The sequence below is a fragment of the Temnothorax longispinosus genome, chromosome 8 (assembly GCF_030848805.1).
Source record: "Temnothorax longispinosus isolate EJ_2023e chromosome 8, Tlon_JGU_v1, whole genome shotgun sequence".
Taxonomy (NCBI): Eukaryota; Metazoa; Arthropoda; class Insecta; order Hymenoptera; family Formicidae; genus Temnothorax; species Temnothorax longispinosus.
In genome coordinates, this window is record NC_092365.1 from 12,720,321 (window position 1) to 12,792,409 (window position 72,089).

Below are 72,089 nucleotides of genomic sequence, written 5' to 3' on the forward strand. Positions count from 1 at the left end.
AACAGATATTCGGACAAATATCCAAGAAGGTGCTCGGATTTAGTTCCGTATCTTGGAATATTTGCCCGAACCTCTCTCCAAACGCGCTTTATATGTTGAGTGTGTGCACCTGTAAATTGAAAAAATGTATTGAAATACAGTACAATATTAATAATATAATTAGCTATATATATATATATATATTTAACATTTTTTACCACTCTCAGGATCGACAAAATTGTAGGAATGGTTCACTGTCAGATGTTGGAAGTCTTCATTGTTTAAGCAATTGTAAGACTTCCAACAATCTGACACGATCGTTGTTCCTGGCAGAATCCATTCCTTGATGCATGCCAGGAGTGTCTTTTCTGTCCGATCCTCGACTGGAACGATGAAGACCTTTTTTGAGTCTCGCTCGTACCCTCCAAAAATCCAATTACCCATTAGAAATCGACCACGATTGTACTTGCGATGTCCAATTTTCGCCTCATCTATTTCAACTGTGTGTCCTGGGCCACCAAGCTTTGTACTATACTTATCTGCCCAGAACACACAGACCTGCAAGTAAAAAAATAATATTGAAATTATTTTTCGACATTAATTATTATACATTTTTCTTTACTATACAGTACAATTATTATTAACATAAATTAAGATATAATTACCTCTCGGCAAAAATTGAACCAATCTGTAATCGTGGCTGACGCCACGCCAGTCTCATCCATTGTGGGTTACACGACAGTTTCCCGAAAAGTAGAGGGGATAATGTTGGTACCAACGAAAATCCCTAAGAGCGTCGTAATAATTTCTACGGGTTAGCAACACTGTTGAAGTAGTATAGCTGTCAGTTTGCGTAAATTTTTTGACATTTTGACATAAATGTGCACGCGTGTATAATAAATATGTTATGACTGTAATAGTTTATAAATGTAAATGTAAAATACATTGTGGCACTTAAATAAACTAAAATTAAATAAAAATGACAAAAAACAAAGTGCATACAGGATAAACGAGGTAAAAAATTATAAATAAATTATTATTAATATTATTATTATTATTATTATTATTAGTAATTAATATTTTTTAATTTTTTCAATGTTTTTCGATAAATATCACTCATATAGTTGTAGCATCGTTCTTCGCACTCTGGAATCAGTTTGCCATTATCTTCAACTGCGGAATAAAACCTGTGCAAAGATATAAGAAGCATAAACGGAGGAAGATAGAAAGAGGTAAATGAAGAATAGACAAATCTATCAGATAATTAGCTAATATTCTCATAAAATAAAAGATTATGTAAATAATTAATTTTTTTGTTCTAGCTTTCCAGCTAACCACGTGCATGTGGAATCCCTGTTCCCTGTGGAGTAAGAGTAACGTTGCCAAATGCTAAACAAAAATTGGAATCATACCCTAACGGCGAATATCAGAGTAGATCTGTTAATAGCAATGCGCGCGACGACAGATTGACGCAACAAACCGAGAGCAGGTTCGTAAAATCGATGTTTACCGTTAATCTTTCATCGACAGACCTGCTCGATGTTCATTGTCACCTTATCATGTAGTCTACTGACTGATGTATGTGTTTTTTATCTTTCAGCAAACAGGATTTATTGCCTACAGGATTATTTGCCTCTGCAATAATGGTTAATGGGGTTGGAGATCGGAAGTGGAAAGCTTTTCCAAAAAATTGCGGATCGATCTTTAAAGGAAACAACTGTAGTAAGATTAAAAATCATATATTTTAAATAAACGACACAAGAGTCACCAAGAAAAATTAAAAGAAGAATGTGCTCAAGGCATTAAAATGTTGATGAATCCATTCCTCCTTTTCCAACTAGATCTGATAATGAATGTAATATTAGTAATAAGTCTAACTCTTGTGTACTTTCTATTTCATTCCAAATTTTTTGTATTTTAGCCTCTCTTTGTTGAAATTTGTTGCGTTCTAATCTTGCCCAAAATTTCGAGTGCTTTAACAAACTTCTAATACTTTTCTGATGCTCAGTCAGATGAACTGTAAATAATATTGAATTGTAAAAACAGTAATATTCTGGAAAAAAGTGTTTACAATGAAGCGTTCATAATATACCTAAAAATTCTACAATTCTCGAGTGTTTATTTAAGCTTTCTAGAAGTTCCCGGTTATGTCTTTCTGAAACATTGGAAAATACAGAACGAACCGGGCTTAAAGCCATTCAGCCATGTATCCCAATAATAATTAAAAAATGATTGCAAGTACTTGCAATCGTCGAAAATAATTGTATCAATTATTTTAAAGCCTTCTTCTACTAATTGTTCGGGCAAGAAAGCCAAAGGTATCAATAACTTGGTTGCACCCCAACCCAATTCTTTTTGGTCGTCTTTGAGTATCTTGTGTTTGTCAGCATTATGTACTAACGCCTATAACAAAGCAATAAAAGGAAAATTGAAATGTATTTCACGTTTATTATTATTATTTGCGTTGTTATTTTTTATTACTTGACTATAATGAAAGTTGCAGCCATGGACTTGAACATTGGGGAAAACCGTCTGTAGCGCTTTTCGTTCAGCTTTTTCGAAGTCCGCTATTGCTATGTCAGGTGCTATTTTGACAACATCGGTAACTTTTCCTAAGACGTCTATATAATTATCGGTAGTGCGTCCTTCCATAATCGCGTAGACACTTGGAAATGTCTGAAATTTGAGAGCAATTTAATTTACTCATATATTTACATAGAGTGCGTTTTGCAATTAAATGAAATAATTACTTCATAAATAAACTAACTGCATTGTTTTGCTTACTCTATTATTATGTCTAATTACAATTGTCCACAATTGACAATTACTATTTTGTAATTGTGGGACCGTCGCGAACGTTTCATCCACAAAAATAGTTAATTTTTCACTTATTTATTTTATAAGTGACTCTGTTCAATTTTTGTCGATAAAAATTACAGCTTTGGTTTCGTTATTCTTAATGACAAACTTAATATTAAATGAATCTGCTGTGTCTATCAGCAGTAATTGCTTCCAATTTTTATCTGTCAAACACCTCGATAGATCATTGAAATTTTTTGGAATCTGTCCAATACATTTTTTTTTTAATAACGTTCTATCGACTTCTCAACGTTAGCAATGCTGGTGAAATCCAACAAATCATTGTATCTAAACGTAAATGTACAAATTACAAATTATAAATAGTAGCTATTTAGCAATCTTTGTAACAGCATTTACTATTTTCTATTATATCGTTTTTTACTCACTTTAAAATAATTCTTTTTTTTATCATTCTTGTTGAATCGAATGCATGCAAGGCCTCGATTTCTTTTTTAATTTCAGCCAGTTTAAATATTGATTTATCATGCTTGTGTCTCCCACTTAAAGTGTAACGACCATTTTCCATTTTTAGTTTTGCTTTACATTGCACATCTTCGTTTTTGCGAAAACTACATTCATAATATCTGCGAACAAATTATTCATAATTAAATGCATTGAATACTTCTATGCTCATTATGTAAATGAAAAAAAATTATTTTCTTAATAACTTTTGCAGAACCATAGGTATAATGATCTAAATAAGAATGTAGAAGTCTCAAAAATTAATACTATGACTTAGAAGTGTGATAGTATATACGATAATAAAATATCATTAAATTGTAAGATGTTTTTTAATTCAATTTTTCTATATTACATAATTAATTAATTTCACTTTGTTTCAGATATCTGCTCACATCGTATCTCCGTAGGATTTAGCCTTTGACAAGCATTGCCAATGTTGAAAAATCGATAGAACGATATAAAAAAAGAAATTCTATTGGACAAATTCCAAAAAATTTAAACGATCTATCGAGGTGTTTGGCACATGAAAATTGGAAGCAATTACTGCTGATAGATACGGCAAATTCTTTCAATATTGAGTTTGTCATTAAAAATAATGACACAAAAGCTATTATTTTTATTGACAAAAATTTAACAGAATTACTTATTAAAGAAGCAAAAGAAAAATTAACTATTTTTGTGGATGGAACGTTCGCGACGGTCCCCTCATTACAAAATAATAATTGTCAATTGTGGACAATTGTAATTCGACATAATAATAGAGTAAGCAAAACAATTCAGTTAGTTTAATTATTTATGAAGTAATTATTTTATTTAATTGCAAAACGCACTCTATGTAAATATATGAGTAAATTAAATTGCTCTCAAATTTCAGACGTTTCCAATTGTCTACGCGATAATGGAAGGACGCACTACTAATAATTATATAGACGTGTTAAGAAAAGTCACCGGTGTTATCAAAATAGTTCCTGAAGTAGCAATAGCGGACTTCGAAAAAGCTGAACGAAAAGCGCTACAAACGGTTTTCCCCAATGTTCAAGTCCGTGGCTGCTTCTTTCATTATAGTCAAGTAATAAAAGATAACAACGCACATAATAATAAACGTGAAATACATTTCAATTTTCCTTTTATTGCTTTGTTATAGGCGTTAGTACATAATGCTGACAAACACAAGATACTCAAAGGCGATCAAAAAGAATTGGGTTGGGGTGCAACTAACTTATTAATAGCTTTGGCGTTTTTGCCCGAACAGTTAATAGAAGAAGGCTTCAACATAATTGATAAAATTATTTTCAACGATTGCAAGTACCTGCAATCATTTTTTAATTATTATCGGGAAACATGGTTGAATGGCTTTAAGCCCGGTTCGTTCTGTATTTTCAAAAAATTACATAGTACGAACAATGTTTCAGAGAGACATAACCGGGAACTTCTAGAAAGCTTAAATAAACACTCGAGAATTGTAGAATTTTTAGGTATATTATGAACGCTTCATTGTAAACACTTTTTTCCAGAATATTACTGTTTTTACAATTCAATATTATTTACAGTTCATCTGACTGAGCATCAAAAGAGTATTAGAAGTTTTATAAAGCACCCGAAATTTTGGGCAAGATCTGAACGCAACAAACTTCGACTAAAAAAGGATAAAATACAAAAAATTTGGAATACAATAGAAAAAACACAAGATTTAGACATATTATTAATATTACATTCATTATCAGAATTAGTTGGAAAAGGAAGAATGGATGATTCATCTTAATGCCAACATTTTAATGCCTCGCGCACATTATTCTTTTAATTTTTCTTGGTGGCTCTTGTGTCGTTTATTTAAAATATATGATTTTTAATCTTACTACAGTTGTTTCCTTTAAGGATCGATCCGCAATTTTTTGGGAAAGCTTTCCACTTCCGATCTCCAACCCCAATAACCATTATTGCAGAGGCAAATAATCCTGTACGCAATAAATCCTGTTTGCTGAAAGATAAGAAACACATACATCAGTCAGTAGACTACATGATAAAGTGACAATGAACATCGAGCAGGTCTGTCGATGAAAGATTAACGGTAAACATCGATTTTACGAACCTGCTCTCGGTTTGTTGCGTCAATCTGTCGTCGCGCGCATTGCTATTAACAGATCTACTCTGATATTCGCCGTTAGGGTATAATTCCAATTTTTGTTTAGCATTTGGCAACGTTACTCTTACTCCGCAGGGAACAGGGATTCCACAAGCACGTGGTTAGCTGGAAAGCTAGAACAAAAAAATTAATTATTTACATAATCTTTTATTTTATGAGAATATTAGCTAATTATCTGAGAGATTTGTCTATTCTTCATTTACCTCTTTCTATCTTCCTCCGTTTATGCTTCTTATATCTTTGCACAGGTTTTATTCCGCAGTTGAAGATAATGGCAAACTGATTCCAGAGTGCGAAGAACGATGCTACAACTATATGAGTGATATTTATCGAAAAACATTGAAAAAATTAAAAAATATTAATTACTAATAATAATAATAATAATAATAATATTAATAATAATTTATTTATAATTTTTTACCTCGTTTATCCTGTATGCACTTTGTTTTTTGTCATTTTTATTTAATTTTATTTTATTTAAGTGCCACAATGTATTTTACATTTACATTTATAAACTATTACAGTCATAACATATTTATTATACACGCGTGCACATTTATGTCAAAATGTCAAAAAATTTACGCAAACTGACAGCTATACTACTTCAACAGTGTTGCTAACCCGTAGAAATTATTACGACGCTCTTAGGGATTTTTGTTGGTACCAACATTATCCCCTCTACTTTTCGGGAAACTGTCGTGTAACCCCATTGTGCCATCGTGACGCGGATGTCGAAGCATCAAAAAACATGCTACTATTTTGCAAATAGTAGCGATGTCTAAATGACTTTTATGGAACCAAGTACCGGTTTTCGCACTTTTGTAATAATGGCACGTTTTGCAGACACGTTTTTTATGTACATCTTTCACATAATATTGTCTTTCACATCGATATGTTAATGTATTTTTATTAATATTTATATAATTACCACACTGACTACACTTAATTGTATTTGCTATTACGCCATGCTGAATTAAAAAATCTATTAATTCGCTTTGGCTATATGTTAAATGGGAGAACTCTAACAAGCCCAACATTATTGCACGTGTCTGCGACTTCACATATGACTTTAGCGCGTTTCATTTGTTTAATTCTACTTGTTATTTTGCACACTAGTTTCAAATTGGCGCACTTTGCATGCGCGTGCGACCACTGAGCATGCGCATGTGGCCGCAGGGCATGGTCGTAGTCGCTGCATCTCGTCGGTATGACAGAAATCATAACCTGATTCCTGTCAACTTTAACGTTTAATATCTCGCGTCGCGGGGCAGAGCGACACTTTTTTCTGCCAGATTCGGTCGTTTCGTGCAAAAACGCGTCGAATGAGCCTAAATTCATCGTTTTTTGTGCTGCTGTAGCTAAACTGAAGAATTACCAAAATCGATTTCAGATGTTTAGTAGCCAACTTGGAAGAATTCAACCTAAACCCAAAATTCAAGGTAAAAAAAAAACTGGTAAGCAGAAAATTCCAAAAATTTGGATTTTGACTATGCTCGACCAATACTACAATGCTATATAGGTCGCTTTTTTGGCTCCGCACATTTCTTTTGTGTGCTTGTGTAATCAGCGACCTCAAAAACCCCTAAATACGGACTTTCGTACAAATTGAGCAATACCTTCATATTTTTGCCAGCTTTTCGGGATTTGTGACCACTGTGCGATGTGGTGATACTAGCGAGAGATTGCAGTTATTCACCAACGTAATAATCATATAAATTAGATAAATATAACGATCACATAAATTATATAATGATCATATAAATAATAATTGTTAAAATTAATAATATACCTGTTCGAGATTCCGTTCACGTTGCGCCGTCCGATCAGATGGCAGCATCGATCGGATATCGACGGGCCGTATTGACGCGGCAACTTGCGTAAGCACGGGCGCGCTCATCGCCGTCTTCTTCCTCGCGACACACAGAATCGTACAAATGGCCGCTTTGTGACCAGACGTGTCTCATGTGCTCTGTTCGATTCGAATAGTAACTCCGCATCGACGTGCCTAACGCAGTGAATCAAGCTGCTGAGATAGACTCTTAACCAGTGAACAAGACCGCTCAGCCAGCTCTGGTACATCAACACGACGACTCAGGCTCACACATGCGCGAGTGCCGATCGCCACGTGTCTCACCGGCTCACGGGCTAATCGTCACGAGGAGGGCAATTAATATAATTGTCTCGCCCACTCACGGACATAAAATACTTCTCATTAATACGCCGCTCATCATTTCTCAGGTCAGATGTACATTTTTTGACGAATTAAAGACGGCTCAGACTGTGGTCTGAGTTACACATAAATTAAAGAGTAATTAGTGAACACCTTCCACGCGCGTCCTTCTCATCCCGCTTCCATCGCCGGGAAAATCAGCGATTTCGCGAACAATACCTGTTCGGGAGGCAATCTCGACGAGATCGTCCCGATAGAATGCCGGGATACGCCCAGAGATGAACGCGAAGACAGCCGGTATTGCGAGCTTTGAGTCTCGCTGAAGGATATGGAGCGGGAAAACTGAAGATCTCGTGATTTACAAAAATTGCGTTTATTCTATCCACACAGTTGAGCACAATGACGCTCGACGCACTTCGCGTACAATTGTTCGTCCACCTGACGCGGTCGGGTCGGAGTAAACCGAATATCGGAGATCTTGCAGAGTCGGAAATCTTGCGCGTCAGAGGTCTTGCGCGGCGGAAATCTTGATCGCAGGATCGGATTCCCGAGACCGCGGACGATAATGATGCGAGCGTCGGCGTATAATTTACAGCACACAACGAACACGCTAACACAAATATGGTTCAATAGCGGCGTACTGATTTTCGCTGAGACGAACGGTTTGAGCGGTCGTGAGCTTGGATGCGAGCGAGCCGGCGACTCGATAGATTCTGCCTGCCCCGCGCTCGATTCGGCGGTCGCGTCACGCAAAAACGGGGATAGGAATTCCGCCCCTTGCGGAGAAAGTGACTTTATTTATCCTTACATCTAACGTAAACGCGGGGAGCACGCGTTTCTGTCGCTAGGCACGGTGCCTCGACGAATAAGCGGGCGAGACGCTTTTCGAAGCACGTGATCGTGGTTCGCGACGTTCGTGGCTGGGCTGCGCATTTCGAGCGCTGAATAATATTTTCAGTTTGACTTTCAAACAATACCTATATATTATTCTGAACTTTTTTGCATTTAATAGCGTTCACGAAACAGAGTTTAGTGGAGGGCTTGGCGCGGGTGGGCTGTGAGAACCAGCACATTGTCGCTTGTTTCCTGCAGGATATGACGTGAGTGGATTTGGGATCGCCGCTGCACTGTCTCGTCATCTCGGCGGAAAAGCTTTATCCTCTCAAAGTTTCTCACGCAGTATGCTCTCGACAAGACTCAATTCAAAGGAATGACGCAATAAGCATAATCTTTTTTATCCAACGAAAAATAGAGTGAGCTCTATTCTTTTTGTACAGCGACTTAGGCAAAATAAATTGATTGTATCAAATATCAAATTGTTGAATATTGTATAAATATAACGCGATATATTTTACACAATTACCCGCGTACTCTCCGCCGCGCAGGGTGTCGAGCCTATGTGTGTGCTCGCGATGTGTGTGCTATCGACGTTAACTGCGGTCCGATTCACGCTCACGGCGTTGTAAGCATCGTTCTGTCTTCGGTGCACATCGAATATCAAACGAAGATAGAGCAATGCTTACAACGCTGTAAGCGTGAATCGGACAGCAGCCGTGGTGATACCAGCAACCGCGCGCGGAACGGTGTGCGTGACAGCCATGCCGTTATCATGATGGTCCGCAGGATCGGCGATAAATTCCTCACGGAGTAGCGGGACCGAAAGTACTACGCCGATCACTACACATGCTGCCCACCACTTCTCTTCATCATACTCATCACCCGGTGTCACTTCTAAATATCTCGGACATAATATCCCGCGACAAAATATCGCGGTCTTAATATCCCCGCGACAAAACATCCCGCGACAATATATTCCATGACAAAATATCCCCTGGCAATGTATCTTACGACAAAATATCCCAGAGGGATGCAAAATATTATTTAAAAATTTATATTAACTTTCCACGCGTGAAAAGTTCACGCATGTACTTTGTAAGGCACACTATGTGTCTAGTTTAAAGGTAGTGGAGCTTCCCGCAGGGGGTGGAACCTACTACCTCCACGCGTACACTTTCTACGCGAACTGTGCGTGGATTGTATTTTGCGCGCCGTACCTGAAGGAAAAGCGCCGAACGCCTCGATATCCCTATCCCGACATTCGGTTATAAACAATAACAAAAAACGTGTACTGGCAAATATATGTCTGGATGTTACTTTCAATACGGTTGCCAGTCAGTTACATCCGTTAGAATTTTGTGACCGAACTCGCGGTCTAGTATTAAAAGAAACTCACTTTGAGTTGAAATTATCGGTCGCCACTACGTCTAACGCAAGAACGTAGAACGTTTTATGACCAACGATGCTCGTCGATGGCCCTGTAACTTCCTTCCTTCCTGTCTATCACCAAGATGTACGACGATCACTCTTCGTAGCTATGTGCGATTTATAGACTATGTCCTCGGCTGAAGTCACGCACAATCACTTGGTCCGTAAACGTCGATCAAGGATTAGGATGAGGAATGTTCCGCAAAATAATTTTGATTCGTATCAATTTAACGCAAACAATAATATATTAATTTATTGTTTAAATAGCGGAATATAAATTTGAACACTTCACGGGTGTTGCTCGGGTACAGTCTCTCGAACTCGTGATTATCGAAGATAAATTCGGTTTACATATCCGTGAACACGTACGATAAATACAGACTTTTCAACGGTATTCGCGTATTGCGAAACTTGTCTTTCTCATTCGCTTGATTCGGTTCTCAAATAACGAAAATATTTTATTGTAAGTATCACGCACGTACGACGAAACACGTCCGTTCGCTACGATAGTCGCTCGAAGAAAGACCTCGATGTCTCCCCTCGGCATGCCCACTTTGGGTTTTCCCATGCGCAATCGGCGCTTTGGTGAACACGTCCGCCGCGTCGGGTGATCTCCCTCTCGCTCTATCATACAACTGTCTTTCTCTCTTTCCGTTACACGACGTCATAAACAACTTTTTTCCTGGAACAGGAAATTTCCTGCGCGTCTACGCAACATTATGAAAACTATGAATTTATCAATTTTAATATTAAAATATCGAGAATGACAATTATATGATATGCGTCTTTATTTTCAGCTATAAACATTAATATTAATGCAAATAAACTCTCGAATGATAATCTATAATAATATATCGTTACGCACCCAAATTACATGAAATCTCTAATTATTTTAATGCAAAATACGTTATTTAATTACAAATCACTTTATTTCAATATACTTTAACTCATTTCAATTATAAACAACGCATTGCAAAAATCTATCTCTAATATTCTTATTAATTCTCTCTTTATTTTTAGGTACGCTGTTTCCGCGCTGGATCATCACAATCATCATCAGGTAAGTATCGAATAATGATAATCGTATAAAAGAAACAGGTAAGTATTAATAAACTCAAAATTTCCCCTTTTCAGGTACTTCGGTAAAATACTGTTAACACACAATAACCATTGATGAAATAACGCCATGTGACGAGGAAAGTAGTCGTATTTCCATTTCTGTCGTTAATTTTGACGTCAAATTCTTGGTAATCAAATCGAGGTACTGACCTACGATAATAAATATCTTGAAAAACGAACATTTTGCAAATCTTTCTTAAGATTATCGAATCTTATGTCAATCTAATGTATTTAAGACAATTTAGTCCGTTTTATTACCAAAACTGCGAAATTACAAAATCTGAGATTTTAGGTCAACTTTTTTATTAATGACTCGATTTTCGTTCTGTAAAATTAAATGGCTTTATTTCGTGTCACTGAACACAAATATATCGTAATATATTGATAAAACTTAAAATTACGCAAGTTAGTTTTTCAGGCGAACACGTCTATATACGACTATGTTAAATAATATGAAATTTGACTTAAAAATCATATGGCACTCCTTGGTTTACTTATCTAAATGAGAATTCACCGTAATTATCAATGATTTATCCGAATTACGGATTTTAGCTATCACGAGTGTCAATGAGTGAAAATCTTTGTTCGCTTGAAAATGCGGTTTTTCTCGATTGAATGTTACTTATTGAAGACAATTAAGATATTCCATATCAAAATATCGCAATAAAGTAGCATAGTTAAAGTTATCGCAAAGTATCACTTCGATCGGTGAATTTCCGTAATAATGCAAAATTTACCGTAAAAAGTGTCTGGGTTTGCTTATTACATTCCCCCGAATACAAATCTATCGTCATAATAACGATCCGTCGCTTCGTTCGAAGTTTCGACTTTAGATTTTGAAAATCTATAATACGGGTAAATTCCAAATAAAAATCATACGTATCGCTTATTTTAGTCGTACTGAACAATTTAAGCCATCGTAGAGCTCGATCGGTTAACAATTGTGAAAGTCAGTTCATTCGCGCGCCTAGGTCTTAACCCTTTGACAGCTACTTTCCGGAATTGACATTGGATCGCTTCGCGGATCGACTAGATCGACTCGTCTCTACTATTTGACGATACTTTCGCTTTAATAACATAAAATTATCCATCGGACAAGAAAATCTTTTAGTCTTAACCCTTTATGTACGCACATGGAATGCGTGGGTTTTATCGCACAAAAACTATATGTTAGCATTTATTACAACTAATTGAGTAATATTTTATCTTTAAGCGTCTCAAGCTTTTAATTCGTAATCTCACTTTGTATATCACAAAATTGATTCGATCATCACAGAACTTTGAAACTGTCTTTGTTAACACACAATCTGACTCTATTCAATGAATCTATCTTGAATACACGAATAATTACGTTTCCCGTAATTTAAAACAGCAATTTGCGCATTTTTACATATTTGATTGCGTTATTCGGTGTAACTCGTAGTAAAATAGTATTACCATCGCGACAAAAAATAGTATCGCCAATATCAATGTAATTTCACTCAAATATTCCATGGCGAATATCTTATCTCTAATCTCGCGCTTACATCTATATCTACATTGGTTATGTTAGGAATTAGGTATTTCTTTTTATTATTAATTTGATTAATCCTTAACGGACAAATCTCTTTCGGTTTTCAGGAATTAATCTACCTGCGTGCTAGACATGATCTCGTCAAGAATCAATGTCGCCTCTGCTTCTGGTAATTTCGTCAACGTTTCTGCCTCGCTCTGCATCAATGACTCGTTCACAGGGCTGTCTGGACTCGGCGTGGATGGCCTGGTCACCACGTCTGACACCTGCTACCTGCTTCTGCTGCCCCTTGGTTTGGATCGGATCAGCTGTTTGGCTGACCTCTGCCACGCTCTGAGACTGGCTTGACTTTTGGCTTGACATGACAGTCGTCAAGGTTTGTTTTGCAGCCTGTTGTAACATTACGACCGGTTGCACGGTCAGGTCTGTGATGCCTTTGAAATTTGCGAGCAGTCAGAAGGGGAAGCGACAATTAGTGCTTCATGGATTTATTTATGGTGTGCATCGTGAAAATACTGATGCTGTTGTATGACGATGCACTCAATATAAAGATAGTTGTTGCAGTCGAGTATACACATCTTCAATGAAACGGGATGGTAAGTGATTTTGCTTCTTGTTACTGTTCCGTGTGTAACGTTTTTATTTTCAGGAACAGTTCTTAAAATAACTGATCACAATCATGGATGCTAAATTTCGGACGCAGTCCGAATGCTGGATTTGTTGAGTTGCGACTAGCTACAGCAAAAATGAAGAAACGAGCCGCAAAGTCCGCAGAGAGTAAAGGTGCGATTGTGTCTGCTGGAATTTCAAACATAACCGAAGCGGCTACTGCTGAATGGCCAAGTGTTTCGTCCTTACATCGAACTGTGCAACGGACGAGGACACGCGCAAATCCTCAATTAATGACCCCAAAAAAATGTAGAAAATCTCAAATACCAGAACATTTCAAAGTTACAAATAAAGGGGAAAGTTTTTTGATTTACGATTGCAACGGGAAAAAACGAACGCTAATTTTTTTTACGGCGAAAAAGAGTCACCCCAAAATCGGACACTTTTAGCCCCATCTTGATGGCCCTCGAAATTCAAATCAAATTATATGCCAAACAATGCTACATGATGGGACATTAATCTAAAAAAAAAAATTAAAGTTGAGCATAGGTCTAGTTTTAAAGATACGGGGAGTTAAAGTGGCCAAATTCCCAATATTATCTAAGTTTGATGTGGCCGCGAGTCACTCGAAAGTCGGCTGGTGGGGGAAACGCACACAAGAGAAAGCACGGACCTGTTTCCTCAGATACGTTCTTTCTCTTGTGTGCGTTTCCCCCACCAGCCGACTCTCGAGTGACTCGCGGCCACATCAAACTTGGATAATATTGGGAATTTGGCCACTTTGACTCCCCGTATCTCCAAAACTAGACCTATGCTCAACTTTAATTTTTTTTAGATTAATGTCCCATCATGTAGCATCGTTTGGCATATAATTCGATTTGAATTTCGAGGGCCATCAAGATGGGACTAAAAATGTCCGATTTTGGGGTCACTCTTTAGAGTGCCTGTCATTATGTAATGCTTGGTTTGCGGACGGAACATTTAAAGTGTGCCGGCATGTTTTGCTTAATTGTACACTATACACGGCTATCATGATGGCAAGGTTTTTCTATTAATTTATATTTTAGCTCCTGGGAAACAAAAACGTTTGTACATGTCGGTGTTGTCAGTGTTGAAGGAACTTGAACCTCGACTTAATCCTGGTTTCTTGATGTTCAATGGTTGAGGTTCAATGAACAATGTGTATTTATATTTGTATTTTAATGAATAATGTGCATATATATTTATATTTCAATAAACAATGTGTATTTATATTTATATTTCACATATTTCACCATCTCTGGGATATTTTGTCGTGAGATATATTGCCAGGGGATATTTTGTCATGGGATATATTGTCGCGGGATGTTTTGTCGCGGGGATAATAATACCGGAATATTTTGTCACGGGATATTATGTCCGGGATATTTAGACGTGACACCGTCTCCTCTCCTCAGCTCGTTTATTTACACCCCTGGGCCCTATCCCGGCCGATCTCTTTCAGCTCACACCGCACGGCGTCTCCTCCCTTCTCCTCCCCTACCCGTTTTGCTTATTCTCTTGCCCCTCTACCCCCTCGCTCTCTTACTATTTTACCCATCCTGTCACTTTACCTTCCCTCTTCCTCTTGCTGCCCTTCTTTGCCTCTCTTTCTGCCCCTCTCTCGCCATGCCACGCACCTCCCTATCTTCCGCTCCGCTCGATCCCACGCCTTCTCTGCCACCCTCTCCATCTCTTTCTCCTTATTGTATTTCCTCAACCCTGCCAATTCCTCATCCTTTCTCTGCTCCCTTTTCTTCACTCTCTGCTTTTTTTGTTTCTCTCCGCTCTCACTCCTCCGTTCTCCTCTCTTCGCCCTCCACTCGGTTTTTTCCCTCCTCTGTCTTTTCACCGTTCTTCGCCCTCTACGTTCTCCTCTCGTCCCTCTTTGCTCATCACTTTTCACTCTCCGTGCTCCCCTCTCTCCTTTCTTTTCTCCGACCACGTCTCTCCGTCTTCTTACCATGCGGCGGCCGATCTGCTCAGTTCATGCACGCTCGGCACCTTACTCGTTCTACTCCTCCGTCGCTTTCTCTTCTCTCTCTCTCTCTCTCTCTCTCTCTCTCTCTCTCTCTCTCTCTCTCTCTCTCTCTCTCTCTCTCTCTCTCTCTCTCTCTCTCTCTCTCTCTCTCTCTCTCTCTCTCTCTCTCTCCTCTCCCTCCTCCTCTCCCTCTCTCCTCCTCTCTCTCCCTCCCCCTTCCCCTCCCCCTCTCCCTCCCCTTCCCTCCCTCCTTCCCTCCCTCTGTCTCTCTCTCTCTCTCTCTCTCTCTCTCTCTCTCTCTAAGTATAGTCGGGTGTCTGTGATCTTTGCTCCTGCCTTGAGTGCATATTTTCGCTGTCACAAGTGGCCTTCAGGCCGTTTTGTTGCAGGAATAAGCAAGTCTCTGGTTGCTCGTCGCATGCTGTGGCCATTTTACACGGTACTATTATCTGAGTCTTGGCATTTATGCAAAAAGTATTTCTCGGAATCCTAACCAAGTTTTGAAAGTCATCATCTGGATTGACGTTGACCCTTGTTGCACGTGCGCCTGCTGTCCGATCTGCTCTTTTCTACACCTTATTCTTGGAGTGTGCATGCCGTTAGAGTAGCACCAATTGCGATCCACGTGCGCTCTTTTATTCTGTTGGCTGACTGGCGCAGGATACGGCTAGTGTCGCTAGCAGCACCGTTGCGATCTGATTGGCCAACCTGCGTGCGGTTGATCTCGAGTGTCGATCGATAGTCGATAATCGATAGCAGAAGTGGGATCTCGGTGTGGGTTGGCTATGCCTATGCAGCGCATGTGCAGCAGGTGTACTAAAATTATTGCCGGCTCGGCGGAATCGTGCGCGGAGTGTCATCGTGTGTTTCATCCGGGCTGTGTTAAAGCGTATCTCGCTACCAGGGCAGCCAGTGACTGCTGCAGGACTGGGCTGTCGACCATGCCGGCACGCCCAGGGATGCGCATGGGTCTAATTGCGGTGCTTTTTCTCCGAGTGCGGGGGTTATCACCCCTGGCGCGCCGTTAACAACCGATGCATTGCTACAGTCGATCCTGCGGAAACTTGATGAATCCGACAAAAAGTTCACGGCCAGGTTCGATGAGTCTGACAGGAGGATCACTGCATTCATCGAGCATCAGGAGTCCGTGAATGCTGACTTTGCGCGTAAACTTGATCAGATTCCCGTTCTAGCGAAAACCGCATCTGATCATGGAGAGAGGATTGCGGCGTTGGAGGCTACTGGCGCGCAGTTGTGTGGCTCTCAGCAGTCGGGTCTCAGCTCATTTGCTGCATCGTGAGTCTCTCGAACATCCGACATCATTATCTCGGGCATTCCAGGCTACTTCACTGACACATCGAGTGAGCTCGTTACAAGCGTTTTTCTTGCTCTTGATATTTCTCGACTTCTTGCGGATGTTCTTGAGACCCGTGATGTGGCGGTGGGCGCGTCCGCGGCGCCAGGTGGAGGGCCGGCCTCCATCTCTGTCCCCGACTCTCAAGCCCGCGGCTCTAAAAAATCTATTGTAGTCGTGCTCAAGTCGCGTGAGGTCCGTGATTACATTTTGCGGGTCATGCGTCGAAGGCATGGTCTAATTATCGAGGAGGTTTTCTCTAGAAATATTCCTGGGAAAATATATTTAAACGAACTCCTTCCTACCGACGCTTATAATCTGTTGCGTCAGACGAGGGTGAGAGCTAGGCAACTGGCTTTTAAGTACGTGTGGTGTAGGGATGGTAAGATCTTTGTCCGTAAGGACCAAGGTCACCCTCCAATTTCCATAGCCTCCGACGCTGATCTTGCGGAGCTTCACTGACCTGTTGCTGCGGATGTTGCTTCTCCTGCTTTGAGAGCTCGCCTTAGGATAGCATGCTTCAATGCCGGCTCCCTTCCGGCCCATCTCGAGTCAATCCAGGCCTTCTTAGCGTCAAATTTTTTCCACATAATCTCAATTTCGGAGACCTGGCTTCACTCGCATATTTCTGACGATTTAGTGCGTATCTCAGGATACTACTTGTTACGGGTGGATAGGGAGGGCAGGGAGGGGGGTGGAGTCGCTTGTTATATACACGATTCGTTGCAGGCCCGGGTTTTGGCGTCGTCGCCCTCTGCCTTCTCGAATGAGCCTGAATTTCTCATTCTTGATGTACGAGGTAATGCATGCGAGCCTCTATTGTTCACCTCTATGTATCGGAGACCTAGAGGAAGAAACTTTGCTAAGTTTGTTGACACCCTTACTACATATATGCAAAACTATAAACATATTATCATTTCAGGTGACCTTAACTGTAATCTCCTTGCCTCATCATACGAATCTAATCACCTTAAGGATATGATCTCTCAATTGTCCCTCAACATTGTTGAGTCCCAGCCGACTTTCCATACTCGTTCTTCAGACTCATGGCTTGATGTTTTTATAGTCGATAGTTTAGATAAGATTTTATTGTTTAGCAAGTCTGAGACCCCCTTTATTAATGGTCATGATCTTATTGAGTTAACCTATTCTTTTGATGTTCCGCCCTACTCGAACCGTACTCTGGTTCGACGTAGCTACAAGAGATTTGACAGACAGGGATTTATTGATACTCTCATCTCTACGTTGTCTTCTTCTTTCTCAGGAGATTTTGGGCAGATGAGTCTTGGCGAGTCTGACTTGGATGATCTCTTGGGCACTATTACCGGTGATTTCAGGGCCAGCCTTGACCTGTATGCACCTATTCACACTTTTCACGTATCTCGTCCGTTTGCGCTCTGGCTCACTGGTGCTCTTGCTCAGATGATTCGGCACCGGAACCGACTTTACAGCATAGCCCGAAGATCTGGCAATGTTCTCGATCTTTATATTTACAGGGCATTTAGGAACAGTCTCACTCTAGACTTGAGGAAAGCCAGAGAACACTTCAACATGGAGAGGTTAGGCTCTATTTCTGATTCTTCCAAGATATGGCGTGTTCTTGCAATTCTTGGTTTTATTGAATCACCTCTTTCTTCTCCTCTCAACTTCTTTTCACGCGATCTTCTGAATGCACATTATACTTCCATCTCCAATTGCTATCCCTCTTGTTTGCAGTCTCAATTCTCTGACATCCTCTCATCAATAGTACCAGACGAACCACTTTTCAGTTTTTCCCAGATAACTCTTGACAATCTCTGTTCCTTAGTGGCTTCCCCTTCTACTGTCTCTCTGGCCTCAGGTTGCGATCAGTTACCACTTCATGCCTTAGCCTTCACTTTGCCTCATATTGGCAATCTCTTAATATCTTTTTTCAATTGTTGCCTCAAAATAGGTTATTTCCCTTCAGCGTGGAAACGTGCCATATTGCGCCCGTTATCAAAAGTTAAATCGCCTGTTACCCCCTCTGACACCAGGCCTATAGCCAATCTGTGTGAGCTCTCCAAGTGGTTCGAAAAGATACTACACAGTCAGATCGTAGATTTTATTAATTCTCACCACATCCTCGATGAACGGCAATCAGGATACCGTAAGGGTTATTCCACCCAGTCTGCTCTTCTGCGATTGCTTCATGATATTAAAAGCGGTGTTGATATGGGCGAGGTATTGATCCTTGTTCTTTTTGATTTTAGCAAGGCATTCGACACTGTCTGTCATCAGCTACTTCTGACTAAATTAAGGGAATTAGGGTTTTCCGATCTTGCTCTTAAACTAATTTTCTCATATCTTACTGGCCGCTCACAAGCTGTTGTTGATCTCGATGGTGAGCTCTCTGACTGGCTGTCGGTCACCTCTGGTGTCCCGCAGGGATCTCTTCCTAGCTATATTGTGTCATCACCGTCTATTGCCGAATTTAAAAAAAAACTGCATGATCACCTTTTCTCGCTCAAACTTAGCTCTGTTCAGAGTTCCACTGCAGGCCTTTCAACTGCTTAGTGTTTCTTTCTTTAGGGGTGTCAACGCATTGTACATTTGTTCTTCAGGTTTAATTACTCTTAAGTTCTCATTTTATTTATCTTGTTTTCGATTCTCTTGAATATGTCTCAGCAACTCTGAGGTTGCAACCTGTTTGTAAAGTTGAGTTTTGTGTGTCCTTCGTGAGTGACGGGTTGCATGCGCCAAAATTTCTTCTGACATTTTTTTTTTCATACCTTAGTTTTGACGCATTTGGCTCGTCCATCATCGGGAGAGCATCGAGTCCTCATTTCCAGCGTCAACGTAACTTACATCCGCAGATATCAGATATAAAATATTAGATATCATTATTATTGTTCTTACTTTTATTTTATTTTATTTTTATATATAAGTTTATATATTTATTTGTCATTAATTTGCCTAAAGTCACTGACTAAGGCATAATAAATACCATCAATCAATCTCTCTCTCTCTCTCTCTCTCTCTCTCTCTCTCTCTCTCTCTCTCTCTCTCTCTCTCTCTCTCTCTCTCTCTCTCTCTCTCTCCCTCTCTCTCTCTCTCTCTCTCCCTCCCTCCCTCTCCCTCTCCCTCCCTCTCTCTCTCCCTCTCCCTCTTCCTCTCCCTCTCCCTCTCCCTCTCCCTCTCTCTCCCTCTCTCTCTCTCTCTCTCTCCTCTCTCTCTCTCTCTCTCTCTCTCTCTCTCTCTCTCTCTCTCTCTCTCTCTCTCTCTCTCTCTCTCTCTCCCCCCCCCATATTGCGAGCACACTTTCTTGGGAGAAACATATAACAAAAACATCAGCCAAAGCCAATGCAACTCTCCATCAGCTCAAGCTCTGCAAACACCTACTACCACTTCATCTCAGATCACGGCTTATAACTACCCTGATTCTGCCACTGTTTGATTATTGTTGCGCCGCACTCACTGACATCACTACCGAGCACAACCTCTGTCTACAAAGATCTTTGAATACTTGTGTTCGGTTCATCTTCCAGGTAAAACGGGATGAGCACATAACTCCTTTCTATGAGAAACTACAATGGCTCAAGGAATCTAGGCGTAACTACTTTGTCGGCTGTTTGACCTTCAAACTCTTGAATCTTGAAACTTCTGACGCTATTTCTTGTAGATTTGAACGTAGATGCGATATAGTCTCCCGTGATACCAAGGCATCGGCTGATGCTCTCATCCTGCCGCTGCAGCCGGACGCTAGAGCAGGCCCAGCCGCCACTCGCATGCCGCCGCCATTGCCAACGCCGGTGGCGCTGCTCACCAAGATGGCGAAATTCGAGGAGGGAGTACCACTGGGGATGCCCAAAGGACGCGCCATCCAGATAGAACTGCAACATACCGCCATGTGCATGCGGTTCACGCAGATACCGACGGAGCAGAAGCAAGATGGCGCCAGCGACAAAGAAACCATCTCCGGCGACATCGTGCAAAAAAAGTCCCATTTGTAATTAAAATATAAGTTGAAAAAGTTAATCAGCGCCATGTTGCGCATAGCCTTAAGGTTCAGCGCCATATTGCGCAAGTCAAAATTAGTTATTAGGATTAAAGCGCCCTCTTGCGCAGAGTTTATGTTGTTTGAGATTACGCGCCATATTGCGCCGAGGTTATTTCGTTTAGCCAAAGCGTCATATTGCGCATAGGAGCAGGCGAGGCGTCGAACGCCATGACTGACGTTAATTTTGTATTGAATAAATATATATTTTCCGAAAATACCTCTGTTAATTTCTCCATCACGCGAGCGAGAGTATCGATAAGAAAACGATAGAATAAAATAGAAAATTAATATTTTGAGGTTACGAATACACTCATGGGACTCAAAGGAACTGATTCCCAAGAGTGAAAAACCACTTTCGGTTGTAGCTTCGGCGCGAGCCGGGGAACACGATTCCGTGACCAGTTTCGCTATTAAGCGCGTAGTTTAAAAGTTAGGCGCAAAATTACAGATTACTTAACGCAAATCGACTCCGGGACACCCGGTAGGCATGATAGAGTCATCTCCAGATCGCACTTGCCCCGCGAAATAGCAAACCGAGTTTTCCACGAGGACAAACTGCCCCAACGGCTTCGGGAGATCGAGGCGAAGCAAATGCACCCACTCCCGTCAACGGCAGACCAGTGCCCCGCGAAGTAGCAAACTACGCACCCTCCGTTAGGACAAATGATCCTAATGGCTTCGGGGAGTCAAGGCGAGGCGAGTGCACACATTCCTGTCAACGGCGGACAAGTGCCACGCGAAGTAGCGAAGGGAAAACCCCACGCGACCGCCAAGGGCACGAGCAACTTCGGGCAACTCCAAAGAACGCGAACCCCGAGATCCCATCGACTTAGCGTAATTGCCCGCGAAAGTAGCGAACTACGCGTGATACGCGAGCGCAAAAGATGCGGGACGGTTCAATGTCACCTGGCGAACACAAAAATGCCGAGGTCGATGACGTACGACCGACGCCCCGGGAAGTAAGAACCTGGAGGTCTTCTCCTGGAACAAACTCCAGAAATGGGTGTACCAGGTCACAACGAACACCCCTATAGGGTCGGCGTCGACGCACGACCAGCGCCCCGATAACTAGCGAACCGTGTACTGGAGGCGATACCCAGGGGTAGAAGCGTGTTCAGGGCGAACATCGCCAACGGGTCAGATACCACGCCAGGCTAACGTCCCGTGAACTAGCAAGTCAGTAGGCGAAACGTGAAAACGAAAACCGGATTAAGGGGTATGCGACCAAGGGAGCACGAATCCGTGGTCAAAATCATCCTCTGAGGCACGCGAAGCTACTTAGCGAACAATCCATACGATCGACATAAAATTTAGAGTATAAGTGCAGCGGCACACGCCCGTCACACCCATCATGGGAAATCAGCGGATTTCCGAGCGTGAAATCCCAGAAAGTGCAGAAGGGCTATACGAGCGTGTGGCATTGCCGTAACGGGGAGAACCCCGGAATAAGCGTGACGCCTTCTAAGCCAGCGAGACTTGGAAGACGTGGCGTCTTCGTGGCGTATCGTGGCGATACGGAAAGATGTTGAAACTAATTGCCGAAAGCGTATATCTAGGCAACGAGCGTACAAGTATGCGAGACCGTAAAAGCAATTGTCGGGTGTTACGTCACGATTATTGGACAAATCGATATAAACCGCGATATAACTCTGTTCTTTTCTTCTTCCAGCACTACTACCTCGGCGTAGTGGAAAGAAGCCTCTCTTTTGTTATTTCGGGAAAGTCTGCATGCACCGACTATATCCCGGGACTGGCGAGAGGTGTCGTTGTCGGAACGGTGCGTGGAAAGAGAAAAGAGTATCTTATTCTACAATGAGGGTGTATCGCACAGGAGCAATTGGGAACATTTATTTGTATCTTTATTTTGTAGCCGGGAACCGGCTGGTGTTTTTGACACTGGTTTTTAAGGAATAAATTGTTATTGAATTTACTCGTTGCACAATGTTAACTTTTAGTAGTAGATAAGGGAGGAACGGAAAAAGGGTAATTTATGATGCTTGCGAAGCTAGAGATTAATACTGAATTTATTAATTCAATCGGGTTTGATACAGACTCCACAAGTTATAGGCGTGAGGAATACAAGTTTCGCTTGATTATTAAAATTAGACTTACTATTATCGCTGGCTTTTACGGAAGGATCGCCTCCTAATGCGTCAATCGTCCCGCGAGAACGGAAGGGCCCAAACTCGTCAGTCAGCCGAAGCAGTTTCGAGTAATGATTCGACAATTAATAAAGACAATGCTTAATGAACTTCATGCGTAAAAAGGACCTCGCTCCGGCTGAGTACGTATTTTTTATAGTGACCGATTTGAATGCTGGCTGGATTTGCCGTGTCCTGATTTGCTAATGAGGAAATAGAGGTGGTAATTATGGGAGGCTTTTATGGCTTCCATTGGTTAGAATTAATTCCTTCTAGAAGGTTCTAAGAACGCTTTGGAGGGAGTCAAAGGATGCACTTGAGTCATACTGCATTAGCTCTCGACTGATAAATATGTTATTTTTCTCGCGCTATCATTCGGACGCTTCTTCACCGAGATCCTTTGATTCCTGCCGGCATTCTGGGTGGTAAAGCCGAGGCGTGTTTTATATTATTATCGATCGCATTGTAGGGGACTGCGACGTTTTAGTGAATCATCGCATGGTAAGGGGCGGCTGCAACGTCTTGGTGAATCATAGCGAAGGTTAATATTAATACGAAAATGCAAGGTTTACGACAGAGACAATTATAATTGACCGATTTTGAAGAGTTTTGAAAAAGGGGACAAAAATTTTCGTGACGTCACACGGGACACCCGATATATATGGAAACTTTCCGACGAAGAACGCGAAAACATGTTTGCGACAAACTACGAGCGAACACGCGTGCAAAAATAAAAGGCGCAATGGACACATGTGATCCCATATGGCGAACGCGTGATAACGAGCGCGAGCGACTGCGAGGAAGGGCGAGCGCTCGAGGAGTCTCTCGCTAGCCGTGATACTGTGCGGACGCGTATACGGGTTATCCGAGCTGCGAAATACGAGAAGTCCCGCGTACGGAGCGAATCCGCTATTTTATCATTAAGGGGTTATATCCACTTAGGAGGCAAAAAAAAGCGATTTTTTAAGAATTTATCCTGGAAAGACATTTTAATTTATAAACACAAAATTTTGCACACTTATTGTAGTCACTTTTAAGTATAATTTCAAATTTTTTTGTTTAAAAATAATAATGTTTACAGCCGCTATAGCCAACGTCCGGGAGCATCTCTAAAAAAACGTGTCTTGCGGTGACCACTCTATTTCTGGACTGAATCATCTGAAATAAAAAAACCAAAAAGATTTCGTTAATATAATATATTATCTAGTATTTAATCGAAGGAATAAGCAAAATATTAATTTTAACAAAAATGGTGGCTTTTTAAACAAAAAGTTTCGATTTTTGCTCTAAATTTTGGCCTTAAATTGTTTATAAAATGGAAAATATTTATCGACGAGTAAAATCCTTCGATCAATTACTAAAAAATATATTTATAAAGCTTGTGTAAAAATTTCAGCCCAATCGGTTCAGCCGTTTCCGAGAAATCGTGGTCACCGACTTTGAAAACACAGTTTTGAGATAAACGCGTTTAAAGTTTCAAGAGTACTTTATACGTAATAAAAAATTTTTTTTCAACTTACATCGAGTCGTCTATTCCAGGCCCATACAGTAAGCCCTCTGATTTTTCGGCAGCTTCTAGAAGTTCATTTTGATGCTGTCTGCGGACCATTCTTCCCTCGCGCGTGTTCTCCTGCGCTCTTCGGTCGGCGATCGTGACGCGTTCCGCATCCTCTTTTTCGGCATATAAGTGCTTTGGGCCCAAGCGAAAGTCCGATTGCATGCATATAGTACAACAGTGCAGCTGTTCCTTTGTTAAATACGCCGGCAGCGATGTATGCAGCCATTTCTACGATTTTTGAGCCAGACGGAATGATTTTTGGGGTGATTTTCCATATAAGTTGATTGTAGCTTTCATTGGAGTTTTGTGTGAAACCACCGACACATCTTTCTAGCAATTTTTTATTGCTGAGATCTGTATAGATCGGATCAGAGCCTCAACAACATCCTGTGGAAATGGCTGGTAATCGTGTTTAAAAGCAGCTAATTCATTCGCAGCTACTGCTCGCTGCCAAGAGCATCATGACTTCGGTCCGTTTGGGCACTTCTCATGTTGAGGATTTTCGTCCGTTGAACAATAATGGTAATATGTAGACCATATTGCGTTATACATATTCTCTACGGAATCACAATTTCTTCTGATCGCTAAGCCATAATAAACTGTCAATTTATCGATCAGTTTAGCTGTAAGCTTGCCTTTTCCACCAAGAGAATTTTTTGTCTTTTTTTTTTCACTTTTTCAACAGTTTTCACATTTTTTTCCACACAATCTTGGAGTCGCGAGCCCATTCTCTTCTGCACGTGCCCAATACATTCTTTCTTGATGACTTCTTTATCGCCGTAAGGTGCAGCTTTCAAAATCCCCGAGAACGTTTTCGAGTCACCGTCTCCGATGTAATTTCTGTACTGCACTTTGAATTTTTTCATTGAACGCTTGAACATTGAGATTACTGCATCAACTTCCATTTTGCCTGAAGAACCCTTATGATTTGCATCGCAACTATCTTGATGACTTTCATACCATTCATTATACTCTTCAGTATTCAATTTCTTATTCCAACTTTCACACTGTTTGCAGTAAGAACTTTTCACAAAAATGTCAATGACTTTTCCGGAATAATATCCGATCAATGATGTCACGCCGTATAAGGAATTAAATCCTCGCTTTTTCCAAATCCCGTCGCCAGATACTGTTAATTCTGTAGAATTTGCATCGCCTTGGTGTTCAGAAGTCAAATTTTTCTCTTCGGTACAAGCTTGTTGGAAAAGTTTCTTGGTGGCTATTTGTACACAGGAATGCAAATTTTTTTATAATTAAATCGTAAGTATGCTGCGTTAGAAAAGCTGGCATGTCCATTAATCCACAGAATTTTGTTGCGCCTTTCAATCCTAATCCAAGAACTCTCATGACAAATAAATAACGTCTATTTATCGCATAAGAATGCTTGACATAGGGACTAGAGTTTATGGTACGAGCTGCACACTTACCGCACAACAAAACAATCTTAAAACCAAGTCCTCGTTCAGAAGCAGTTTCAAACTTCACGTTTTCATCACAGATTTTACACTTCACATATTCAGAAATTGCTGCAAACACTGTAATAAAGTTCAAAATTCGATATTCAACAGACGTAATCATCTCCTCTTGCATGTGTAATTTTTTCGCAAAGGCACTAAAACTACTTTCGTCCGTCTCGGCTGTTTTCGAATTAAAAACATTTTTTCTCTTTTTTGGTCTCGATTTGCGTATGCTGGAAGATGTTATGAGGTCATGCACAGTGCCAAAACTCCCAAACTCCCCAAGCTTGACGACCAATTTCAAATTTAATTTTTCCTCCGAAAGATAGCCCAATTTCTCCCACTCGTGCGGGGGGTGCAGTTTGGAATATAAAAATTCCTGTGGTCAGGTGGACTCGAACCCGGGTCCTCGGGATTACGAGTCTGGCGCTTTACCACAAGACCACACTGCCACCCTCTTGTACCTCACATACATTATATATAAATATTACATGTACAAATTACACTTTTTTATACTTCAACAAGCGTGAATCATATAAAACAAAAGTAGATTGAAATTTATTCTACAAATAGCGAAAATACTTCGCCTGAGATTACGCGTCACGTGAGCGATCGGCGGCTCGGCCGTTGAGCCTCGAGCGATAATGGGGGTATGAAAGGCATCGCCTCGGGAATCGGCCCGAAATGTGCAACTAAATCCCGGCTTTATAGGTCAAAGCATGAAAATTTCTGCAAGAGGGATCAACATAATTTTTTACTACAATTTTTTTTATGTTTATTAATTATTTTTACATCTCTACATTATTCCAAAGATCGTTCTTTGATTATCGTGCAACAGCAACTCAGATTCACGCCGAGATACCGAGAAAGCATTTCCAGCGTAAAAACATCGTTGATCTGATGTGAATCTGGCTCGGTTTTTCGCGCATGCGCGGCGCATATGGTAGGGGAGAGTTGGATATTACCGAGCCCCTAAGAATTGAAGCGTATATCTAAGCTTAGAAATGTTTCAAAAAACAAAATGTGCAATTTTAGATAGGTAATTTATTTGGCTATCCATATATAATAGTAATAATCTTCAAAGTTAAACACAAACTAAAATATTAACAATTTTCTAAAAAAAAGAGAAAACGCGGTATTACCGAACTGGTCTGATAATATCGTGCCTATAAAAATTACTTTAGCTTTAGCCAGTGACATGAAGTAGAACACAATAACAAAATGTTTTTTTTTTTATATTTATGCATTAATATCGTCTAGTAAGTACCTACATATAAAAATAAGTGAATGTGTTAACATAACAAATAACGATCATTATAAATTCAAATCAAAACTTAAGCAATGATTTTTTCTGTAAGCACCTTACATTGTAAACTAAACAGTCTTGGTAACTCTTAACACACAGTTATCGTTACACCTATTGTCTATGAATTACAAAAACAACTTTAAAATTTTATCAGTCTCCAAAATTTAATCAGTCTCAAAATTTCAACTTTGGGCGCGAAATTATCAAACTCAATCATTTCACTTTACAACCTTAAAATATATATTAAATAAACGTGTGTTTCTAAAATCATTTTGCAATCTAATTTTATAGTGTTTTAGCCTATCAAATGCGTCAAATTTAATTCTGTAATGTAAATATTATACTACTCACCTCTTATCAAAACTACCAGCAAAATTACAGTGAATAAGCAGAATATCTTGCAGAGCGCAGTGTCTTCACATGGATGGCCGAAACGAACTAACAGCCAGTGATGCCGCTGTGCAGACCGACCAGCATACTACAGCGTGTGGAGGGAATGCGCCGGCAAGGCTGCGCAAGGGCATAGCCACGCACACTAATGCAAGCTCCTCTGTCCGTGTACGCTCGGCGCAAAGGACAGAACACGATCGTTGTCTCCTTCTCTCTTGTGCTATGACGTCGCTATGCCAATGCCGGCTATGCCGGCACATATTTCAGATCTCGCGACTCTCCGAATCTCGAGTTGGCAAATCGATGGGCGACGTTATTTATTGTAAACTTAATCTTTTCTTATAAAATATTGAGATATATGTCAATCATTCTGTCGTTATTCACTGAAATATGTATAATCAATTTCAATTGTGAATAATATGTAAATAAAATGTCTAAAAATATAAAAAATACCAAATGCAATGACGTAATCTTTATAAACATAAAAAGTTAAAAGAATTCTCCGTTTTCTTTTAATTTGCAGACCTTTAAATATTTGTTTTGATTAAAGTTGAACTTTGTAAATGTAACAATGTATAAAAATCCACTCTTGGCCAATATGCACCGTTTTTTTTTTAATTTCTTACATAACAAACCAACATTAACTTTAACATGATAATATTATCTAAATGTAAATAATAAAATTAAATATTAATTCTGAATAAAAAATTATAGCTTGTAGTATTTTTACTTATTTAATTTATTTTGTATTTATATACAACGTGCATACTGTTGCTCAACGGAAACCGCAAGAAGGTGGTGGTCTTTTCCGTCAGGAAGGAAATGTAAGGAATTGTTAATTTATTATTTGTTATTAATATTTTGTTAGTAATTATATACAACCATTACGTAGCAAATAGTACAAAATAATTTCAATATTGAAATCATTGTAATAACAAAAAATCAATTTTTTACATTTCTTTGTGCATGTGTGTGTTTTATTGCACTATTTTTTTGGCAGATTTCTTGTATGAATGAAAGAAATAGGAAAAATGAGAGAGAATGTGAAAAAGGAAAAAAGAATGAATGAAGGAGTAAATGATAAGAAGTAATTGAAAACCAAGTCCCGGTTTTAGGCTGAATGGCCGAACTAAATATATTATTTTTATTATTATTAGTTTAATTAAAAAAATATTTTTTTATTATGGTTCCCCCCCTTCCTCCACGTCCACCTCTTTCACGCCCACCTCTTCCACCATTTCTTGGGTCTCTCCAGGAGAACTTTGTGAGGCCCCCCCGCTGCCTGTACCAGCGGGCACGCGACCGCCCACCTCCAATGCCACGGCCTCGTCCTCGGAAAAGATCTGAAATTAAAATGTACAAATAAATGACAAATGGCGGAAAAGCAATACACACACACACACACACACACACACACACACACACACACACACACACACACACACACGCACACACGCACACACGCGCACACGCGCACACGCGCACACGCGCACACGCGCACACGCGCACACGCGCACACGCGCGCACGCGCGCACACACACACACACACACACACACACAATATATTGTGACGTGACATTTGTCGCGTCCGCCGCCCAGACGATAGCTCGGCAGAGGGGAAGGTGTCAGGGATGGCGCCTCGACTCGGGTCGAGGAAGGGCTACCCGCGTTAACTAACCTTTTCTTGAGAAACATTCCGTAGGGATGACAGGTGGTGCCGGAGCGTGGGATCACGACCAGATGTAACGACGATAGTCGCGACGAGGGAGAGACGGGCGCTCGGAGGGCGCATGACGGAGTGGTCGGCCGACGGGCGGTCCACCGGGACCTGCCGCTGGAAAAGCGCCGGGAATGCCTCGCACAGCGTAACACGGCCCCGCCGCAGCATGAGCACGGGTGCGCCACCGCGACTGCAGCGCGGGTGGACGACCCATACACACCGACGGCGCCCCAAGGGCCGAGCGGCGCCGCCACGGCCTGGCCAGCCGGGCGAAAAACCGCGAGGGGCCCGCGCGCAACCAGCAGCCAAGTCAAACGGGCCGCGGGAAAATGGCGGAAATCGTCTGCAACGTCGCAAACAGGGCGACACACACAACCAATCGGCGGGGCGGAAGAACCGCGAGCTTGAGGGCGCAAGTGCGGGGGCCCGGCGTGGTCCCGCCGAACCGACCGCTCCTCACTGTCGATCTAGCCGCGGACGAGGAGCCACCCCTGGAGAAGCGCCCCGACGCCGCCGAGCAGCAGCGAGCAGCCGAATTGTAAGATCTCCACTCCGGTGCTGCCTATTAATTGAGGGCTCGATCTCGGTCGCGACACGGTGCCAGAAAGGCGTATATCGAGTAGATTACCGTGTGAATCGGCCGGATTACGTGTCATACTTAGCTACCGGCTCCCGCCGTTGTGGATGCCGGGAAGATTATCGCGGCTGTGTGTCGGGATCGCGGGCACGTGGCCGGCCGAGATCGTAGCCAGAAACAGTAAAAGCCCTACTCGAAAGCTTGCGAATGATCGGCAGTCAATTCGCGTATATCGTCGTGCGTGTCTTGTGAATCGTGGACGGAGGTGTGCCGCGGGCGGCACACTCCGGTGCATATTGTGTTTAGTGTTGCGTATTACGGTATATTGTCGCGTGTCGCGTACGGAAGTCCCGTGTGCGTGTCGGGAGGGACCGCGCCGGGCACCTGTTTTGCGTATTATTGTCGCGTGTCGCGTACAGAAGTCCCGTGTGCGTGTCGGGAGGGACCGCGCCGGGCACCTTGGGGTGCATTGGGGTGCATCGCGAGCCTCGCGGATATCTTGCGCCGCGTGTGCGGGCAAATATCGTCGCGTTTGCTCGAAAGGGAATCTCGCGAGCGCGCCATTGTCTGGCGTTGCATATATTGTGTCGTGCGTGTGCGAGTAGTCGTGTATGTCGAGCGTGTGAGGATTGTTACGTCGAGTGTATGAGAATCGTTTGCGTCGGGCGTGTAAGAATCGCCGAGCGTTCGGGATCCGGAGATTAAGGCGTGGGCGGATTGGCGTTATCGCGGGGTCGCGCTTAGAATCGAGATTGCGGGGCCCGCTTGAGAGCTTCGCTCGCGAAGGGAGCCTCGCGAGCGTGAACATCACGCACTTCGCGCGTGCTGTAACGGCCGATCCGAGTACTGCGGTGGTACCGGCCATTTGAGCGAGAGCCGACCTCGGCTTCCCGATACGATTTGTTCGCTCATTGAAGGAAATATATCTCATTAATATTGTTTATCGTCGGGCTTTATTTTTGTGTGTTGCTTGCGTCACGCTCCTTCTCCACCTTCATCCCTTTCACGCGGAGCTACGCCCTGAGCTTGTGGCGAGATTAAGGAGGAGAACGCTATCGAGACGTGGTGCGCGTCTATAATCGCACCTGGCGCCCAATCGAATGGTATCGCCCAAGACCTCAGATATGAGAATTACGGTAAGAGAAGTGACTTCGTTATCCCCTTGGAGCTATCGTCCGGTGGTCCGCGGATTAATTTGCAGCCGCGCCCCCTCGGCCAGCGAGACCGAGGGAAATCGGGTTGCAATATATATATATATATATATATATATGTAGGTCTAGAGGTATGTTCCGGGACTGTTTACGTTTTTTGAAATGTACAGTCCTGGAATATAACGCATATATATGTAATCAGATTCAAAAAATTGTCCCGAAACGTGCCGTAGGACATGAATTTTTTCCAGGACAGTCCTGGAAACTGCCAAATGTCCTGGAATATACCGATGTAAAAAAATAAAAGTCCCGGAACATACTTCCGGACCTACATATATATATATATATATATATATATATATATATGTAAACTATGTCCATACCTTGAGTATGGTATCTGAATATCTAAAATAATATAATTACATTTCGACGTTTTTCATATGGCTTCTAATGGCAATATAAATTGAAACGTTGCTACATTTCGACCCCTCGGATCGGGTCCTTATCAAGCAATCTAAATAAAACAAACAATCCGGTATAACATTAATTCGGTCAGCAGGATAAAATTAATAGTCAGGAGAACATATTATAGATAAAGCGATACCTGGTAACTATTCCTTGTCACAAACTTAAACGTCGGCATTCTCGGAAACCAACATCATCCATAAAGAAAAAAATATTAAAAAAAGAGATTGCTGAAATGTTTTTAATTAAAAAACATACGAAGACGATAAATTTAAAGAAGGATACAGAAAACTTAAATCCGATTTATGACAAAGTAATTTCATCGTTGTAAATATCATGCGAACCATATTTGTTTATTCTAACAACCTACAATGTGTCAGATACCGAAAACAGTCAGTATACCTGTCAACTACGACATGTTAACACGTGTTGGTCGTCGCTCCACGATAATGTTCTGCTCTGTAGAAAATTTCAATACTGACAACGCTTCATCGCAGTGGTCACTCGTTTATATTTTTAATGCGTTCTCCACTGTCACCGACTTACACGTGTGAGTTATGTTCTGCTCGCCTTTAACTGCATACTTTTTTACATTGCTCACTGACCATTATTTCCAGCGATCAGTTGATTTCGGGCAAAATTTTCGAGAATGCCGACGTTTAAGTTTGTGACAAGGAATAGTTACCAGGTATTGCTTTATCTATAATATGTTCTCCTGACTATTAATTTTATCCTGCTGACCGAATTATTGTTATACCGGATTGTTTGTTTTATTTAGATTGCTTGATAAGGACCCGATCCGAGGGGTCGAAACGTAGCAACGTTTCAATTTAGATTGCTATTAGAAATCGAAACTAATAAACGTTTTTTGTTGATTATTGTTGGCGGAACAAACCATTCTATTTTTGTTTTTTATATGATTTATTGCCTGTAAATAATTAAGAATTGTACTTTACTCTTTCTCGATTAAGATCTCATGTATATTGAAGAATTCTGTTACCATATTCCAAAATATATACTATGTGAGACGGTACATACGTATATATAAATGCAGAAATATAATCATTACAAATATAATTATCATAGTGATACAGATTCAATTCTCTATAAAGTTATATGTTTAAATACTCAATACAATATAAATGTAAAGGAGAGAGTGTAAAAGTGGCCGTTTTGTACCCCGATGGGAAACCTGTGAAACATTTTTTTCCATCTTATTTAAGGTTGAAATAAGAAGGAAATAATGGTCATTTACCTAGGAAATTACGGGAAATATTTTAAAATCTATAATAAATGTGTTTAAAACGTCTGTTAAAATAATTGTGTTTGAGAGGTTTAATAAAAGGTGAAACGTTTTAAAACAAGCACTACATTTCTATTTAATGAATGTTACATCTTAAAATTGTATATAATATTTTTATTACATTTTTAATATATATTTTTTATTACATATATATTTTTTTATACTTTCTGTACATACACATATATGCAGTCACAACATTTATCTTGTTATTTCTGTCCTGTTTTCTTACTATGTCAACCATTTATGAAAAATTCAGATATATTTAAAAGATTACAAAATTTAGTATTCAGAATCTGATTCAGATGAACCCTCATAATCATCTTCAAAATAATTATTTAAATAATCTGCAGGTAAATGTATTATTGGTTGATATACAGCAAATCCGAAGTACCATAGAATGGACGCAATTATAGATGCAATTATTGGTCACACATGTGGCTACAAAGTAGGAAAGCGAGTTGTCGGTTGCTGCTCTCACGTCGCAATAATTTGATGGTACTTTGGGTTTGCACATCAACCAACAATACATTCACCTACAAATTATTTAAATATATAATTATTTTGAAGATGATTATGATGGTTCATATAAATCAGATTCTGAACAATAAATCTCGTAATCTTTCAAATGTATCTGAATGTTTCACAGGTTTCCCATCGGGGTACAAAACGGCCACTTTTACACTTCCTCCTTTGAATCATTCTTTGAAAATAAATTATTACAAGATATTTATCTAGTAACACAAATATATATATATATATATATATATATATATATATATATGTATATTGTTTATAATCAGATATTTATGTATTTTTTAGTGGTACCGACAATTAACAAAACATATAAGGAAGCTTAATTTTGATATATCTTTGTATTTTGATTATACATATGGAAAATACTTCCGGAATACAAGTTAGGATGTCGATACATCGCTTATGGTCGGTCCCAACATATGCCGAACCATAAAGATATATATATATATATATATATATATATATATATATATATATATAAGTAATACAATATACTAACTTTAGGTATTACATGTTAAGCACATTTCTTGACGTTTGACTTATTAAAAAGCAGTACACGTGGTTTTCAATTTTTTAATAAGTCAACTAATAATATCTTAAAATATTTCTACAATCTGTGCAAAGAAATTGATATGAGCGTTGATAATTTCATTACAGAGCATAAGATTCTATTAGCGGAGACTATGATATTAATCTCTCGCATAAAAGATTCTCGTGCTTTGTAATGGATTCTTCCCTTTTGATATTCGATGAAACTTGAATCTGTGGTTTGCCCATTATCATACACCAATTGTTTTCTTCTGTTAAAATAAAAAATAAATAAGATACAATATTATACATTAATAAGCAGCGTGACATGAAAATGTTTCTTGTGTGTACTGCAATTTTACTCATATAACTGTCATCAGAATCAGAATAATTCAGCCTTCTTTAGGCTTTACAAACAGTAATAAAACAATATATGATAATATTTCATATAATAATTGTGCCATATTTATCTCGTCACTTATATGTGTTGCATACCATGCATTATTACTAGCAAAGGTTTCACTGAAAATAAAAACATTGATTAGCGAAAAATTTATTAAACTTATCTTGAGTATCTTTTATTATTATCTACAAACTATGAGAATATCACAATACTCACTTTTAATTAAATGTGTCTTACATGTATATACATCCACTTTTTTGTTCAACATTACTAATAAAATACTCGAATTACATTATGATAGCAAACATTGCTTATCCAACTTAATATAAGAAGTGTCAAAATTCGGTAAACTTTCATGTTTGATACTAAAAACACCAAATATACTATTAAAACAGGGATGCATGCAAAGTTAGGAAATTTGTCATATTTGGAGTAGAAGAACGTTCTGTTAGATTATTTATTTCTGTTTAAATAAAAATAAGAAAATTATAAATTATTATTTAAATAAAAGTTTTTTAAATGCATTCTTCTACAATGCCTCTAAATATGACAACATATGATTTCCTTACCTCGCGTACATTCCTGTTTCAATATTATATTTAGCGTTTTTAGTATCAAACATCTGAAAATTTACCGGATATTGACCCTTCTTATATTGGATAGCAATGTTTGCTGTCATAATGCAGCTCGAGTATTTTAGCAACGTGAGACTAGAGTCCTATAATAATATTATTATAGGACTCTACGTGAGACAAGTTAACACACACACACACACACACACACACGCACGCACGCACGCACGCACGCACGCACGCACACACATTTAATTAAAAGTGAGTATTGTTGTTATATTCTCATAGTTTGTAGATAATAATTAAGGGTATGTAAGATAAGTTTAATAATGTATTAGTTAATCAATTTTTTACTATTTACAGTGAAATCTTCACTAGAAATAATGTACAATAAACAACCTATACAAGTGCTGGGATAAATAAGGATAAATATGCACAATTACATTAAGAAATATTTTTATTTTGTTTTCTTATCGTTTGTTGATCCTAAAGGAGCTTGGGTTATTACGATGACAATTACACAGTAAGGTAAGATTACAGCACACAAGATATTTTTGTCACACTGCTTATTAAATATTATATCAAATTTATTTTTATTTTAGCAGAAGACAGTAATTAATGAATGGTAATCTGCAAACCAGAAATCCAAGTTGCATCAAATGTAAAGAAGAAATCCATTACAAAGCATGAGAATCTGTTAAGCGAGAGCTTAATATTCTAGTCTCCGCAAATAGAAGCTTGTTATTTGTAATGGAAAGATCAACGCTCATAAGACTTTAATATTGATAATATATATGTAAAAAGTTAAAGAAAATAACAAAATATTTACACATTAAAATTGAATTCGCAAAATTTATTTATGAAAATTACAAAGAATTTTATAATATTTAACTGAACTGGCTGCACTAGTTCAAAGTTTATCTTTTCTCTTCCAATATGGAGTAAAGAAGATAAATTCTGAATTAGTGCAACCAGTTCAGCTAAAACGAACAAATCTTATATCATGACAACTCTGACTCCACTAGAATTTTGTTTTATAACTTTTTGGAAAAAAAAAACATTAATAAATCATTTGTGGAATTATTTGTTACTAAAACCATTGCACGCGTGAAAAGTTTTAGTCGTAACCGTAAGATTCGACCAATCGCGTTGCTCGATTCGGCCAACCGTAAAATGCATCGTCTATAATAGTGAGCAGTAAGCAGTACGAAATGGGATTTGTTTATTTCGTTACTCCCGACAAAATGGACAAATCCCATTTGGTATTGTTTGCTGCTTACTACTTATGGCTCTGGCAGACCAGCGCGATTTGCGACACGCGACGCGCGATTATCCAATGGGCGTACAATTTTTTGAAAAGAGCTGTACGCCATTACTCTGTACTATTTACTGCCCTTGTAGACGACGCATAAGAATCGTAGCAATGCGATTACGACTAAAATTTTTTTTACGTGCAATGGCCTTAATGACGAAAATTATTTATGATCACATTATATCGTGACAACTCATCTGACTCGAGTTTTTTCTTATAAAGTAAAAAAAAAATTAATCATCAATAGAACTGTTTATGGAACATATTAAAAAAACATTAAAAAAAAGATTTTTTTCTAAACATAAATTTTAAGATTACTTTTAAATTCTATGTTTACATACTAATATTAAGGCCATTCTACACGCACTTTCCGTCATCATAAACTTAACCGTAACGTAAGGATTCGACCAATCGCGTTGCTTGATTCGTGTGACATACAATCGAATCAAGCAACGTGGTTGAATCCTTAAGGCCCGAGCACAGACTTTTGCATAACGCATAAGGATGAGAAATTTGATTGGTTGAATTTCTTATGCATATGCGTTATGCATGTTTGGACCAATCAAATTTCTTATGCATATGCGTTATGCGTTATGCAAAAGTCTGAGCTCTGGCCTTTACATTACGGTTAAGTTTATGGTTACGGAAGGTGTGTAGAATGGCCTTAAAACCCATTCTACATAAAGTCCTTATGGAATTATAACTTTTAAATAACTTTGATATTCCACATTACAAATTGGACATCTTTTTGATTGTAGTTCCAAGATACAATCACTGCAACAACATAAATGACCACAAGAAATAAAAATATGATCTGCTTTATTTACTAAGCAGATGCTGCAGCAGTCAGATGTACGTACATCAGATACTGACTGCACTGGATAATATGGTATATTTTCATTTTCAATTTCATCTGCAAAAATATTGCCATAATCATCGAAAAGAATGCGATAAATATTTTCATCTTCACCTGCAGTAAAAGAATTATGATTTTAGCTTACAATTACAATAATTACAATTATAATTAAATAAATATGTTTTATATGTGTAATGCAAATGACATTAATACAAATATAAGAAATATGATGTATAAATGTTTTTACTAAAATAAAAAATTACGAACAAAATACTTTTAATAGATACAAAAGTAATTTATTTGTTTTAAATTAATATGTGCTCTCTCAAATATTTATTTTAAGTGTTTCGGTAATTATATAACTAGAAAATTTAACGATTTAAATGTATTTGTTTTATATAACTTACTATAGTAATATTAACGTAAATAAATAATAACGTAACTATATATTCATTTTATACGAACAAATTATTTTCTCAGCAATTATTATGTCTATTGTAAAAATATGTTAATATTACTTTGTAATTTAATATTACTTTATGTAAAAGTATCTTACTTGAGTTTAAAATAGATATAACTTGTGGTGTAGCTCTATCAGTTTCATCATGTGACACATTTTCATGGGAAATATGAACACGATTTTCTCCTGATGTGGAATTTGATGTTTGATTATGTATCTCAAGGTTAGGAGGAGATGTGGTCGATTGTTCTAAATCGTCTATTGTTGGATTACTTATTTCCGAGGAAGTATGGAGTGATCTTTGTGGAGAAATAGAATGTCCCGTTTAACGACGACCACGACTACGACCACTATCAGTACTACGCCCACGATTAGGAGCACAATTACGGCCGCGACCACGGCCACGAGAGTATGCTGTATTCACTCGTCTAGATGAAGTATTATAAATTGTTGCATTTTCTAGAAACATTGAAACATTAATATGATTTTTTATATGTATTATTATAATTTCAAATTATGAATAAAATATAATACTTTAGTACTTCAAACTTTTTGGTAATTATGTATAAAAGGGGCCTCCTCTCCGATTTGTTTTATTTTTAAATATGTTGTTGGGTGTGTCTTCCCGAGTCATTTCATATATACATATAAGGGTCGGACTCAAATAGTTTCGGAGATACAGGCTGAGAAACACACACACACGGGAGGGATGGCCAATAATCAAGCGTCTCAATTCAAGTGCGGCGGAGCCCCTTCCCCCGCATAATATAACTGTAACGATGCACCCCGTGCGCCAAGCATCGTTCCCGGCTAACAACCGCCGGATGCCGCCCGACTGACGATCAGTCGGGCGAAGACCAGGGCGCGGTGCGCCCACATTTTAATCTTATTCAAACACATCGTGTGCGCGGGCCAAGCGCGGCACCGGTGCCTCCCGACGAACGACGACGGAAGCCGAGCCGCACCGAGGACGAGCGCGGCGCCGCGCCGCCCCACCACAGCGCGACGATCGGCCGCTCCTAGCGAACCCGCCGCGCCGGGCGGGTATATAAACCGACGCTCCGGCGAGAGAAAGACACTTCGTCTAATATCCAGCGTACCGCTATTCCGGACGAAACCTATCCCGACTCCTAGGGAACACACCAACGAGGTCCGGTGCTCCGAGCCTCGACTGAGAGCTCTCAGGTGTTCCCGCACTCCATCCGAACTAACCCCAAAGGCACGGTTACGCGGGGTCGAGCACACTCGGCCTCGCAACGAGGGCTCTCGCTGCCGCCGCCCCGGGACTCCGGAAATCCTCTGCTTATACACTACGCGTGCCCACGCGCGCTATCAACCGATTATAATACCGCGTTACCCTGCCGTTGTAATATACCGGGTCCATAAGCCCTCGTAATCCCGCGTTTTCGCTATCGCGCCGCATCGCGCCAAGTGCGCCTGCTCCATCCTTCCGCTATCACACCGCGTCGCGCCGAGTGCGCCTGCACTACCACACCGTTGTAATATACCGAGTCCGTAAGCAATTGTAATACCGCTATCGCACCGCGTCGCGCCGAGTGCGCCTGCACTACCCCGCCGTTGTAATATACCGAGTCCGTAAGCGTTTGTAATACCGCGTTTCCGCTATCGCATCGCGTCACGCCGAGTGCGCCTGCACTACCCCGCCGTTGTAATATACCGCGCTTACATCCTTTTGTAGACTAAGACCAAATAAATTATTTCGCATGCAATCATACTGGTTATTGTCTCTGGGCTTTTCAATCGAACTCCCGTCCCAGCGAACTAGTCCGCGTTCGATGACAAAGTTAGGCCGTTACATAACTAAACAAACTCCAAGCGTGATACCTAACTGCTTGAATTGAGATGCTTGATTATTGGTTCCTCTCCCTTGCATTCCCCCGTGCGTGTGTGTTTGTGCCTCTTTTATGCTTAAAAATATTAAATAAATTTAGTTTCATTATTGTTCACGTTCCAAAACTTTTATACGCTATGATGATTTCTAAGTGAATGATAAGTATTCTTTGGCGGAAATATATGAAGAATTTCAAATGTAAACAAACAGGGACTACCGTGCCTCTCCGCATGCAGGGTTGGGAAGAGGGTAGACCTCAGTATGCGTGAAAAATTACAAACCTATATATTATTATTTTTATCTTTTCTCAGCTTGTATCTCGGAAACTATTTGAGTCCGGCCCTTATATATATATATATATATATATATATATATATATATATATATATATGAAATGACTCAGGAAGACATCCCCAACAACATATTTAAAAATAAAACAAATCGGAGAGGAGGCTCCTTATATGCATAATTACCAACTTTTCTTTAGTTAAATATTTTAGTAATATTCACCTTCCTCTGTAGTTCAACAAAATGTTCCAAATTTATATCATCGTTATTGTTGTCTACGAAACAGAAAACATTTCATTAATTCTTTATACGTAAATATAATATTTTGTTTTGAAGTTTTAGAATATTTTATAATGTAAAATATTTTTTATGAAAAATATATAACATACATATTACCAGAAATATATAAATTTATTTATAAGAGAAATTAATTATTTATTAAGTACCTAACATCTTTTAATGACAATTTATACAAATAAAGTACACAGTAATATAAAATATATATGATTTGTAAAAAATCATTAAATTTTAATGATGCTGATAAAATAAAGAGGTATTGATATTGATAAACATAGATTATAAAGTAGGAGTGACACATACAAAGCTGTAGAGATAAATAATAAAGGAAAAATATATTTTATAATTTAAAATCTATAATTTTGTAAATAAATTTACGTTAAATAAATTTACGTTATTAAATTTTCTTTAGTTATATTGACAAATTTTATATGACAAAATGAGATCAGTGATCATTTAATTTATTATTTGCATAAAAAGTAAACATTACATATTTATGAATAATCTTTTTCTTAATATTGAAAAATAAATAAATTGTAAAAAATTCTATAAATTTCATCTGTGCTCTTTTCGATATAAAATAACCTAGCTAAAATATCATAAATAAATAAAATTATACCTTTATTCGGTAACCTCTGCATACTATATTGTTGATGTTTATATTCATTATTAAACATTTTCAAAAATTGTTGTAAAGATATTTTTCCAGTAATAAGATCTTCTTGAACTTCCATAATACGCAAATTCTTTTGTTTTTGTGAACGTGAACATAATCGTCTTACACGCAAACCTCTTTTTGATCTTCCAAGATCGAGTTCTTGATCCGTAATACAATTCCTCATTTTTTCTGAAAAAGAAAATAATAGAATATTGCATAACTTTTGATAAATAATAGCAGATAAGACAATAAATAAAAGCAATAAATAAAGATAAAAAATAATTACTTAAAAATATCCATAAATTAGGATGTTTTGTACCAAATTTTTTTGTTGCTATGTTATGAAAAGATTCGACTATGTTATTAGTCCTCGCAGGACACTTATAAACACTAATTTTTGGAGCTGCAGGAACCCAATTGCGACGTAAATATGCTAGAAATAAATGTATATCTGGATATTCTCTCATGCTATCTGCTTGTTCCTCTATTATTTTATAACCTTCTACAAAATATTCAGGTGGGGCTAAAGGTAAAGTCATTGTCATGAATAAAACATCAGGAGGTGCATTAGAAAGATGTAGACTTTTCCATTTACGGAAAACAGCCTGAAAACAACATTAAAAATATTTAAAAACTTTGTTTAATATATTAAATTTAAAGCATTTAAATTCGAAATTTTTTTTAAATTTTTGATTTCATCTTTTTATTTTTAAAATCTGTGCAATGAAAGAAATTTTTATACAGATTTTCGTGTGTGTCTACATAGATATTTTTTTATTAATAATACAAATTTACCTGATTATAATGAAACCAGCATCCATGAATTGAAGCGGATGGGAAATGATCACTAACTGATGTTCCTGCAGCAGTTTCATAATCTAACATAATAAATCGAATATTTTTCTCAAGATCAGGAATTAATTCTTTAATTTTTATCCATACAGCATTATAAAACAATTTAGTTCGTGTTTCAAATAGTATAAAAACTGTTGCAATTGCCTAAAGTATGAAATTTGGGAGTCATTCAAAAAATATTTTTTTTTTAATTTAAATTAAATTTTACTGTTAAAACTTACTGTTTGAAAATGACGTATATGTATTGTATAAAGCTGTGAAACTTTAGGAATTCTCGGAAGAATCTGAATAAATAATGAAAAGGATATTTATACATCATTGTGTTGAATGAATACATCATTGTTGCAAATATATACAGGGTGTTAAAAAAAAGGTTACATATTTTAAGAGCAAATAGTATAATATTAATCAAAATAAGAAAAAAAATTAATATGGATCTTACAATCTGATCTTAGGCCCGTGTTCAAAATGCGCTTACAACAATGTTAGCGCGCTTTTTTGTCATTCTATCTTTATCATTCAGTAAGTATGAAACAAGGATAGAACAAAAAAACGCGCTAACATCTTTGTAAACGCGTTCTAAAGGAACAGGCCTTACTGTCTAATAAACATTGATCTTACAATCAAAAAAATATATATAAACTATCTTTCTATTTTAGCTTATTATTGTTCTTTTTTTATTAATCATATCACTTTTACATTATAGTAAACAAAAGAATACTTATTAATTTTAATGTTATAGCAAAATTAATACTCTTTTGTTTACTCTAATATAAAGTTGATATGATCAATAAGAAAAGAATAATAAATGCAAATAGAATGTATTTGAAATAGTTTGTATCTTTGAAAATGAGTTGTAGGACCTATGTTTATTAGACTTTTTTATTTTGATTAATACTACCTGCTTTCAAAATATGTAACCCCCTTTTTTAACGTACCCTATCTGTATATTTACACATATATAAACACACGCGCACGTATATATATATATATATACACTTTTACAACAAAGAATATATATATTTACACAGAATGTTCCATCCAAAAACATTTCTATAGAAGAAGCTAATTCTTTTAATAATTCGTCTGTACTAAATATAAAGGCTACTTCATCAATTAATGATGTAGCTTTACCTTTATATATATTTTTTAAAGGTTCATAGCTTTCAAGCTGTGTTTGTAAACTTAAGAAATTTCTTGGTAAAGATGGTCGATATTTTATTTTTTTACGATAAAGAGGCGATCTCATTGTATTATACGTTAATGATACAGCTGCTGCCGGATTGTTTCGAGATACATGATCAAAAATGTCTTTGTTATTCATGTATACATTTTTACACATTTCTTTCATTTCTATTTTCATTTTTAATATTTCTGTTGCAGTTATATCTGGTGGATGATCATGTTCAAACATTAAAATGTACGTTTCACCTTCTTGTCGAAGTCTTCCTTGACAGTTAAAATTACGTCTTTTGCTGCAGCGATATATAATATCTTCATATCGTCTATCTTTATGATAAATGTATCCATCAAATATATATATATATATATATATAGGTGCCTGCCTTTTTACCAGGAAATTCTTCCATCTACAGAGATGTATTACATATAAATAGTAATCAAATTATTAAATAAAAATTAGTAAATTGTATGTATATATGCAAGTGTTATAGAAGTTGCTACAGAGAATGCATCAAATATATTAGGTTACAATATTATTACACTTTTTGCATGTCAATAAATGTTATCAATAATAAAAATTATATATATCTGTATACTCGGCAAAATATTACTCAATACAATTCTATAATATTCAATAATAGTAGGAAAGATATGAGACTTCTATATCAGGGATCTCAGGGGGGGTGAGGGGCGGGGGGGAAGGACTCGCGGCCGCGGGGTCTACCGGGCGGGCGCGGGGGGGGGACTCTAGTGCCGCCGTCTTCCAAGGAGGTGCGGCGGGGGGGGGGGTGTCTGCGTTCCCCCCATATGGGGCGGAGGGGGGGGGGAGGTGGTGGGTGATCTGCGTTCCTAGCATAGGGTTGGGGGAGGGGGGGGAAGGAAGGGTGGATTAGGCGAGCGCGTCGGGACATGTTCGATAAACAAATGCAGCCTCGCGTCGATGTTCGGCCGATAGTATTTATAAACAGATATCATTTCACACTTATCAAATGCGAGCGAGCGCCTATGGCAGGCTGCTATAATTTACGACCTGCGACTAGCGTGACACCGCGGTCCTTTTCACTTTTCTTCGTAGGAATTGCCGCTTATCGGTGTTTCGCGGCGCCATTCGGCTATGGCGTCGCGCGTTACAAAGACGAGCGCCGATGACAGGCTGCTAGATTTTATAAACACTAGACAGCATAAGCGCGGCAACGCGGCTCAATTTCTATGGGTATCGACGAACGTCGATGACAGAATTTATAAACGAATATCATCTCGCACTGCGGATGGCCGAGCATCGATGGTCGCGCGACGTAGGTACTCGACCAAAATTTTATGCGACTTAACCGTCGCGGTCTCTTCTCTTTATTTTTCTGTATAGGAGAACTATCTAAGAGAAAGGGAATAGATAATTATTTAATATTTATTTATTTTAAGAAAAATTTCTAAAAAAACTCCGAGATATACGAGGTAAAAAAAGGGAAACAATAAAACGCCGGAAAAGAAAGTTGGCCTGTGAGTCTCGGAGACCCCCGCTGTGCATGCCTACCGCCGCAATGTCCTCTTCAGACATGTCTTTTAGGGCAATTTATTGAGGTTTTTTTTTTTTGGTGAACATGTGGGTCACAGGTTCACTGGGTCACGTTTTTGCGGTGCCATTCAATTATGACGTTGCGCGTTATTTCTTTTCTTTGTCTTCCTCTCGAAAAGGACCGTCTTCTCGTTCGCGTTCTCTCTCGCGCGCGTTCTCTCGCTCGCTCCCGTCCCCCGTTCGCGTTTTCTCTCGCGCGCAGTCTTTCTCTCGCTCCCGTCCCCCGTTCGCGTTCTCTCTCGCGCGCAGTCTCTCGCTCGCTCCCGTCCCCCGTTCGCGTTCTCTCGCGCGCGCAGTCTCTCGCTCGCTCCCGTCCCCCGTTCGCGTTTTCTCTCGCTCCCGTCCCCCATAATAAATATATTTTATTATATATAATTAAACTATCTAAGGTAGGGAGAAGGAAGGGAAATATATAAATATTATAATTATTTAATTTTTTGTTTATTTCGAGAAAATTTATAATATAAAAACTAAAAAATTTATAAGGAGGATCAATTTATCCGGAGGATCTTCACCTGAAACATACAAATGCAATATGATTAATATAATTAATAAAAATTCAAAATTTTTTTATTAAAAAGCGATTATTTTACCAGATTTCATTTTCTTCCTCGTCGGAGGTATCCTCTCCGAAAAGTTTGAGTAACGCGTATCGAGATGTTTCTCGGTAATCACACATATCTCTCTCATCTCGTCTATCCTCTTGGATCCAACGCCGGTGAGCTATATTGATAAATCCCGGTATCACGTAACTCATCCACAGCTGTAAAATTAATATATATAAAATATTATTGTACTTTTTTTTTTCAAAACACGCGCGCACGCACAAAAAATAAGACTTACGTGTTCCCGTGCAATGCGCACCCGCACCCACCGCTCATCCGTCACGACCTGTATATTTAACTGCATCTGCTAAACAGAAAAAAACATTTAAAAAACTATATTATGTCACTATTCACTATACACTGTCACCATGTCTTCCGTACCGTGCCCTCCCTCGGAATCAGTACTTCTACGTACTGCACCATAATTTTTGACACTACTGAAGCTTTTAAACGCTTAGTTTCGCGGACTCGACGAGACTGAATTCTCGGTTCTGCAACGACGGTTGCAGAACGAAGCGGGGTAAAATGTCACCAGAGAAAGAAATGGTAACAGTTTACAAACGGACAGCCCCTTCCAACGAAAAGAAATTAAAATGAAATATGTCTCGCACTACAATGGCAGGCAAAAGTTCGACGGAGCATCGACACATGTGAACGCGTTCTCTGTCGCTCGCGTCTTTTCGTTCGCGTCCTCTCTCGCTCGCACCCCTTCGCTCGCGTTTCTTTTCTTTATAATAAATAATTGGGAGAAGGAAAGATAATTTTAGATACAGTGGGTGAAGGACATGCACGCAAAAGAAAAATACATCGTTCGTTTTAGGGTGTAAGAAAAGCCTGTTTATTTAACTCTTCTTTTACATAATATATCTTACGTGCTAAAAACTAAAGCTGCGAGCTCGCAATTGATGATCTGATTTGTATTGAACGCATCGCTAGCGTATATTACATTCGACGCTTCCTTGGGATCCTTCGCAGTGGACGCGATATCGGAGAACTGCGCAAACTTTGCATCGACCGTCGCAAGTATTCTGATCAAATGATTAAATCTCGCATCGATGCATCGATCGAGATCGAACATACGATGCAACGTCGATTCGGTCATTCTCAAGCATACGTTTGCAGATTCGAGACGTATGAGTTTGATGTTATTAACCGTACAAACTCTCACCGTTAGCGGTCCAACGTTTATAAAACTATGGATATCTTTGAAGTCATTGCGAAAGAAATTCTGAATATTTTGCCGTTGCTCGTATAGCGCCTTCCACGTTTCGAGAGACAACAGCAGTTCCTTTCCTCGGCGAGGATCTCCAATGGCGATCTCCACGTAGCTCGGTGGACCCACGTTGATACCAATTTCGAGGAATTTGTATTCCGTAGCTGTCAGCGCGTATCGTCTGCTGAGTATACGAACCGCGCGACGATCCAACGAAATGCTGTAGAAAAAAATAATGAGATTACTTTCAAAATAATACAATTCGCAAAAAAGATATAAAAAAATATAAAGCTCTATAAATTATACAAAACTTACTTGTTTTCACACGTTGGAGTTTCAACATCGGGAATCGGCACGTAATAATTCATACGTCTGCTGCCGCTGTTGCCGCCGTTGCTTCCTCCAACGGAATACATTTTTTCTCTCGGTTATGAGAAGCGGACCGTTCGCACAAGCAGCCGATACGAGACTAGTCGTATAAAAGTAATCGAGTATACGCGACAGCACCCACTATAACCCTTCCAAAACTATGATGAAGGAGGGGGAAATTAATGTTTCTGTAACGCGCAATCAGCGCTCTGAATTTTAGGAGAGGGGACTAAGGTAGGATGTTTTTTCTTTATTAAGACGTATATCCCCCCCTCCGCATGACATCAACCGCGAAACATGTTCAGACATGTTCGTCTAAAACTGATACCCCATTCCCCCTTCTCGAAGCTCTCGAGTTAGAATTCGTCACGTATACCTACTTATTCTTTAATTTTGTACACTATCGACTAAAGGGAAAAGAAATAAAACATTGAAAAATTTACACATATGTATAAATTTATTTTTTAAAAAGATGACAATTCTCTCTGGCGTCGCGACCACCAGTTAAATATTTTTAATACATTTTGCAATGCGCAATTTTTAATGTGTTTTCCACATCGCACAGTATTGGTAACATCTAGATTATTTAAAGATTCGATATCTTCGTAATCCGCATCCAGAGTCTCGATGTTTAGGTTTTTTCTCGCTTTACTCTCAAGCAGATCTACCAGCCATTCTCGTTTCTGGCATCCCTTGACGTACACGAGAGTCGGCATCTCGTCGTCGTCGTCGTCGTCGTTGTCCTCTTCCTCACCGAGCACCGCTGATGTAATTAAACGCTTCACCTTGCTGTACGACACGTTTCCGTCTTCCCATCGTAATCCATGGTGATTGCGAATCAACCAGGAAGCGCACGATTTGTCGGATTTTGTGAGGAGATTCCACGGCATGGGGCATGTAAAGATGTAATGCGCCAGAACGGCCCCGTTTCTCAGCACCGCCACCTCCTTCACGACAAACTTCATCCCGACGACGAAACCTTGCAGGTCGACGAACGTTGGTGCAAACATGAAGAAATATCTCTCTCTTTCTTCGATGCGTGAATCGAGAGGAATGACGCGCGTTTCGCGACACTCTGATTTTTATATCCTGCTCCCCTCTTTTTCCCCTCTCATAAATTTGTATCGGGAGTTAAAGAGAGAAAAAATTTTCGTCGACGTTGCCGCGAACACTCAGACTATTTTGCGCACTACGTTGGTCAACGGATTGTACTCGATCACGCGATCGTGTATGATGAGACAGTACGCGGAGGTATTCGGCAGTACGTTCTCCATGCAATCGAATTCTAGTCTGACATCCACGGTGGCGTTTTTGACGGATTCGTTTTGTCGAGAGCAATCGATGATCACGAACGGGCCGTTACGTAGAAAAGTTGAAACGGTGAGACTCGGCTCGAGATATTCGTATCCGTAATAGCCCTTGCAGAAACGCGCGTACATATCGTACAGAATCGCCCATCTGTGTTTACCAAAGTCCAAATTCAAATCGTCGTACGGATAGACTTCCGAGTTTAGGTAGAGTTTCACGTTGGTCAGTTTGCAGTCGTCGAATCGGCTCGTGTCCGCGGACATGACGTTCTTCCGACCCGTTTGCAGAGCGAAGACGACGTATCGCGGTTTCTCGAGCTGAGTCGCGGTCTTAATGGCCCACGAGTGCTTGGTCTTGTTCTGCAACAGGGGATACTCGTACAGATCCCACGAACGGAAACCCATACTTAAATATCGTCCGTTTTCCAAGGCGCGCAGCATCGACAGCTTGTTGACCTCGCTCAATACCACGTGAGGCATTCGCCACTGTATCTTGAGTAGTTTGACAGTAGGCTCCAACGCGAGACTTCCCAACAGACAATTGTTGTCGGTGCGCGATCGTATCAAGATTAATTCGTGACGAGCGTTAATCACCACGCGTTTGTAATCCTCGCAAAATCCCAGTAACAGGTTGAGCGGTACGCAGACATTAAAGTATCCGTTCGCGTTATTATGCGGTTCCCAGCCCGCGTTTCGCAGGATCACGCTTCTGTCGGACGATACCGTAACGTAGTTCTTGAGCGTGCTGGTTATTCCTACGTTTCTGCAGTGATCAATCTCCACACCGTCGAGCTCGTATCGAATTTCATCGAACATGAACGCGACGCAATTATTCCCCAATACCACGTTATCGGCTTGGCCGGCTGCTCTGGTCACCGTCAATGTTCCTTCGACGTAGAGAAAACTTTCGCACGGCAACGTATACAGATCCTGCTGTTGTATAGGTATTCGTATCTCGTCGCTATACTCGAACGTTGTGTTGGCGTACGGGTTGTACGTGTGAGTCTCGATCTTGACGATGCGATCGTCAAAGACCGGCTCGCCTCCGATGTTAAGAATTTCAGTCATCGTTCAGATGTTTCGTACCGCGAATCCCAGAGATTGTAAAAATTTAACGTTCGATGCGTTGAGCTTCTTTCTCGTCTCTGTTTTCGTCTCTGTTTTAACGCTACCGAATGTCGATTTGATGATATCGTCGATCGTCGCAGTCGTAAAGATATTCTTATCCGTCGCACGCTCCGAGTCGTTCAACACGAGCATGTCACACGTCGCGCGTTATCGCTGTAGTCGTCGTACGTGCAATCTGACGGTGATCTCTTCTCCTCGAAAATCGAGCAATCGTCCGTCTTGATCCGTGACGCGTATCGTTAGATCCGTAACGTATCGCGCGATGATCGGCAGGTAAATGATCTGCGCCGGCGTTTCCGATATCTTATATCCCGGTGGTACGCTCGGTGAAAATTCGTGTATCGTGTGAACACGTTTGCCGTTGCTGTACGCACCCGCGGTCACGTTGCATTCCACGCGGATAATGTTTACGTTGATAATATTAATCGACGCGTCCGATTCGTGCCACTGTCTCGGCTGCAATATACGCTTCGACGAGAATCCCAGCAGCGATCCAACGTTGTTCGGTTTGTTAAAGTTCACTCTGAAAGCGCACTTGATCTCGCTCTTCATCGTATTGTAATTTGCGCGGAGCACTATCGGGTATTCCGCGGCCTCGTCTTCGTAGCCGTTCGCGCGAGCGGTCGCCTCTCGCGCGATATTCGCGACCGACGTACGATCATCGTTGGAACGATTTACGCGTCGCGGGCGTTTTCGTGAAATTTCGCGTTTCAAAAACTCATGTATGGCTCGTATCTCGTACGATCCCTCGGGAATCGTAATTTCCGTGTCATCCTCGTCGAAATAAAATTTATTGTTCGAAGAATTCACGTTCGGAATCGTGTGATAAGTCTCAAAACACGTTAGACCGAGCTCGTAGTCACCGTCGCTCAGATCCACGGCGGGAAAATAGTGCTCCGCGAGGATGCTGCTCTTCCCCGTCAGCGTGAACGTTATAGACATGTCGGCGAAAACCGTTAACGAATACTGAGTCACCACGGCGCACCGTCGGGCTTTAAATTAGCGTCAATCGTCCGGAGAAATCGCAGGCACAATTGTCCACAGATGTTCTGATCGTATCGCTGATAAGACGTGCAATTGTACTCGATCTTCGTCACGCTCGGCCCGAAATATCGCACCAATTCTTTCGGCGGTCGAAGATTGCCGAAACTGTCGAAATATACGACTCGATCTTCCCTCTTCGCGTACGCTACCCAATGAGTACCGGAACCCGCTGCATCGTCCAAATTCACGATACCGCTCTCGTTTCGACGTACACCGCCGATCGGTAACGAATCACGCATGAAGACACCTCTGAAGAACGGTACGCGCATACGCCTTGCCAGTCGATTCAATTGTACGTTAGTCGTAATACCCGCGGGCATATTTAACGTTATTTCGACGTTTTTTTTTTTTTTTATTTTTAACGCTACTCCTCGCCCGCGTTTGTGCGGGCCGAGATACAGCCCTCGTTCACATTTGTACGGAGCGAGATAAAGTCCGCGACCTTCCACGGCGCGATTGTGACGTTGCATCTCTTCCAGCTGACGCCGCGCGGCTTTGTTATCGTTCACGGCCTTTACGACTCCTGCCGCTCCGCCGGCCAGAGAACCGAGAACTCCCAACAACGGTAGAATCGGCAATACACCGCCTCGTTTCGCTGTCGGAAGTATCCGTTTATTCGTTAGCTTTTTTTTCTTCACCGTTTTCGATTTTTTCGTTTTCAAGCCCATTCCGAGCTTCGTCTTAGCCTTCATGGTCGCCCAGACGGCTGTAGCGGCAGCTCTCTCCCCGAGAGTCGAATCTCTCGCGGTAATGCGTTTTCGCGCTTCCGCAGCGAGTATCTCGTCCGCCGCGTGTCTCTCGGTGAGATCGCGGTTACGCGAATAGGCTATGTCGTGCTCGCGACACGCCGCGTCCAATGGATTAATACCTCGATCGCCTCTCGCCAATCGTTCTTGTAAACGAGTTCCCGGACCGCAAAATTGATAGCTGGGAATCTGTAATTCGAACGGAAGTGCGTTTATCGCGCGATTTAACAGCCCTTCACCAATTTTTTTCGTTGACATTCGCCGCAATCCTTTATCATTGGCGCGGGACCGTCGATGTGCGTTCGCTGCCACGGTTGATTGTAATGTTCGTAACAGCGACGATATTCTTGAACCTCCAAATCCGCCTTTATATGTTCCGGAAGCTTGTCCCACACGTAGTGGACGTGATTGCCGCACGTTTGCAACAGAACGGCTTTCGGCACAAATTGCAGCTGTTCGGCGCTCAAACCGCGAATATCGGAAGGTCTCGACAGTACGACGAACATCTTTGCTACTGAGCGATTCGCGGTTCCGCTTGCCTATAAATATGCGTTCGAGTCAGCCAGAGAGTCGGCAGTGTGGAAAGAAATGAGATTCGTGCGACAACCGTTGGCGATTCGCGTGACCAATTGCGACGACAGATTACGGTCGATGGGGGGCAACGTGGAGAAACGCAAGCACGGTACGATGTTACCGACTACTATACGCGCGATCATTTGCGGACCCTCGAATTGCGGTAAAACCAACGTCTTGATAAGCTTGCTGGAAAGTCCGCACGGCGTACGTTTCGAAAACGTGTACGTATACTCGAAATCGTTGCAACAGCCGAAATATCGATATTTGGAGAATTTGTTGACATCGATCGACGAAATTGGCTACTTTACGTTCTCCAATAACAGTGACGTCATTCCACCGAGCGACGCGCGTCCAAACTCGATCTTCGTCTTCGATGACGTGGCGTGCGATAAGCAAGACGCGGTGAGAGAGTATTTCTCAATGGGCAGGCACTCGAGCGTCGACTTTTTCTATCTCTGTCAGACGTACACGAGAATACCTAAACATCTGATACGCGACAACGCGAATCTGCTGATCCTGTTCAAACAGGATGGTACCAATTTGAAACACGTCTACAACGATCACGTAAATACCGACATGCCGTACGACGAATTTTGTTCGTTGTGCCATGATTGTTGGCAACAAAAGTACGGATTCGTAGTGATAGACAAGGACAGCGCGCTTTCGAACGGTCGATACAGAAAAGGATTTAACGTGTTCGCGATACCGCAGAAGCGATCAGTCGTTGCCGATACCTCGTCGGAAGTAAAACGTTAGCGTTACAGAGAGAGAGAGATCGACACCCTGCTTTTTTCCGCGATGGCCGCGATCGACGGGAGCGAGAATATTAGCGAACGCGAGAAGGTTGTAAAAGAGATTGCGAAGACGAGTGATTCGATTCGCAAAAAACTTCGCGCTTTGAAGACCGGTAAGATCGAGAAGGACATTGAGTTAGACACGCACTTTAAACCTCTCATCGGGCCGTTGAAAAAGATCATTGACAACTCGAGCTTGATCGCGGTGAAAAAAGAGGAGCCGACGGAGAGTGACGATGACGCGAAAATCGAACCGCTATCCGTTCAACAGCGCGGGCAGGAGGAGGAGGAGGATGCTACACGGAAGAGAAAGAAGAAACAATTAGACTCCTGGTCGGATCTTTCATTGACACCGCGTAAATCTAATCAATCGACAGTACTACCGATAACCTCTACACCGATAACCTCTACACCGATAACCTCTACACCGACGCAAACCGTGCAACGTACAAGTCCCGAATTTCTTGAAACCGCGAATGTTTTCGAAACCACGGACGACTCGATCAGGAAAACCGTTCATAAACGGTTGAAAACGTCGGAGGGTCGACAATGGTTTATAGAATCGTTGGAAGATCACTTGGGTCCAATGAGCCGAATTTACATCGCAGAGCTTTTGAGCGCCTATCCAACGATGGACATAGCGTACGGCGTTTATCTCGGCAATAATGAATTGATGCTCGGTAATAAACGTTTTGACGTGGACAAAGAGGATAACATTTATATCGACGGCGTACGATACGCCGGCACACCCGGTATTTACGAGTTGATCTTCAAGAGAATGCCCGACGACGATATCTACACGGAAGACGATATGCAAAAGTACAAGAGCATACTGTTGGCAACGAGTGCTCATAAATTCCAACACGATCCTAACAAGCGACTAAAGGGCAACGTGGGATACAAGTATTTACGGGTAATCGCACCGTTGATGTCGACCGAATCCAAGAAGAAAAAATCCGGAAAGGGGTTATCCATGCCTCGCGCGATGACGCTAACCGACAATAAGATTGACTACGTGCATTGGGACGACCCCAACGAGCTGGTGGATCGTCTGCGATTGCTCGACGCTTCGCGCCACGCCGGCAACAATGCCCACGACAACGAGATCATGTCGATCATCGAGGAACTTTGCGAAGCTGGGCTTATTATAAATTAAACCATGCGACGACGATCCGTTCAATCAGCGTCGAAATGCCGATCAACTTTGGATTGTTCGAACACAGCGGAGACGCGACGAATGCCATTTCGTACCATCGGTGGAGCGGATTAATGAGAAATTTCGTGCGCAATAACGCTCTGTGCCGCGCTGCCGCGGACTTTGACGCAAAGTCGCGCAAGATTTGTCGCGTAGCGCAACCTGAGACTGACGGTGACGCGGTTAACAAACTGTACGTTGATCAATTCTTTAAAATATTGAGCAATCAACGAAAAGAATCAGACGAGAAGCTGACTGCGTTCGAGAAGGATCTGCAAGCGTTACGGACTGCGATAAACAAGCTTCGACGTGCGAATATCGTTGAATCAGACGCGACAACCAACAACAACAATGGACAAACGGTACAGCAGAAACGACTATCGAAAGGCGACGAGTGAAGAGAAGCAACGGTTGATTAACGACGGTGAAGAACAGCAACGAACGATTCGAGAACGGTTGTCGGACGGCTGTTCAACGGTTCGAGAACGGTTGTCGGACGGTTGTCGAACGGTTCAAAAACAGCTTAAAAACGATTACGAGCGATTTAGAAACAGCTGCGAACTACGCGGAGACAGGAAAGGCTACAAACGGCTAGAGAACGTCGACGACGACGACGAATGGAATTAAACGGCTGACAAACGGCTAACGAGAAGTTATAAACGACAACAAAAAAAACATGACATCGCTAAAATCCGACAAACGTAAAAATATCGAGAAGCAACGACTCGTCGAAGAACTGCACGCTCCGGCGAGAAGAAATTTTCCCCGAAGACACGTCATAGTGCGGGGGTACGATGACCTGTAACAGGCTGACATCGTCGAAATGCGTCCGTACTCACGTTTCAACGGAGGCTACCACTACATACTTACCGTCATCGATGTGTTGAGCAAGTACGCGTGGGCTGCGCCACTCAAGGGTAAAGGCGGAAGCGAAACAGCTAACGCTGTCGCAGAGATCATTCGACACAGCGGGAGGTGCCCTAGTAACCTACAAACCGATATGGGGAAGGAATTTTACAACGCCGACGTGCAACGTCTCGTGAAGAAACATGGCATCAATCATTATTCCACATATTCGGTATTGAAGGCATCGGTCGTCGAACGATTCAATCGCACGCTCAAGAACGACATGTGGAAGATGTTTACGCTCAATGGAAATTACAAGTGGGTCGACGCCTTGCCGCGACTCGTATCGGATTACAACGCGCGCAAGCATCGAACCATCGGCATGCGACCCGTCGACGTTACCCCCGCGATCGCCGAAAAACTCTTGGCTACCGTATACAGCGCGATAAAAATCGCGGGTCCGGCAAAATTCAAAGCGGGCGACTCGGTACGCGTCAGCAAATACAAGACGATTTTCGAGAAGGGTTACACGCCGAATTGGACCACCGAGGTGTTTAAGATCGTTAAAGTGCAGCGTACCAATCCCGTAACCTATCTACTCGAGGACTATCGTGGAAAATCCGTCTCTGGAGGGTTCTACGAACACGAGTTGCATCGCGCGACTTATCCGGACGTGTATCTCGTGGAGAAAGTACTGCGCAGGAGGGGCGACGAGGTTTACGTTAAATGGCTGGGATTCGATGGATCGCACAACTCATGGATATCCAAGGATAATGTTATTTAATTTTGTGCAAACTTTTTTTTTATTCATAACATAAAAATATGCAATATGTAATACATGTAAATGTTTGAAATACACATATGTGTGCAATATATTTATTTATTAATTAATATTCTTTCCAATACTGTAATATAATACTCTCACAATACGTTACTACATATAATATAATTCATACGTTATACTATACTATACATACGTTATACTATACATACGTTATACAATACATACGTTATACATTTTATACACACGTTACAAAGGTATTTGATAATGTCCCCACGGTAACGTATCGGTCGAATTAGGTATAATGTATCGCTTGTCGTCGTACGGACTCAGAGCGATTTTTGTTTCGGACACGGTGTACACCTCGTGTTTTTCGGACCTTATGCAAGCCTGCCGTCGCTTCATTTCAATTTCGTCTCGCAGACATCTCGTGTAATCGTCGAACGTTATCGACCTGGCTACGACGTTGCTCTTAACACCTTTCGCTTTTTTACAGTCTTTCTTACCGTCCACTCGCAAGGCATACATCTTCGCCCTGAGTCCAACGAATTTGGTCATAATCGCACCGTTGTTTTCATCTTTCATCAAGCCCGGAATTTTTTTATTGGCGAGTGGGATACCGTACGCGTTGTTGATCGCGTAATCGCTCGTGTCGAATTTAGCGATATCGCGTTTCATGTTCATGTACACATCCTCGCATTCTACGTGATATATCAGACTGTCCGTATCGGTATACATAATTCTACACTTGTCGCGATACAGGGGAGACATGTACTCGTGATGAAATTCGTACAAACAGACTTTCGATATGTCGAGAATGCACATGCCGACGTAAATAGGTTTGTCAAATTTAACCTCGAGTTTTCGCAGTTCAACGGCTATCAGATTTTCCGAAAAAACGCTCCTGCTGTGAAAATTTGGTTTCGAGATCAGTGCCTCCGCGCCGTATCTACCTTTCCACTTTGATAATAATTTTACATCAACGTGATTTCGAACGTTCTCCATCGTTTTCCCGAAAACCGCGTTGTTCATCAATTTATACAGATTTTTCTCAAAATCGTTTTTGGCCTGTGTTCTAAATTTTGTATTAAGTTCGATGTAATTGCGGAGCCATGGAGATTGAGCGAATTGTAATACGCGATGAATTTTTGTGATGCGAAGACCGTGGCGCGTGCATTGCTGTAGGTTGCCGTAGTGTATGACATAACGCTTCTTATCGTACAGCGTGGCGAGAAGTTTGTCCTGCCGTTTGCCGGGTGGTTTATCGCGCGTCGGACAGAACGGTAAGTCGGTGTGCGCGTCGTGTTTATTCTGCGGATACTCTAGATCGACTTCAAGAATGTAACCCGTGGGCGAATCCAAAGCGATCGCGCTAAACTCGAAATTCGAGACGTCTTCGACCCATCGAAAATCTGCATATGGCAATGGTTGGCACATTGCCCAACCGTACAAGTTGTTTACGTCGAAATACATCAGGTACGACGATGGTTTCGATGTATCATAAGATTGCATGTACCTGTTATTGGCCACCGCGTATCTGTTTGAACATTGACTCAAACCGCCGCGAATACCGCGTTCGATGAACATGACCATGTCAATGTCCGTGAGCAGTTCGAAATTGATACCCGTATGCTTCAACATAGCGTCCCACGTAAACCCCGGTAGAGTGTAATAATACGCCGGATCGAGTCCATAACTCCCGACGCAGCTATCGCGAAAATTTTCAAAGATATCGGCCAACAGCAAGACATCGATCTTTAGATACAGATCGCTGTAGTCACCGAGCGTTCGAATGGAGAACCGCTGCCAGACGTTGACGGCGTGCGCGTAATCGCTCTCGGATACGGTGTCGCCTGTCAATGAACTGTAAAACGAGTCGCGCGATGGTAAACACGTATCCTCCAACTTTTCGACGCAGTCAATGTACTCGTACGGAAAGACACCTTTTCGCGTCAATAATTCAAAATCTTGGTCGGATAACGCGGAAAATTTTGAACGTATAATTTTTAACTTATCCTTATCGAGGAAGGATGCTAATTTTTCGAGACTCGTGCTAAGAAATTTGTACGAGTCGATGAATCTTAATTTGATGCAATTTTGGTTGTATTTATCTTCAGTGCTTTTAACGTTCTTCGTAAACGAAATGTATTTTTCCTTCGTGATTGGGAGTAAGTCTACATGTCCTTCGTACGCGGTGGCAATTTCTTTTATAATAAAATGAGAATCATAACCCGATAAATTATGAAATACTATGGGAATGAAGTAAGAATTTTTATAATTTAAGTTACAATTAGAATGCGCGGGACCTCGATAATTGCCGGTCAAGTGACAGTGATCGCGTACTCGCACGTCGTCTGGCTCGAACGGTTTTTCGCACACGTGACAGTGCGTTGCGCTGTTAAACTTTTTCCACTCGTCTCGCGTGAAATCCACCATGCGTATATTATCGGACAAGATGTTCTTTACGTCGTGTGCTAAACGTCTTAGTTCCTCGGCGAACCACGCGACGCAATCCTTATCGCGACGAAATCGATACGCGGATAACGAGTCGTCGTATGAGCACCGCACGTAATATCCTATACTAAATACCCGATGATGTTGAGACTTGAACGTGGACGTTGTCGGATCCGCATCCGTCTTCTCAAGGGTACATTCCAGGTCGGCGTACACGACATATGGAAGTCGTTCCTTCCTGCTGTGATTCTTGAAACTCAGCCACTTGTCGTCCTCGCTCGGTAGTCGGATGGCACAGTTGTTTATCTCTCGGCAGTCTACACCGTGGGCTTCCAATTTCTCGCTCGAATGAAAATAATGTAAACATCTGCAAAAAGAAAAACACAATTTTGTAAATTTTTATATAACAATACAATATTTTATAATTTTATTAAAAGGAGTATAGGTACTCACCGATCGCAAAAGTATTTCCGACCACGATGCATGCTCAATTGTGAGCTCACAAGGCGGGATAGGTTCTTGATCCATGCAAAATGTCCCACGTCGTCTCGCGGGTCCTGCACGTACAGCAGATTTACATGCTTTTCTCTCTTCCGGTCGGTGAGCCGTATCGGGAGAACGGTTGACGTTTCCTCTCCCTCGATGGTATACACATTGATGGATATATTGTTGTGTTTTTCAAAATTTTTAATCTGTTTCAAAGTCATTGGAAACTTAATGTCTTGTAAATTTAATATATTTTTGTAATCAGGGTACGAGGATTCCCGATTATTATTGACCTTGACAGGATACAGCGCGGCGACCACTGACCACGCGAAGCACGCATTGTCCATAGAATGCACGTTGATCACAGCTTTTTTCAATTTAATTTTTTCCGGTAAATTGATGTAACATCCCGCGCGCAAAGGATTGTACTTGTTCACGTTCACTGTCAAATTGAGTATACGCGACAACGCCCATCCGCTATCGCGTTCCTGGAAATCCTCGAGTTTCGCTAATGTGGGCTCGATAACGTGTAGCTTGTACCACTCGCGCAGATCGGACCGTTCGGACGAACGAAAGAGTTCAAAGTTACTCGTGCTGAAACTTTTATTGCCACGTTTGTCACCCGTCACAAACTCGCCGTTGAACACGGTGTTTATCTTTACACTTGCGTGTGTTTGCATAACGTTTTGCACATGATCGAGCACGATGACTTCGGCATCTTCGAGAAATTTTCGCGGTTCGATGTAATTGATATTTATCACTGCACCGGTCAATACACGCCATTCGAACGCGGCATCAATCTCTCGCCACACGAGTATTTCCGCGTTTTCGTTACCGCTACTGCCCGCCGCGTGCTCACCACCACCACCGATATGTATGAACCGTCTCTGTAATAGAGTCTTCGCACCATCGAGTCGCGCGATTCTTGCCACTAAAGATGATCTGTTTCCGACAGTCTGAGAGCCGTCTGAGAGCCGCGGACGTTTGGAACGACAGTCTTCTTCGAGCTGCTCAATAAACTTCTCGCATCGCTGTTCCCATGCAAGATATTCGCCCAAGGTAGCGATTTGGTTGGATCCTTCCACCAGGTCGCGTTCCGTTTTATCGAGATGTTCCATGTTTTTGTTTTTTAATATTGTCTTTTTTAAACAACGTCACATTCTTCGATGGAGCACTTGCACGTGATTCGATCGCACGCTGAACAATATCGTTTGCCACTTTGAATGCGATAGTGGTCAGACATAAAATAATGAGGCAAGAAGTAAGGGACATTATGCTCCCAATTATTATCATCATCACAGTCACGTTCAAAGGTTTTTTGAAGCATCAATAGATGGGGATGATTAGGATTATCGAGATAAGGGCTTACCCTTGGGTACATATAGAAACGTATCGAATTGTTCATCACCACCAATTCGACGTATTTCCCAATACCTGTGTGAATCTTAATATATGTTGCTTCACAATCATCGAGCTGTTCACAAAATTTAGACGCCCAATAGCGATAGTCAACAATAGGCACAACGTCAGTACAGCGAGCTACACGTGATTCTTCCTCGCTAACGCACTCGTCCCGCAGCCGTCGATATACTTTTTTTCTCACGATAGAACCCCAGTCATATGGAGAAGAGGTATCGATAACGACTCTTTGTCTAGCGAAGCGATGACCGGTTCCGCGTATATTGAGTTCGCGATCGCGAAGAAACTGTACCGGCGATATTCGTCGCACATCCCTCAATTTCACTCCTTGATCTTCTTCACGCAAACCATTGATGATATCTGTTGTAATACATTCCATTTGTATATCATCGTCAGATTTTGGAGGCTCCACAGATTCCTCTTCAATCATCCACACCATGTTGCGCACGTAATGTCCCACTCGCGATAATGTTTTTTATTACTTCATGCAAATCGGGCACATGTTGCATGGATATATTTGAAACAATGGAGTATTACGACAATCTGTGCAAAATTGAATGGTCATTATGTCGTACGGCTCGGTTACATGCTCTCGACGTTCACGTATGTGCTCACCAGTGTCTGGTGAAGCGATCATGCACGAATAACAAAGGTTATCTGAACCATATTCAAAATAAAAATAAATTGCGCAACACTTCGTGCGTCCATCCAGCGCTAAAAATTCGGGACGCGACACTATTTTTTTCACAACTTCTCTACGGTTATCGTCTTCTTCACTGTTGTAATCGCTGTCCGGTGACAAAGGACGATCTTCGTCGGATGAATTTACATCCATCACTGCCTCGAAATTATTGTTTTAAAAGCCGCAATAATGTTTTTTTTATCGTGTACAAATCGGGCACATATTACGTGGAAATATCATATATAATGATTCGCGACATCTTGAACAATATCGGCCATGCGTCGTTCCGCGTCTCTCAACGAAGTGTTTTAGGCGAGCGTACATGCCGAAATTAAGGTCCCATAAAGTAACCATGCATGGAGCACATAGTGCAAGTGCACCACCCGTTGAATAATAAAAATAAATTACACAGTGTCTCACACGTAGATTTAGTTCGATGATTTCCCAACGCAGCACTATTCTATCGATGACTTCTTCATGAGTGTCGTCTTCGTCACTAAAATAGTCGCTGTCGTCCGTTAACTCGCGATCCATATCTGAATTATTGTCATCGCGCTATACTTTTTCCAATCGATGTACCGACGCGTAGACTTTCAAATCACAGACTGCGATTTTGACTTGCTTCATTCTTTCTTATATACTTTTTCTATTGCCTTTTCCTCTCGTTCCAACTAGAGCATCGCGTATCGTTTCTTCTGTTTTAGTGCATGGTGTGCATACACTGCAGAGAAACAATATCACCCATAGAAATTGAGTCGCATTGCTGTCTAGTGTTTATAAAATCTAGCAGCCTGTCATCGGCGCTCGTCTTTGTAACCCGCGACGGTTAAGTCATAAAATTTTTGGTCGAGTACCTACGTCGCGCGACCATCGATGCTCGGCCATCCGCAGTGTTAGATGATATTCGTTTATAAATTCTGTCATCGACGTTCGTCGATACCCATAGAAATTGAGTCGCGTTGCCACGCTTATCCCGTCTAGTGTTTATAAAATCTAGCAGCCTGTCATCGGCGCTCGCCTTTGTAACGCGCGACGCCATAGCCGAATGGCGCCGCGAAACACCGATAAGCGACTCTTCCTATACAGAAAAATAAAGAGAAGAGACCGCGACGGTTAAGTCGCATAAAATTTTGGTCGAGTACCTACGTCGCGCGACCATCGATGCTCGGCCATCCGCAGTGCGAGATGATATTCGTTTATAAATTCTGTCATCGACGTTCGTCGATACCCATAGAAATTGAGCCGCGTTGCCGCGCTTATGCTGTCTAGTGTTTATAAAATCTAGCAGCCTGTCATCGGCGCTCGCCTTTGTAACGCGCGACGCCATAGCCGAATGGCGCCGCGAAACACCGATAAGCGGCAATTCCTACGAAGAAAAGTGAAAAGGACCGCGGTGTCACGCTAGTCGCAGGTCGTAAATTATAGCCGCCTGCCATAGGCGCTCGCTCGCATTTGATAAGTGTGAAATGATATCTGTTTATAAATACTATCGGCCGAACATCGACGCGAGGCTGCATTTGTTTATCGAACATGTCTCGACGCGCTCGCCTAATCCACCCTTCCTTCTCCCCCCCCCCCCCCAATCCTATGCTAGAAACGCAGATCACCCACCACCTCCCCCCCACCGCACCATATGGTGGGAACGCAGACACCCCCCCCCCCGCCGCACCTCCTTGGAAGACGGCGGCACTAGAGTCCCCCCCCCTCCCCCCGCGCCCGCCCGGTAGACCCCGCGGCCGCGAGTCCTTCCCCCCCGCCCCTCACCCCCCCTGAGATCCCTGATATAGAAGTCTCATATCTTTCCTACTAATAATCAATTCGATTATGTTTTGTGCTTCTAAAAAAGTTATGTAAAAATTTTTTGAGATTTTCATGCAGAATAAGTTGTTATAATTGTAATATATTATACATATGTAATTTATTTAGTAAATTAGTACATAATATACCAAAAGTGATCGGTTTTTTATTATATTCTTCAAGGAGAGCGATTCTAATCTATATACATTGTGACGACGACGACGATGTCCTCACGGTCTCGCCGGGGCCGTGGAGGAGCGCGCCGTCGCTTTCCTCACTAAGGATCCTTCTATGATTCGCGATATTTCCCTCCGAAACCCCGATGGTAGCTCGTCTGAGTATTTTTAAGATGTTATGTTGGGCGCCAGGTGCGATTCCACGCACCACGATTCACGAGATCGCAGTATTTCTCAGGCGTGGGCTTCTTTGATCAACCGCGGGTGGAATAGGAGAGGGAGCGTAGCGCAATCATCACACTCAAATAACGGAAAACATAAAATTATATTTCGGTTAAGGCAGATAACATGTGGACGATAGCGTGTTCCACGGCGAACAAGCAGAATTCGAGTACGCGCCACGTGTCACCCCACGAGCGCGATACTCATTCCGTCGCTGAACTGCACGGCAATCCCGATTGAATTCGTACAAGAATATTCCCCGACATAAGTTGCAGCGAATTCCACCCGGACGGTCAAACGCGAAATACTCGAAACGTCTACGTCTAACAATTAAACAATTAACGCAATTTCCTTACTGTCTACCGCGACAACGCTGGGGATCTTCTCTCCCCTCGAAACGCACGAATGGCCTCACCCGTAAACTCGACACAACCGTGGGCCATTAATCCCGATGAAACGCACGTATAGCTAATTACAAATGGCATGAACTTAACCGGCAACGATAACTACGAGGCTCTCTCACGCGCGAGAGCCACTTCTCAAAACTACGGCACGGTTAAGCCAACGGCGATCATGAAATTCCACGCGACGAAATCACCCGCAACGAAATTACACGAAACGAAATTACTCACAATGAAATCATACGCAACGAAAGTACACGAAACGAAATCACACGCAACGAAATCACAATCACGCTGACTGTCGGCGGCCGTACGTTCTCATCCCCGAGACGGGCACTCGCGATCACTTCGCACGGGCTCTCCCGCAGTATAGCACTCGATATTCTTCAATTACGGCGGATCTCATACATTACCGCGGCACAACGCGACTCCCGGGAGGGCCTAGGTATTACTTCGCGATCTTACTTCGAGGAGGGCTGAGCAGTGGTCTTACAAATTCTTCCTGTTCCGGCAGCTCGTTGCTCGGCTCGCAGGGCTGGATGTTGCCTGGATGGCGGCTCGCACGACAGTGGCGTTCCCTTGGTCCGGCGGGACCACGCTGGGCCCGCGCGCGCCGGTTTCCCTAGCCTGGTCGGTGCTGCGCCCTGGCCTGCCAGCGATCCCTCTAGGCGATCGCCGCGCCGCACTAGGGCGCCCCTTGTCACTGCTCCCATCCGCCGGCGGTTGGTTTAATGTCCGCCTACGTGAGACCGGCTGTCCAGGCCGCGACTCATCGTCCGGTTCCTCGACGGCCAGGCTGGCCGGGCCATGGCTCGTCGACCGGGGGCGGTACACCGGAGGTGGCCCCGTTCCTTGACGGGAACCTTCGTCGGGGCGTCCCCCTCTTCGGGTCCTCCGTACTCGGGCTGCAGTGCTCTCGTGCCGCTGGTGACCTTTGACAGGCCAGCTGATTTTCCGGCTGTGGGCCCCAGCGTGACCCGCCCGTCGACCGTCCGCCCTTGGAAGCTCCCTGTTGTCCAGCCGTAAGTCCCTCGATGCGGCATAGGCCGTTACAACGTCGTGACCCTGGCCATCTGCTCCGCACTCCCTCGACCTGTAACGCTCGCAAAAGATCTTACTCCTAACCTAAATGTTCGCTCTCCGCCCGTCCCGGGCGGAGGCACCATCCCTGACGCCTCCCTCGGCCGAGCTCCCATCTGGGGTAATGGACGTGACATTTGTCACGTCACAACATATATAAATATTTCGTTTAGTCTATTAAATATAAGAAATTTAAAACAATAAAAATCTTAAAATGCTATAACAAAAAGATTTCTTAAATTTTAATCTATTTATTATTTCTTTATGATTTAAATTCAATAAAAAATGTTAATTATATACCTTGCAATCTGTTGACAAAAATTCTACATCTACTTTTTAACTTTTTTTAAAAAGCTGTATGCTCCTTTGATCGCGCGTCGCGTATAAAAGCAGTCATAAAAGCAGTCCTGTGATTGATGATCCGCTAATTCTGCTTCCGTGCAATCCGCTCCATAGGACTTCACCCGTATGTTATAAAGCAGAAAAAAACCTGAAAGAGGCTATGGTCCAGTTTCACCAACGTCGATTAACTGTAACCTTCGATTAAATTCACTCTTCATCTCTTTCTAACTGTCCCTTTAGAAAAAGACAAAGAGTGAGTTTAATCGAAAGTTACAGTTAACCGACGTTGGTGAAACTGGGCCTATCGCGATTCACTTGATGCATAAAGTCACTAGATATATCTAGTGACTTTACGCATCAAGTGAATCGCGATAACCGCTCTCAGGTTTTTCTCTGGTCAGAGAGAAGCCTGAGAGAGGCCATGCCGGCGATTTTCGTGGGATACTTTTACTAGGCTACTAGTACAGTAGCGCCGTGCATCCACTTTTAGGAATTGGAACTACGAAGCCACATCAACTTACATCCACCTTTCGATTTGTAGTTCGCGTCCGTGCTAAATACATCCACTTTTCGATTAATGAAATCTGAAATTCTTTTCTATGCATACGCAGCCATTATAGGAACTCTGTTATGCTGTGGTATAGCGGTATAAACTAGGCCATTGTTTCTTTTTTTCATGTTCTTTTCCGTCAATGAATTGCAAGTTGCAAGGTATGTAATTAATGTCTTGTTGTATTTAAAGTTTAGATATAAGCAACAAATAAATGTTAGAGAATTTCTTCGTTACAATATTTCAGGATATGTTTTATGTTACATGTAAAAAGCTTTTTCTAAAGAAAAACTCTTATAGGTTGGAATTGCTTTGTGCAATAATTGAATCTCATTTATAATACATGCTGTAATTAATTAATTATAAAGTTTATATTGTGAATATAAATATGACACACATATGCACACACAATGACATTTACACATAAATTTTTTTAAACACGCAAAATAATTATTGTATAATATTGTGAGTTCAATAAATAAATTTAAAAATATATTTTATTTTATTTTATAGATGGAAATTGTAGAAGGAGAAAGAGAAGGAACTATTAAGTATAGGTATATATGAAGGTTATACATACTATTTAGATAAGCGTAATAATATTTTTCGCTGCGCTAATCGAAAATTGACAAAATGCACAGCTCGTTTGATAAAAAATAATGATAATTTTATTATCAAATGTTCACATAATCATGACCCTAATTCACAGCTTAGTGATATTATCAAATTAAAAAAAAATATGAAAGATATGTCAAAAGAAACTAGTTTGAAACCGAAAGAAATATTTGACTTTGTGTGTTTGTCGAAGATAACATTTTTATTATGATAAATAATTAAGACCTATAAGTAATATACATTTTTATTTACAGTAATCCACTTGTGGGTTCATATATCACATATTTATCTATGAGATCAATTCTGCATCGAACAAGAAATAGCTGCTTTCCTCCTATACCAAATTCTATGGAAGAATTAAAAGATAGTTTGTTAAACTATGAGGCAGTAAAAGAAATATATGAAGGACATGTCATATCTACTAATAATGAAATAGATATAATTTTTAGTACTGATATTTTATTAGATGCATTAGCAGCATCTACAGAAATATATGTGGATGGAACATTTTCTGTAAGTATTGTTCTTGCGCATATATGTATATATATATCAAGATATATATATATATATATATTCAAAGCATTTACAGAATTTGGCTGTATATGGAATTCAACATCTTCGATAATTTCATTTCATACAACGACTTGTATTCGTTTGGTCTTTCCATTATTCAAGTAAAACTTGAAAAACTTGTATTGTTTATTATATCCAATTTTACGTGGAGCTTCTATGCCGTCCACATATCCGACAATCTCTCTATTAAAATACCATTATTATAAATGTATGATAGTTACAAAATATACTTTTAAAAAAATCAGTTCATAATAATAAAAATTTGATATTTAATGCTCCTGTTCACTCACTGCAGCCATCTTGGATTGATGACGTCAGAAGCGAGAAAATCATGAAAGTATATCATAAAAATTCTTGTGATTTACACTAAAATAAAGATGCTTTTTAATAAAATATTATCTGTAAACGATAAAATAAATTTGTAAAATACACCGAAACATCCCCTTTTATATGAGTAATCCACATTTGTCGAAGTGAATGTTGTCTAATCAAGAACGAAAACAAGCCGTTTAACAGTTGTCGAATTGAAATAAGTATGTGCCTGCACATATTAAATCACAATAAAGTGGATATCTTCGATGTATTTTAACACTATCACAATAATTTTAAATGTAAAAACACTGCACTAAAATAAAGAATAACGCTGAAAGTTGCAAGGATAATTTTGCTTTGACGTGTCATTTTTCACGCCTTATAGTTTACAGTTTTGTCAAGTGTGACGCTGTCTGTGCGAAAACGCGGAATTGGCTCGCGAGCCAGCAGGAGCCTTAATTATGTTAATATTTAATATTTAATTTACTATTCAATATTTAATATTTAGAATTCAAATCAATGAAATTTAATAATTATAAAAAAATATTAAACATTTTTATTAAGAATACTTTATATAAAATAGTACTTACACTGTCCTATCATACATTTGAATGTGCTCTAGATCCTCATCTGCTATTAGCAATTTTGCACCCTTTAATTTTTCAAATCTGGATAATTGATCATCTTCTGTTACATCAACGTTGGTGCAATTATCAGAGAATTCATTTGTTCGATCAACGTTGGAGCAATTATCAGATAATTGATTGGCCTTCCCCATGTCGATGTATGTCTTTTTTATATAATAATTTATGAAAAAATTAAATTATTAGTGTAACAAATCAGTAAATAAGTAACATTTGTACAAATTACTTTATGTAATTGTATTATTCAGAACAAGTAGAAACTTGCACATTGCTTCCTCAGTTTTTAAGTGTGCAAGTAGAAACTTGCACGTTACTTTCTCATAGTTTTTAAATGTGCAAGTAAAAACTTGTACATTGCTTCCTCATAGTTTTTAAGTGTGCAAGTAGAAACTTGTTTAAGTGAACAAGTAGAAACTTGTACATTGCTTCCTTATAGTTTTTAAGTGTGCAAGTAGAAATCTGCACATTACTTCCTCTATGGGGAAGCCTGTTTTTTAATGCATAATTATTAGTAGATATTTATTAATTTGACTTCCTCATGGAGGAAGCAATGTGCAAGTTTCTACTTGCACACTTAAAAACTATAAGAAAGCAATGTACAAGTTTCCACTTGCACACTTAAAAACTATAAGAAAGCAATGTAAAAATTTCCACTTGCACACTTAAAAACTATAAGAAAGCAATGTATACACACACACACACACACACAAGTTTCTACTTGTATATTTAAAAACTATGAGGAAGCAATGTACAAAGTTTCTACTCGCACACTGAAAAACTGAGAAAGCAATGTACAAGTTTCTTCTTGTACACTTTTTTTTTATAGATAGAGTGTCATTAAAGATACTTACACATTTTTTAAACAGAAATCGGTAACCCTCTCACCGATTCTCGCAAAATTCAAAACAACCTTCTTTTAATAATATTCTATATAAAATTACATGTACATCTTATACACTTTTTAAGCAGAAATCGGTAATCTCTTCACCGATCCTCGCCAAATTCACTAACAATCTTTCTTTAATAATACTCTATCTTCAAACTTAAGGTAAACCCAGGCGAATTGGATCAATATAAGTTTTAAGATAGTTTTTGTTAATGTTTTTTTTTTCAAACGAGCTATTTTAGCGTGTTAATTAATAATCCGATTTGCCTTGGTCTACGTTATATATTTTTTAGGCAGAAATCGGTAACCCTTTCACCAATCTTTGCAAAATTCAAAACAATCTTCTTTTAATGATACGTTCTATATATAAGATTACATGTATAACTTGTACATTTTTTAGGCAAAAATCAGTAACCTCTTCACCGATCATTGCCAAATTCAACACCAACCTACCTTTAACGATACTCTATCCATAAAATAAAAATTAAACTCGATATCTCAAAATTTGCGAAAATTAGGGCAATCATATAGATTTTTTAAAACAGAAATTGGTAACCCCTTTATTATTAGCAATTTTTATTAATTCTATTATATTCTTCAATTTTTTCTACCCCTATTTCATATATAATTCGTTAAGATTTGGTTGATTAGTTCTAGAGTTATAAAAATTTCGGTAAATTTGGCACATACATACATACACTACACACGTATCGACATTTTTTTTAATGCAATATTTTGACGTTTTAGAACATAAAAAACACATTAGCATCGAAAACTAAAAAAACAATTTTCTCTTTAATCTTTTCTACCCCTATTTCATGTATAATTCATTAACATTTAGTTGATTAGATCTAATTTTATATGCGATCAAAGGTCTATATACGAAGTTTATGTAAACAAAGCTTCTTCTATGAGGAAACAAAAAAATTTATCTGAATATTTATTAGTTCCTTCTAGAGATTTCAAATTGTCTTAAATATTAATCCTTTGTCTGATAACGACCTTCTAGCTGACTGTATAAGTCTGTCACGTTTGACGTTAATTTTTCTATTTTTTTTCAAGTATTTTAAAGAATTTGAAAAAATTTTGCAAACATTTGTGAATATTATAAGATATTAATAATTTTATAATCATTTTGATAAACATTGCTTATTTAATATTTTTTAGCGGGCTTGTAATAAGTTTTATAGCTAGATGTAAATATCATTTTGGATTGAATGTCGTAAACCCACATTGTTAGACAATTACATCTATAACATCCATAATCCATAATTTTTTAAACATATATTTCTTTATATACATAATTTTTAACACATCTACTATCTCGCTGTTCGCCAAGATAAACTTTTAATGCTTGCCAGGAACGAACTCGTGAAAAAGCAACAAAAAGTTGTCCATGATTAAAAACATCTTTACGAAGATCTATTCCTACTTTGTCAAATGTCTGTCCCTGTGATTTATTAATCGTCATAGCAAAAGCTAATTTTATTGGAAATTGTCTCCTTTTAAATGTAAAAAGATATACATTTTCACAATACAATGTTATACGATTTAAAAAAACAATATCTCCTGTTTTATCACCTGTTAATATCTTACATTTCAATAAATGATTTGCAAGTTCTATAACCATTAATCTAGTACCATTACAAAGTCCTTCATTGATATTAAGATTTCTTATTAACATAATGATACAGTTCGGTCTTAATCGCAATTCGTAAGGAGGAAGAGATGATGGAGACAAAGTATTTAAATATTCTGGTAATAAAGATTCACTAATGTCACCATCATTGCCACAATTTATAGCACTATCTATACTTGTATAAATTCGTTCTTCCGTTTTATTTAATAATTCAACAACTTGTTTATTTATTTCATCTACATCGATATTTCGCGCAGAAAGTATCGCACATTTAGCCATGTTGTCAAATTCTTTTTTTTGTATTAAATCACCATATATATCTGTAACAATATCTGCATTAGGTGGTGCTATGCAACATTCAGGAATTTGTACATTATCATTAAAATCATTTAATATCCCATCACCCATATTTAATAGAAATTTGGCAAATTCAATTTCATTTGGAAGAACTCGCATATTTTCTGTCAAAGAGAAATTTACGAAATATTTCCAGAGAAAACTAAATTTAATAGAAAGATTCACAATTTCACTTCGTGTACCTCGTACTTTAATTGGAAGAAGTTGTCTAAAATCACCACCTAATATGACAATTTTCCCACCAAATAATACATCATTATTCATAATGTCACGCAATGTTCGATCCATAATTTCCAAAGCATATCGTGGCGCCATTGGTGCTTCATCCCAAATAAAGATATCTATTTCTTTTAAATATTGAGCTTCTTTAGACTGAATTTTAATGGGAGATGATGAGTCAACAAATAGTGGAACTGGCAATCTAAAAATTTTATGGACTGTCTTTCCAGCAGGAAGTAACGTAGCTGCGATACCTGTGAAGGCCATTGTACACACACGTTTCTTTCGAATTTGAGCTAAATAATAAATTGTTGTGTATACAAATGTTTTACCTGATCCACCTGGGCCATCAATATAAAAACAATGACTATTACGACTTTTATCATCTAATCTATTTAATATTAAATCAACTATTTCTTTTTGTTTTTCATTTAATTGATTATATTGCCTAATACCTACCTCCATTGCTTGTTCTATGGTCACATTACCTTCTTCTTCATTATTTTCTATTAATTGTTCCATTTGTGGAAAATTGGTGAAACTTTTGCCTTCAGCAAGAAGCATAGCACCGATTTGTGCATAAACTTTTTTTTGTGCTTGTAACATACCAAAATGTCGCGCATAATCTTCTGACATTGCTATTTTAAAACTTTCCCAAAGTTCATCAGGATGTAAAGGTTGACAATGTATTAAAATACGCACAAATAATTTACGAAGCTGTCGTGGCATCATCCATCCAACAGCTTCATCCATAGCTCGTTTCCATTCATCATCATCTTCAATTAAACCTAAAGCTAAACATGTTTCAAAAAATGATTGATAAATTTCTCCTTTTACAGTTTTTAAATCGTTAAAACTTGTAGCTCCCTTAACATTAAGTAACAGTAACCGTAAATGAAATAATTCTATTTGTGTTGGACTAACAGTATACATTCGACCTATACAATTATACGACCTATAATTACTACGTTTAACCCAATGTGATATAGTTTTACCATTGACTTTTTCTTTTTTAAAAGTATAATAACGTTGAATATCTACGTATAAATACTTTCTTGCTTCAATATCGCGTAAATTTAGTGCAAAATAATCTATTAACATAGTGACTTGATTTAAGGCAGAAGTCATTGCATCTTCAATAGATTCATTTTCAATTATTATACTTTGTTCATTAGGTAGATGAACTGGCAAACGTATTATAGCATGACTTTTATCTTGCAATTTTTTGCTAAGTATACGCCAGCTAGCTTCTACAAGTCCAACGTAACGTGCCTCAATATAATTGCGTATCTCGTCATGATCAATAACTATATTTTCTGTTATTGGTTCAATTGTTATAGAGGCAGCATCATGACCTTTATAAATATATTTATATAGATATTTAACAAATTTGATACTGGAAACTATTTCAACATTAACATGACTGTTAAATATAACTGATAACATAGGACAATATGGAACAACATAACGATTATCAACTATATATCCACCAGGTCGTTCAAAAGTCTTACCAGTATCTCGTCGACGATAATATGGATAAGCATCCTCATCCATTCTCGTTTCTTCAACGAAAGTTTTTGGATAATGTTTCGAACATTTCCCATCTATTAAACACCAATCGCCACAAGGCCCGTGAATCATATGTCTCATAACTATGTTATGCAAATTATGATTCTCACATGGATCAGGAATTTCAGCAGATATATACTTATTAACAATTTCTGAAGTTGTTATTTTAAAATTTCGTTTTAAAGTGATCAACATATGAACGTGTGGTAAACCACGTTTCTGAAATTCAATAACATATACATATGCTGCTACTTCACCAAAAAATTTTTGTTTAACAATCACATCTATAAGATAATCTTTTTTAATATTAAAAACGCGTGCACAAATATCAGGTCTATCATAAGCTTGTTGACCAGGCAAAAGATTTTCTGTAATTTCACGCCATTTTGGATTACAGGTCATTGTGACAAAAAGATCTGGTTTACCAAATTTAACAACAATTGTCATTGCATCTTGGTAATTTTGAAACATATTACGTGGTGAGCCGATAAACGTAGAAGGAAGTATAACCATTTTTCCAATACGTCCATTTAAATTATTTACTATATTTTGCATATAATCTATTAAACCTTGATATGTTTCAAAGCGCAACTCTTTTTGATGAGTTTTGCAATATTCCGTTCTGTCTCTTTCAATTCTTACATAATTGTCTACAAGCCATTGTTGGAATAAGCGTCGTCCTAATAACAAAATATTAAAATCATCACGAATAGTAATGCGATACTTGACATATTGCCCTCTACTTATACGTTTGTCACTATTTAATTTCTTTAAATGACAATGCCATCCTTGAGTACCGTATGGATAAAACAATGGATAAATCCATGGCTCAACATTTGGGTTCATGATACTGATATTTTGCAAAGTTTTGGTATTTTTATTACGTACTACAACGTATGATTCAGGGATTTCTCCATCAGCAGTTGTAACGAAAACAGCAGCAACTTCATTCGTTCTTTGGGCATTATATCGACGTCGATCCGTTTCTGGTCTTAAGTTAAAGAATAATTGTAATTCCAATTGATTCGATTCTAATTGTCGTTGATTTTCTAATTCTTCACCCATCATTTGATATGATTGAGCAAACACGTTATATTCTCGCATTATGTGCTCAAGATTTTGCACGATTTCCAA

At 40.0% G+C, this 72,089-nt stretch overlaps 6 protein-coding genes, 1 long non-coding RNA gene and 2 pseudogenes across 8 annotated transcripts in view; 1 reads left to right on the forward strand and 8 right to left on the reverse strand.

Annotated features, from left to right (window-relative positions):
* Nucleotides 1-6,813, reverse strand: part of LOC139818034 (uncharacterized) — a 7,140-nt gene extending 327 nt beyond the window's left edge. The window contains exons 1-4 of the mRNA XM_071786429.1: nucleotides 6,162-6,813; nucleotides 645-712; nucleotides 198-537; nucleotides 1-109 (exon numbers count right to left, since the gene is read on the reverse strand). The exon at nucleotides 1-109 is cut by the window's left edge and continues 327 nt beyond it. Of these exons, the coding sequence (XP_071642530.1) occupies nucleotides 1-109; nucleotides 198-537; nucleotides 645-712; nucleotides 6,162-6,480 (836 nt within the window). The 5' untranslated portion in view covers nucleotides 6,481-6,813. The remainder of the gene's footprint in view (nucleotides 110-197; nucleotides 538-644; nucleotides 713-6,161) is intronic.
* On the reverse strand, nucleotides 2,061-3,390 carry LOC139817767 (uncharacterized; annotated as a pseudogene).
* On the forward strand, nucleotides 3,465-4,940 carry LOC139817768 (uncharacterized). The gene is made up of 5 exons (XM_071786057.1): nucleotides 3,465-3,475; nucleotides 3,813-4,062; nucleotides 4,175-4,369; nucleotides 4,445-4,775; nucleotides 4,915-4,940. Exons 1-5 carry the CDS (start codon nucleotides 3,465-3,467, stop codon nucleotides 4,938-4,940), a joined length of 813 nt encoding a protein of 270 aa, XP_071642158.1.
* Nucleotides 6,814-23,184: 16,371 nt separating the features above from the next.
* LOC139817656 (uncharacterized) lies at nucleotides 23,185-25,885 on the reverse strand (annotated as a pseudogene).
* Nucleotides 25,886-28,523: 2,638 nt separating this feature from the next.
* LOC139818316 (uncharacterized) lies at nucleotides 28,524-42,422 on the reverse strand. The gene is made up of 7 exons (XM_071786933.1): nucleotides 42,201-42,422; nucleotides 41,395-41,457; nucleotides 41,114-41,317; nucleotides 40,605-40,923; nucleotides 40,280-40,507; nucleotides 39,586-39,638; nucleotides 28,524-28,685 (listed from the first exon to the last, which is right to left on the reverse strand). The coding sequence occupies exons 1-7, from the start codon at nucleotides 42,420-42,422 to the stop codon at nucleotides 28,524-28,526; spliced, it is 1,251 nt and encodes a 416-aa protein (XP_071643034.1).
* Nucleotides 42,423-47,287: 4,865 nt separating this feature from the next.
* On the reverse strand, nucleotides 47,288-48,490 carry LOC139818317 (uncharacterized). Its single transcript, XM_071786934.1, has 2 exons — nucleotides 48,051-48,490; nucleotides 47,288-47,948 (listed from the first exon to the last, which is right to left on the reverse strand). Exons 1-2 carry the CDS (start codon nucleotides 48,488-48,490, stop codon nucleotides 47,288-47,290), a joined length of 1,101 nt encoding a protein of 366 aa, XP_071643035.1.
* Nucleotides 48,491-54,134: 5,644 nt separating this feature from the next.
* On the reverse strand, nucleotides 54,135-57,548 carry LOC139817994 (uncharacterized). Its single transcript, XM_071786372.1, has 2 exons — nucleotides 57,440-57,548; nucleotides 54,135-57,353 (listed from the first exon to the last, which is right to left on the reverse strand). Exons 1-2 carry the CDS (start codon nucleotides 57,469-57,471, stop codon nucleotides 54,782-54,784), a joined length of 2,604 nt encoding a protein of 867 aa, XP_071642473.1. The 5' UTR covers nucleotides 57,472-57,548; the 3' UTR covers nucleotides 54,135-54,781.
* A 10,958-nt stretch (nucleotides 57,549-68,506) lies between these two features.
* LOC139817508 (uncharacterized) lies at nucleotides 68,507-71,108 on the reverse strand. Of its 2 annotated transcripts, none has more exons than XR_011733245.1 (3): nucleotides 70,898-71,108; nucleotides 69,350-70,180; nucleotides 68,507-69,130 (listed from the first exon to the last, which is right to left on the reverse strand). It is a non-coding gene; the product is annotated as an uncharacterized lncRNA (long non-coding RNA). The 2 variants fall into 2 exon arrangements; XR_011733246.1 differs by lacking the exon at nucleotides 70,898-71,108 and adding an exon at nucleotides 70,550-70,640.
* A 125-nt stretch (nucleotides 71,109-71,233) lies between these two features.
* Nucleotides 71,234-72,089, reverse strand: part of LOC139818318 (uncharacterized) — a 1,873-nt gene continuing 1,017 nt past the window's right edge. The window contains exons 2-3 of the mRNA XM_071786935.1: nucleotides 71,394-72,089; nucleotides 71,234-71,239 (exon numbers count right to left, since the gene is read on the reverse strand). The exon at nucleotides 71,394-72,089 is cut by the window's right edge and continues 50 nt beyond it. Of these exons, the coding sequence (XP_071643036.1) occupies nucleotides 71,234-71,239; nucleotides 71,394-72,089 (702 nt within the window). The remainder of the gene's footprint in view (nucleotides 71,240-71,393) is intronic.

What these genes read in the sequence shown, in the direction of transcription:
- LOC139817768 (XM_071786057.1), top strand. An exon ending in GCTTCTTTCATTATAGTCAA is followed by an intron (nt 4,370 to 4,444) that starts GTAATAAAAGAT and finishes GCTTTGTTATAG; the next exon opens with GCGTTAGTACATAATGCTGA. An exon ending in GAGAATTGTAGAATTTTTAG is followed by an intron (nt 4,776 to 4,914) that starts GTATATTATGAA and finishes ATTTTGGGCAAG; the next exon opens with ATCTGAACGCAACAAACTTC.
- LOC139818317 (XM_071786934.1), bottom strand. Translation starts at nt 48,490, where the DNA reads ATGACTGAAATTCTTAACATCGGAGGCGAGCCGGTCTTTGACGATCGC. An exon ending in GTCTGCGTACCGCTCAACCT is followed by an intron (nt 47,949 to 48,050) that starts GTTACTGGGATT and finishes TCTGTTGGGAAG; the next exon opens with TCTCGCGTTGGAGCCTACTG.
- LOC139817994 (XM_071786372.1), bottom strand. Translation starts at nt 57,471, where the DNA reads ATGCATCGTGGTCGGAAATACTTTTGCGATCG. An exon ending in CGGAAATACTTTTGCGATCG is followed by an intron (nt 57,354 to 57,439) that starts GTGAGTACCTAT and finishes TTCTTTTTGCAG; the next exon opens with ATGTTTACATTATTTTCATT.
- LOC139818316 (XM_071786933.1), bottom strand. Translation starts at nt 42,422, where the DNA reads ATGAGATCGCCTCTTTATCGTAAAAAAATAAAATATCGACCATCTTTA. An exon ending in TTTTGGATGGAACATTCTGT is followed by an intron (nt 41,458 to 42,200) that starts GTAAATATATAT and finishes TTATTTATTCAG; the next exon opens with ATTCTTCCGAGAATTCCTAA. An exon ending in ATATACGTCATTTTCAAACA is followed by an intron (nt 41,318 to 41,394) that starts GTAAGTTTTAAC and finishes TTCATACTTTAG; the next exon opens with GCAATTGCAACAGTTTTTAT.